The following is a 72089-nucleotide window of genomic DNA, read 5'->3' as shown; positions in this document are numbered from 1 at the left end:
CGATTTCACGTTTTAAGAAGCATTAGAACTCCATCCCTACGATAAGTAGACATCTGCAAACGCTATTTCCTTGCAAGGAAGTGTCGCATTTTCATTCATTTGAAGTGTAGACGAGGAATACATAACACTTCGCAAATCATGTTACATCTTACCATGCAACATAGAAATGAGATGCGATATCGCGCTTTAAGAAGCATTAGAAATCTATTGCTACGATACGTAGACATCTGCAAACGCTATTTCCTAGCGAGGAAATGTCGCATTCACATTCATTTGAAGTGTAGACGAGGAATACATGACACTTCGCAAATCATGTTATATCTTACCATGCAACATAGAAATGAGATGCGATATCGCGCTTTAAGAAGCATTAGAAATCTATTGCTACGATACGTAGACATCTGCAAACGCTATTTCCTAGCAAGGAAGTGTAGCAATTACATTCATTTGAAGTGTAGACGAGTAATACATGACACTTCGCAAATCATATTATATCTTACCATGAGACATAGAAATGAGATGCGATATCGCGTTTTAAGAAGCATTAGAAATCTATTGCTACGATACCTAGACATCGGCAGACGCTATTTCCTAGCAAGGAAGTGTCGCATTTACATTCATTTGAAGTGTAGACGAGGAATACATGACACTTCGCAAATCATATTATATCTTACCATAAAACATAGAAATGAGATGCGATATCGCGTTTTAAGAAGCATTAGAACTCCATCCCTACGATAAGTAGACATCTGCAAACGCTATTTCCTTGCAAGGAAGTGTCGCATTTTCATTCATTTGAAGTGTAGACGAGGAATACATAACACTTCGCAAATCATGTTATATCTTACCATGCAACATAGAAATGAGATGCGATATCGCGCTTTAAGAAGCATTAGAAATCTATTGCTACGATACGTAGACATCTGCAAACGCTATTTCCTAGCGAGGAAATGTCGCATTCACATTCATTTGAAGTGTAGACGAGGAATACATGACACTTCGCAAATCATATTATATCTTACCATGAAACATAGAAATGAGATGTGATATCGCGTTTTAAGAAGCATTAGGAATCTATTGCTACGATACCTAGACATCGGCAGACGCTATTTCCTAGCAAGGAAGTGTCGCATTTACATTCATTTGAAGTGTAGACGAGGAATACATGACGCTTCGCAAATCATATTATATCTTACCACGAAACATAGAAATGAGATGCGATATCGCGTTTTAAGTAACATAAGAACTCTATTGCTTCGATACGTAGACATCTGCAAACGCTATGTCCTGGCAAGGAAGTGTCACATTTACATCCATTTGAATCGTAGACGAGGAATGCATAACACTTCGCAATGGATATTATATCTTATCTTGAAACATAGATATGAGATGCGATATCACGTTTTAAGAAGCATTAGAACTCCATCCCTACGATAAGTAGACATCTGCAAACGCCATTTCCTAGCGAGGAAATGTCGCATTCACGTTCATTTGAAGTGTAGACGAGGAATACATGACACTTCGCAAATCATATTATATCTTACCATGAAACATAGAAATGAGATGCGATGTCGCGTTTTAAGTAACATAAGAACTCTATTGCTTCGATACGTAGACATCTGCAAACGCTATGTCCTGGCAAGGAAGTGTCGCATTTACATCCATTTGAATCGTAGACGAGGAATGCATAACACTTCGCAATGAATATTATATCTCATCTTGAAACATAGATATGAGATGCGATATCACGTTTTAAGAAGCATTAGAACTCCATCCCTACGATAAGTAGACATCTGCAAACGCTATTTCCTTGCAAGGAAGTGTCGCATTTTCATTCATTTGAAGTGTAGACGAGGAATACATAACACTTCGCAAATCATATTATATCTTACCATAAAACATAGAAATGAGATGCGATTTCACGTTTTAAGAAGCATTAGAACTCCATCCCTACGATAAGTAGACATCTGCAAACGCTATTTCCTTGCAAGGAAGTGTCGCATTTTCATTCATTTGAAGTGTAGACGAGGAAAACATAACACTTCGCAAATCATGTTATATCTTACCATGCAACATAGAAATGAGATGCGATATCGCGCTTTAAGAAGCATTAGAAATCTATTGCTACGATACGTAGACATCTGCAAACGCTATTTCCTAGCGAGGAAATGTCGCATTCACATTCATTTGAAGTGTAGACGAGGAATACATGACACTTCGCAAATCATGTTATATCTTACCATGCAACATAGAAATGAGATGCGATATCGCGCTTTAAGAAGCATTAGAAATCTATTGCTACGATACGTAGACATCTGCAAACGCTATTTCCTAGCGAGGAAATGTCGCATTCACATTCATTTGAAGTGTAGACGAGGAATACATGACACTTCGCAAATCATATTATATCTTACCATGAAACATAGAAATGAGATGCGATATCGCGTTTTAAGAAGCATTAGAAATCTATTGCTACGATACGTAGACATCTGCAAACGCTATTTCTTTGCAAGGAAGTGTCGCATTTACATTCATTTGAAGTGTAGACGAGGAATACATAACACTTCGCAAATCATATTATATCCTACCATGGAACATAGAAATGAGATGCGATATCGCGTTTTAAGAAGCATTAGAAAGCTATTGCTACGATACGTAGACATCTGCAATCGTTATTTCCTAGCAAGGAAGTGTAGCAATTACATTCATTTGAAGTGTAGACGAGTAATACATGACACTTCGCAAATCATATTATATCTTACCATGAAACATAGAAATGAGATGCGATATCGCGTTTTAAGAAGCATTAGAAATCTATTGCTACGATACCTAGACATCGGCAGACGCTATTTCCTAGCAAGGAAGTGTCGCATTTACATTCATTTGAAGTGTAGACGAGGAATACATGACGCTTCGCAAATCATATTATATCTTACCACGAAACATAGAAATGAGATGCGATATCGCGTTTTAAGTAACATAAGAACTCTATTGCTTCGATACGTAGACATCTGCAAACGCTATGTCCTGGCAAGGAAGTGTCACATTTACATCCATTTGAATCGTAGACGAGGAATGCATAACACTTCGCAATGGATATTATATCTTATCTTGAAACATAGATATGAGATGCGATATCACGTTTTAAGAAGCATTAGAACTCCATCCCTACGATAAGTAGACATCTGCAAACGCCATTTCCTAGCGAGGAAATGTCGCATTCACGTTCATTTGAAGTGTAGACGAGGAATACATGACACTTCGCAAATCATATTATATCTTACCATGAAACATAGAAATGAGATGCGATGTCGCGTTTTAAGTAACATAAGAACTCTATTGCTTCGATACGTAGACATCTGCAAACGCTATGTCCTGGCAAGGAAGTGTCGCATTTACATCCATTTGAATCGTAGACGAGGAATGCATAACACTTCGCAATGAATATTATATCTCATCTTGAAACATAGATATGAGATGCGATATCACGTTTTAAGAAGCATTAGAACTCCATCCCTACGATAAGTAGACATCTGCAAACGCTATTTCCTTGCAAGGAAGTGTCGCATTTTCATTCATTTGAAGTGTAGACGAGGAATACATAACACTTCGCAAATCATATTATATCTTACCATAAAACATAGAAATGAGATGCGATTTCACGTTTTAAGAAGCATTAGAACTCCATCCCTACGATAAGTAGACATCTGCAAACGCTATTTCCTTGCAAGGAAGTGTCGCATTTTCATTCATTTGAAGTGTAGACGAGGAAAACATAACACTTCGCAAATCATGTTATATCTTACCATGCAACATAGAAATGAGATGCGATATCGCGCTTTAAGAAGCATTAGAAATCTATTGCTACGATACGTAGACATCTGCAAACGCTATTTCCTAGCGAGGAAATGTCGCATTCACATTCATTTGAAGTGTAGACGAGGAATACATGACACTTCGCAAATCATGTTATATCTTACCATGCAACATAGAAATGAGATGCGATATCGCGCTTTAAGAAGCATTAGAAATCTATTGCTACGATACGTAGACATCTGCAAACGCTATTTCCTAGCGAGGAAATGTCGCATTCACATTCATTTGAAGTGTAGACGAGGAATACATGACACTTCGCAAATCATATTATATCTTACCATGAAACATAGAAATGAGATGCGATATCGCGTTTTAAGAAGCATTAGAAATCTATTGCTACGATACGTAGACATCTGCAAACGCTATTTCTTTGCAAGGAAGTGTCGCATTTACATTCATTTGAAGTGTAGACGAGGAATACATAACACTTCGCAAATCATATTATATCCTACCATGGAACATAGAAATGAGATGCGATATCGCGTTTTAAGAAGCATTAGAACTCCATCCCTACGATAAGTAGACATCTGCAAACGCTATTTCCTTGCAAGGAAGTGTCGCATTTTCATTCATTTGAAGTGTAGACGAGGAATACATAACACTTCGCAAATCATGTTATATCTTACCATGCAACATAGAAATGAGATGCGATATCGCGCTTTAAGAAGCATTTGAAATCTATTGCTACGATACGTAGACATCTGCAAACGCTATTTCCTAGCGAGGAAATGTCGCATTCACATTCATTTGAAGTGTAGACGAGGAATAAATGACACTTCGCAAATCATATTATATCTTACCATGAAACATAGAAATGAGATGCGATATCGCGTTTTAAGAAGCATTAGAAATCTATTGCTACGATACGTAGACATCTGCAAACGCTATTTCTTTGCAAGGAAGTGTCGCATTTACATTCATTTGAAGTGTAGACGAGGAATACATAACACTTCGCAAATCATATTATATCCTACCATGGAACATAGAAATGAGATGCGATATCGCGTTTTAAGAAGCATTAGAAAGCTATTGCTACGATACGTAGACATCTGCAATCGTTATTTCCTAGCAAGGAAGTGTAGCAATTACATTCATTTGAAGTGTAGACGAGTAATACATGACACTTCGCAAATCATATTATATCTTACCATGAAACATAGAAATGAGATGCGATGTCGCGTTTTAAGTAACATAAGAACACTATTGCTTCGATACGTAGACATCTGCAATCGCTATGTCCTGGCAAGGAAGTGTCGCATTTACATCCATTTGAATAGTAGACGAGGAATGCATAACACTTCGCAATGAATATTATATCTCATCTTGAAACATAGATATGAGATGCGATATCACGTTTTAAGAAGCATTAGAACTCCATCCCTACGATAAGTAGACATCTGCAAACGCTATTTCCTTGCAAGGAAGTGTCGCATTTTCATTCATTTGAAGTGTAGACGAGGAATACATAACACTTCGCAAATCATATTATATCTTACCATAAAACATAGAAATGAGATGCGATATCACGTTTTAAGAAGCATTAGAACTCCATCCCTACGATAAGTCGACATCTGCAAACGCTATTTCCTTGCAAGGAAGTGTCGCATTTTCATTCATTTGAAGTGTAGACGAGGAATACATAACACTTCGCAAATCATGTTATATCTTACCATGCAACATAGAAATGAGATGCGATATCGCGCTTTAAGAAGCATTAGAAATCTATTGCTACGATACGTAGACATCTGCAAACGCTATTTCCTAGCGAGGAAATGTCGCATTCACATTCATTTGAAGTGTAGACGAGGAATACATGACACTTCGCAAATCATATTATATCTTACCATGAAACATAGAAATGAGATGCGAAATCGCGTTTTAAGAAGCATTAGAAATCTATTGCTACGATACGTAGACATCTGCAAACGCTATTTCTTTGCAAGGAAGTGTCGCATTTACATTCATTTGAAGTGTAGACGAGGAATACATAACACTTCGCAAATCATATTATATCCTACCATGGAACATAGAAATGAGATGCGATATCGCGTTTTAAGAAGCATTAGAAAGCTATTGCTACGATACGTAGACATCTGCAATCGTTATTTCCTAGCAAGGAAGTGTAGCAATTACATTCATTTGAAGTGTAGACGAGTAATACATGACACTTCGCAAATCATATTATATCTTACCATGAGACATAGAAATGAGATGCGATATCGCGTTTTAAGAAGCATTAGAAATCTATTGCTACGATACCTAGACATCGGCAGACGCTATTTCCTAGCAAGGAAGTGTCGCATTTACATTCATTTGAAGTGTGGACGAGGAATACATGACACTTCGCAAAGCATATTATATCTTACCATAAAACATAGAAATGAGATGCGATATCACGTTTTAAGGAGCATTAGAACTCCATCCCTACGATAAGTAGACATCTGCAAACGCTATTTCCTTGCAAGGAAGTGTCGCATTTTCATTCATTTGAAGTGTAGACGAGGAATACATAACACTTCGCAAATCATGTTATATCTTACCATGCAACATAGAAATGAGATGCGATATCGCGCTTTAAGAAGCATTAGAAATCTATTGCTACGATACGTAGACATCTGCAAACGCTATTTCCTAGCGAGGAAATGTCGCATTCACATTCATTTGAAGTGTAGACGAGGAATACATGACACTTCGCAAATCATATTATATCTTACCATGAAACATAGAAATGAGATGCGATATCGCGTTTTAAGAAGCATTAGAAATCTATTGCTACGATACGTAGACATCTGCAAACGCTATTTCTTTGCAAGGAAGTGTCGCATTTACATTCATTTGAAGTGTAGACGAGGAATACATAACACTTCGCAAATCATATTATATCCTACCATGGAACATAGAAATGAGATGCGATATCGCGTTTTAAGAAGCATTAGAAAGCTATTGCTACGATACGTAGACATCTGCAATCGTTATTTCCTAGCAAGGAAGTGTAGCAATTACATTCATTTGAAGTGTAGACGAGTAATACATGACACTTCGCAAATCATATTATATCTTACCATGAAACATAGAAATGAGATGCGATATCGCGTTTTAAGAAGCATTAGAAATCTATTGCTACGATACCTAGACATCGGCAGACGCTATTTCCTAGCAAGGAAGTGTCGCATTTACATTCATTTGAAGTGTAGACGAGGAATACATGACGCTTCGCAAATCATATTATATCTTACCACGAAACATAGAAATGAGATGCGATATCGCGTTTTAAGTAACATAAGAACTCTATTGCTTCGATACGTAGACATCTGCAAACGCTATGTCCTGGCAAGGAAGTGTCACATTTACATCCATTTGAATCGTAGACGAGGAATGCATAACACTTCGCAATGGATATTATATCTTATCTTGAAACATAGATATGAGATGCGATATCACGTTTTAAGAAGCATTAGAACTCCATCCCTACGATAAGTAGACATCTGCAAACGCCATTTCCTAGCGAGGAAATGTCGCATTCACGTTCATTTGAAGTGTAGACGAGGAATACATGACACTTCGCAAATCATATTATATCTTACCATGAAACATAGAAATGAGATGCGATGTCGCGTTTTAAGTAACATAAGAACTCTATTGCTTCGATACGTAGACATCTGCAAACGCTATGTCCTGGCAAGGAAGTGTCGCATTTACATCCATTTGAATCGTAGACGAGGAATGCATAACACTTCGCAATGAATATTATATCTCATCTTGAAACATAGATATGAGATGCGATATCACGTTTTAAGAAGCATTAGAACTCCATCCCTACGATAAGTAGACATCTGCAAACGCTATTTCCTTGCAAGGAAGTGTCGCATTTTCATTCATTTGAAGTGTAGACGAGGAATACATAACACTTCGCAAATCATATTATATCTTACCATAAAACATAGAAATGAGATGCGATTTCACGTTTTAAGAAGCATTAGAACTCCATCCCTACGATAAGTAGACATCTGCAAACGCTATTTCCTTGCAAGGAAGTGTCGCATTTTCATTCATTTGAAGTGTAGACGAGGAATACATAACACTTCGCAAATCATGTTATATCTTACCATGCAACATAGAAATGAGATGCGATATCGCGCTTTAAGAAGCATTAGAAATCTATTGCTACGATACGTAGACATCTGCAAACGCTATTTCCTAGCGAGGAAATGTCGCATTCACATTCATTTGAAGTGTAGACGAGGAATACATGACACTTCGCAAATCATGTTATATCTTACCATGCAACATAGAAATGAGATGCGATATCGCGCTTTAAGAAGCATTAGAAATCTATTGCTACGATACGTAGACATCTGCAAACGCTATTTCCTAGCGAGAAAATGTCGCATTCACATTCATTTGAAGTGTAGACGAGGAATACATGACACTTCGCAAATCATATTATATCTTACCATGAAACATAGAAATGAGATGCGATATCGCGTTTTAAGAAACATTAGAAATCTATTGCTACGATACGTAGACATCTGCAAACGCTATTTCTTTGCAAGGAAGTGTCGCATTTACATTCATTTGAAGTGTAGACGAGGAATACATAACACTTCGCAAATCATATTATATCCTACCATGGAACATAGAAATGAGATGCGATATCGCGTTTTAAGAAGCATTAGAAAGCTATTGCTACGATACGTAGACATCTGCAATCGTTATTTCCTAGCAAGGAAGTGTAGCAATTACATTCATTTGAAGTGTAGACGAGTAATACATGACACTTCGCAAATCATATTATATCTTACCATGAGACATAGAAATGAGATGCGATATCGCGTTTTAAGAAGCATTAGAAATCTATTGCTACGATACGTAGACATCTGCAAACGCTATTTCTTTGCAAGGAAGTGTCGCATTTACATTCATTTGAAGTGTAGACGAGGAATACATAACACTTCGCAAATCATATTATATCCTACCATGGAACATAGAAATGAGATGCGATATCGCGTTTTAAGAAGCATTAGAAAGCTATTGCTACGATACGTAGACATCTGCAATCGTTATTTCCTAGCAAGGAAGTGTAGCAATTACATTCATTTGAAGTGTAGACGAGTAATACATGACACTTCGCAAATCATATTATATCTTACCATGAAACATAGAAATGAGATGCGATGTCGCGTTTTAAGTAACATAAGAACACTATTGCTTCGATACGTAGACATCTGCAATCGCTATGTCCTGGCAAGGAAGTGTCGCATTTACATCCATTTGAATAGTAGACGAGGAATGCATAACACTTCGCAATGAATATTATATCTCATCTTGAAACATAGATATGAGATGCGATATCACGTTTTAAGAAGCATTAGAAGTCCATCCCTACGATAAGTAGACATCTGCAAACGCTATTTCCTTGCAAGGAAGTGTCGCATTTTCATTCATTTGAAGTGTAGACGAGGAATACATAACACTTCGCAAATCATATTATATCTTACCATAAAACATAGAAATGAGATGCGATATCACGTTTTAAGAAGCATTAGAACTCCATCCCTACGATAAGTAGACATCTGCAAACGCTATTTCCTTGCAAGGAAGTGTCGCATTTTCATTCATTTGAAGTGTAGACGAGGAATACATAACACTTCGCAAATCATGTTATATCTTACCATGCAACATAGAAATGAGATGCGATATCGCGCTTTAAGAAGCATTAGAAATCTATTGCTACGATACGTAGACATCTGCAAACGCTATTTCCTAGCGAGGAAATGTCGCATTCACATTCATTTGAAGTGTAGACGAGGAATACATGACACTTCGCAAATCATATTATATCTTACCATGAAACATAGAAATGAGATGCGAAATCGCGTTTTAAGAAGCATTAGAAATCTATTGCTACGATACGTAGACATCTGCAAACGCTATTTCTTTGCAAGGAAGTGTCGCATTTACATTCATTTGAAGTGTAGACGAGGAATACATAACACTTCGCAAATCATATTATATCCTACCATGGAACATAGAAATGAGATGCGATATCGCGTTTTAAGAAGCATTAGAAAGCTATTGCTACGATACGTAGACATCTGCAATCGTTATTTCCTAGCAAGGAAGTGTAGCAATTACATTCATTTGAAGTGTAGACGAGTAATACATGACACTTCGCAAATCATATTATATCTTACCATGAGACATAGAAATGAGATGCGATATCGCGTTTTAAGAAGCATTAGAAATCTATTGCTACGATACCTAGACATCGGCAGACGCTATTTCCTAGCAAGGAAGTGTCGCATTTACATTCATTTGAAGTGTAGACGAGGAATACATGACACTTCGCAAATCATATTATATCTTACCATAAAACATAGAAATGAGATGCGATATCGCGTTTTAAGAAGCATTAGAACTCCATCCCTACGATAAGTAGACATCTGCAAACGCTATTTCCTTGCAAGGAAGTGTCGCATTTTCATTCATTTGAAGTGTAGACGAGGAATACATAACACTTCGCAAATCATGTTATATCTTACCATGCAACATAGAAATGAGATGCGATATCGCGCTTTAAGAAGCATTAGAAATCTATTGCTACGATACGTAGACATCTGCAAACGCTATTTCCTAGCGAGGAAATGTCGCATTCACATTCATTTGAAGTGTAGACGAGGAATACATGACACTTCGCAAATCATATTATATCTTACCATGAAACATAGAAATGAGATGTGATATCGCGTTTTAAGAAGCATTAGGAATCTATTGCTACGATACGTAGACATCTGCAAACGCTATTTCTTTGCAAGGAAGTGTCGCATTTACATTCATTTGAAGTGTAGACGAGGAATACATAACACTTCGCAAATCATATTATATCCTACCATGGAACATAGAAATGAGATGCGATATCGCGTTTTAAGAAGCATTAGAAAGCTATTGCTACGATACGTAGACATCTGCAATCGTTATTTCCTAGCAAGGAAGTGTAGCAATTACATTCATTTGAAGTGTAGACGAGTAATACATGACACTTCGCAAATCATATTATATCTTACCATGAAACATAGAAATGAGATGCGATATCGCGTTTTAAGAAGCATTAGAAATCTATTGCTACGATACCTAGACATCGGCAGACGCTATTTCCTAGCAAGGAAGTGTCGCATTTACATTCATTTGAAGTGTAGACGAGGAATACATGACGCTTCGCAAATCATATTATATCTTACCACGAAACATAGAAATGAGATGCGATATCGCGTTTTAAGTAACATAAGAACTCTATTGCTTCGATACGTAGACATCTGCAAACGCTATGTCCTGGCAAGGAAGTGTCACATTTACATCCATTTGAATCGTAGACGAGGAATGCATAACACTTCGCAATGGATATTATATCTTATCTTGAAACATAGATATGAGATGCGATATCACGTTTTAAGAAGCATTAGAACTCCATCCCTACGATAAGTAGACATCTGCAAACGCCATTTCCTAGCGAGGAAATGTCGCATTCACGTTCATTTGAAGTGTAGACGAGGAATACATGACACTTCGCAAATCATATTATATCTTACCATGAAACATAGAAATGAGATGCGATGTCGCGTTTTAAGTAACATAAGAACTCTATTGCTTCGATACGTAGACATCTGCAAACGCTATGTCCTGGCAAGGAAGTGTCGCATTTACATCCATTTGAATCGTAGACGAGGAATGCATAACACTTCGCAATGAATATTATATCTCATCTTGAAACATAGATATGAGATGCGATATCACGTTTTAAGAAGCATTAGAACTCCATCCCTACGATAAGTAGACATCTGCAAACGCTATTTCCTTGCAAGGAAGTGTCGCATTTTCATTCATTTGAAGTGTAGACGAGGAATACATAACACTTCGCAAATCATATTATATCTTACCATAAAACATAGAAATGAGATGCGATTTCACGTTTTAAGAAGCATTAGAACTCCATCCCTACGATAAGTAGACATCTGCAAACGCTATTTCCTTGCAAGGAAGTGTCGCATTTTCATTCATTTGAAGTGTAGACGAGGAATACATAACACTTCGCAAATCATGTTATATCTTACCATGCAACATAGAAATGAGATGCGATATCGCGCTTTAAGAAGCATTAGAAATCTATTGCTACGATACGTAGACATCTGCAAACGCTATTTCCTAGCGAGGAAATGTCGCATTCACATTCATTTGAAGTGTAGACGAGGAATACATAACACTTCGCAAATCATGTTATATCTTACCATGAAACATAGAAATGAGATGCGATATCGCGTTTTAAGAAACATTAGAAATCTATTGCTACGATACGTAGACATCTGCAAACGCTATTTCTTTGCAAGGAAGTGTCGCATTTACATTCATTTGAAGTGTAGACGAGGAATACATAACACTTCGCAAATCATATTATATCCTACCATGGAACATAGAAATGAGATGCGATATCGCGTTTTAAGAAGCATTAGAAAGCTATTGCTACGATACGTAGACATCTGCAATCGTTATTTCCTAGCAAGGAAGTGTAGCAATTACATTCATTTGAAGTGTAGACGAGTAATACATGATACTTCGCAAATCATATTATATCTTACCATGAAACATAGAAATGAGATGCGATATCGCGTTTTAAGAAGCATTAGAAATCTATTGCTACGATACCTAGACATCGGCAGACGCTATTTCCTAGCAAGGAAGTGTCGCATTTACATTCATTTGAAGTGTAGACGAGGAATACATGACACTTCGCAAATCATATTATATCTTACCATGAAACATAGAAATGAGATGCGATATCGCGTTTTAAGTAACATAAGAACTCTATTGCTTCGATACGTAGACATCTGCAAACGCTATGTCCTGGCAAGGAAGTGTCACATTTACATCCATTTGAATCGTAGACGAGGAATGCATAACACTTCGCAATGGATATTATATCTTATCTTGAAACATAGATATGAGATGCGATATCACGTTTTAAGAAGCATTAGAACTCCATCCCTACGATAAGTAGACATCTGCAAACGCCATTTCCTAGCGAGGAAATGTCGCATTCACGTTCATTTGAAGTGTAGACGAGGAATACATGACACTTCGCAAATCATATTATATCTTACCATGAAACATAGAAATGAGATGCGATATCGCGTTTTAAGAAGCATTAGAAATCTATTGCTATGATACGTAGACATCTGCAAACGCTATTTCTTTGCAAGGAAGTGTCGCATTTACATTCATTTGAAGTGTAGACGAGGAATACATAACACTTCGCAAATCATATTATATCCTACCATGGAACATAGAAATGAGATGCGATATCGCGTTTTAAGAAGCATTAGAAAGCTATTGCTACGATACGTAGACATCTGCAATCGTTATTTCCTAGCAAGGAAGTGTAGCAATTACATTCATTTGAAGTGTAGACGAGTAATACATGACACTTCGCAAATCATATTATATCTTACCATGAAACATAGAAATGAGATGCGATGTCGCGTTTTAAGTAACATAAGAACTCTATTGCTTCGATACGTAGACATCTGCAAACGCTATGTCCTGGCAAGGAAGTGTCGCATTTACATCCATTTGAATCGTAGACGAGGAATGCATAACACTTCGCAATGAATATTATATCTCATCTTGAAACATAGATATGAGATGCGATATCACGTTTTAAGAAGCATTAGAACTCCATCCCTACGATAAGTAGACATCTGCAAACGCTATTTCCTAGCGAGGAAGTATCGCATTCACATTCATTTGAAGTGTAGACGAGGAATACATAACACTTCGCAAATCATGTTATATCTTACCATGAAACATAGAAATGAGATGCGATATCGCGCTTTAAGAAGCATTAGAAATCTATTGCTACGATACGTAGACATCTGCAAACGCTATTTCCTAGCAAGGAAGTGTCACATTTACGTCCATTTCAATCGTAGGCGAGGAATGCATAACACTTCGCAATGAATATTATATCTTATCATGAAACATAGATATGAGATGCAATATCTCGTTTTAAGAAGCATTTGAACTCTATTGCTTCGATACGTAGACATCTGCAAACGCTATTTCCTAATATGCAAGTGTCGCATTTACATTCTTTTGAAGTGAATACGAGATATACATGATACTTCGCAAAGAATATTATATCTTATCGTGAAACATCGGAATGAGGTGCTATATCGCGTTTTGAGAAGCATTAGAACTCTATTGCTAATATAGGTAGACATCTGCAATCTCTATATCCTAGCAAGGAAATGCCGCACTTACATTCCATTGAAGTGAATACGAGGTATACATAAAAATACACAATGAATATTATATCTTATTACGAAACATAAAAATGAAATACGATATCTCGTTTTAAGAAGCATTAGTTCTCTATTGCTGTGATACGTAGACATCTGCAAACAATATTTCCTAGCAAGGAAGTGTCGCATTTATATTCTTGTGACGTGAAATCGAGGTACACATGACACTTCGCAATGAAAATTATATCTTATCATGAAACATAGAAGTGAGATGCGATATCGCGTTTTAAGAAGCATTAGAACTCTATTGCTACGACACGTAGACATCTGCAAACGCTATTTCCTAGCATGCAAGTGTCGCATTTACATTCTTTTGAAGTGAATACGAGATATACATGATACTTCGCAAAGAATATTATATCTTATCGTGAAACATCGGAATGAGGTGCTATATCGCGTTTTGAGAAGCATTAGAACTCTATTGCTATTATAGGTAGACATCTGCAATCTCTATATCCTAGCAAGGAAATGTCGCACTTACATTCCAATGAAGTGAATACGGGGTATACATAAAAATACACAATGAATATTATATCTTATTACGAAACATAAAAATGAAATACGACATCTCGTTTTAAGAAGCATTAGTACTCTATTGCTGTGATACGTAGACATCTGCAAACAATATTTCCTAGCAAGGAAGTGTCGCATTTACATTCTTGTGAAGTGAAATCGAGGTATACATGACACTTCGCAATGAATATTATATCTTATCACGAAACATTGGAATGAGCTACGATATCGCGTTCTGAGATGAATTAGAACTCTATTGCTTCGATACGTTGACATCGGCAAGCGCTACTTCCTGGCAAGGAAGTGCCGCTTTTACATTCCTTTGAAGTGAAGACGAGATATACATGACACTTCGCAATGAATATTATATCTTATCATGATACATAGAAGTGAGGTGCCATATCGCGTTTTAAGAAGCATTAGAACTCTATGGCCTCGATGCGGAGACATCTGCAAACGCTATTTCCTAGCATGGAAGTGTCGCATCTACTTTCTTTTGAAGTGAATTCGGGCTATACATGACACTTCGCAATGAATATTGTATCTTATCATGAAAAATTGAAATGAGACGCGATATCGCGCTTTATGAAGCATTAGTACTCTACTGCTTCGAAACGTAGACATCTGCAAACGCTATTTCCTAGCAAGGAAGTGTCGCATTTACATTCATTTGAAGTGAATACGAGGAATAAGTGTGACTTCGCAATGGATATTATATCTTATCATGAAAAATAGAAACTAGATGCGATATCGCGTTTTAAGAAGCATTAGAACTCTATTGCTTCGATACGTAGACATCCGCAAACGCTATTTCCTAGCAAGTAAGTGTCGCATTTACATTCTTTTGAAGTTAATTCGGGGTATACGTAACACTCCACAATGAATATTACACTTTATCACGAAACATAGAAATGAGATGCGATATCGCAATTTAAGAAGCATTAGAAATATATGGCTGCGATACGTAGACATCTGCAAACGCTATTTCCTACCAAGGAAGTGTCGCATTTACATTCATTTGAAGTATATGCGAGGTACACATGACACTTCGCAATGGATATTATATCTTATCATGAAACATAGAAATGAGATGCGATATCTCGTTTTAAGGAGCATTAGAATTCTATTGCTTCGATACGTAGACATCTGGTAACGCTATTTAATAGGCAGGAAGAGTCGAAATTACATTCTTTTGAAGTGAATACGATGTAATCATGACACTTCACAATGGATATTATTTCTTATCATGAAACATAGAAATGAGATGCGATATGACGATTTAAGAAGCATTAGAACTCTATTGCTTCGATACCTTAACATCTGCAAACGCTATTTCCTGGCAAGGAAGTATCGCGTTTACACTCTTTTGAAGTGAATACGAGGTATACATAACACTCCACATTGAATATTATATCTTACCATGAAACATAGAAATGAGATGCAATAAGCGATTTAAGAACCATTAGAAATCTATTGCTTCGATATGTAGACATCTGCAAACGCTACTTCCTAGCAAGGAAGTGTCGCATTTACATTATTTTGAAAGGAGTACGAGGTATACATGACACTTCGCAATGAATATTGTATCTTATCATGAAACATAGAAATGAGATTCGATATGACGATTTAAGGAGCATTAGAACTCTATTGCTTCGATACGTAGACATCTGCAAACGCTATCCCCAACAAGGAAGTGTCGCATTTACATTCCTTTGAAAGGAATACGAGGTATACATAACACTCCACAATGAATATTATATCTTACCATGAAACATAGAAATGAGATGCAGTATGGCTATTTAAGAAGCATTAGAAATCTATTGCTTCGATATGTAGACATCTGCAAACGCTATCTCCAAGCAAGGAAGTGTGGCATTTACATTCTTTTGAAGTGAATACGAGGTATACATAACACTCCACAATGAAAATTATATCTTATCATGAAACATAGAAATGAGATGTAATATGGCGATTTAAGAAGCATTAGAAATCTATTGCTTCGATACGTAGACATCTGCAAACGCTATCCCCAACAAGGAAGTGTCGCATTTACATTCCTTTGAAAGGAATACGAGGTATACATAACACTCCACAATGAATATTATATCTTACCATGAAACATAGAAATGAGATGCAATATGGCTATTTAAGAAGCATTAGAAATCTATTGCTTCGATATGTAGACATGTGCAAACGCTATCTCCAAGCAAGGAAGTGTGGCATTTACATTCTTTTGAAGTGAATACGAGGTATACATAACACTCCACATTGAATATTATATCTTACCATGAAACATAGAAATGAGATGCAATAAGCGATTTAAGAACCATTAGAAATCTATTGCTTCGATATGTAGACATCTGCAAACGCTACTTCCTAGCAAGGAAGTGTCGCATTTACATTATTTTGAAAGGAGTACGAGGTATACATGACACTCCACAATGAAAATTATATCATATAATGAAACATAGAAATGAGATGTAATATGGCGATTTAAGAAGCACTAGAACTCTATTGCTTCGATACTTAGACACCTGCAAACGCTACTTCCTAGCAAGGACGTATCGAATTTACATTCTTTTGAAAGGAATACGAGGTATACGTAAACAAAGGAATGTAAATGCGACACTTCCTTTCTATTGAATAGCGTTTGCAGATGTCTACGTACCGCAGCAATAGGGTTCTAATGCTTTTTAAATCGCGATATCGCATCACATTACTATGTTTCATGAAACGATATAATATTCATTGCGAAGAGTTATGTATTCCGCGTCTACACTCCAAAGGAATGTAAATGCGACACTTCCATTCTATTGAATAGCCTTTGCAGATGTCTACGTACCGCAGCAATAGGATTCTAATGCTTTTTAAATCGCGATATCGCATCTCAATTCTATGTTTCATGATAAGATATAATATTCGTTGCGGAGTGCCATGTATACCTCGTATTCACTTCCATGGAATGTAAATGCGACACTTCCTTGCTAGGAAGTAGCGTTTGCAGATATCTACGTATCGAAGCAATAGAGTTGTAATGCCTCTTATATCGCGATATCGCATCTCATTTCTACGTTTCATGATAAGATATAATATTCATGGCGAAGAGTCATGTATACCTCGTATTCACTTCAGAAGAATGTAAATGCGACACATCCTTGCTAGGAAATAGCGATTGCAGATGTCGACGTATCGTAGCAATACAGTTCTAATGCTTCCCAAAACGAGATATCGCATCTCATTTCTATGTTTCACGATATGATATAATATTCATTGCGGAGTGGCATGTATACCTCGTATTCACTTCAATGGAATGGAAACGCGACATTTCCTTGCTAGGAAGTAGCGTTTGCAGATATCTACGTATCGAAGCAATAGAGTTGTAATGCTTCTTATATCGCGATATCGCATCTCATTTCTACGTTTCAGGATTAGATATAATATTCATTCTGGAGTGTTATGTATCCCTCGTATTCACTCCAAATGAATGTAAATGCGACAATTCCTTGCTAGGATGTAGCTTTTGCCGAAGCCTACGTATCGTAGCAATAGATTACTAATGCTTCTTGAAGCGCGATACCGCATCTCATATCTATGTCCCATGATACGATATAATATTCGTTGCGAAGTGCTATGTACTCCTCGTCTACACTTCCAATGAATGTAAATGCGACACTTGCTTGCTAGGAAATAGCTTTTGCAGATGTTTACGTATCAAGGCAATAGAGTTCTAATGCTTCTTATATCGCGATATCGCATCTCATTTCTACGTTTCATGATAAGATATAATATTCATTGCGGAGTGTTATGTATCCCTCGTATTCACTCCAAATAAATGTAAATGCGACAATTCCTTGCTAGGATGTAGCTTTTGCCGAAGCCTACGTATCGTAGCAATAGAGTACTAATGCTTCTTGAAGAGCGATATCGCATCTCATATCTATGTCTCATGATAAGATGTAATATTCGTTGCGAAGTGCTATGTACTCCTCGTCTACACTTCCAATGAATGTAAATGCGACACTTCCTTGCTAGGAAATAGCGCTTGCAGATGTTTACATATCAAGGCAATAGAGTTCTAATGCTTCTTATATCGCGATATCGCATCTCATTTCTACGCTTCATGATAAGATATAATATTCATTGTGGAGTGTAATGTATCCCTCGTATTCACTTCAAATGAATGTAAATGCGACACTTCGTTGTTAGGAAATAACGTTTGCAGATGTCTACGTATCGAACCAATAGAGTCGTAATGCTTCTTAAAACGAGATCTCATATCTCATTTCTACGTTTCATGATTAGATATGACATTCATTGTGGAGTGTTATGTATCCCTCGTATTCACTTTAAATGAATGTAAATGCGACAATTCCTTGCTAGGATGTAGCTTTTGCAGATGTCTACGTATCGTAGCAATAGAGTACTAATGCTTCTTGAAGAGCGATATCGCATCTCATATCTATGTCTCATGATAAGATGTAATATTCGTTGCGAAGTGCTATGTACTCCTCGTCTACACTTCCAATGAATGTAAATGCGACCCTTCCATGCTAGGAAATGGCCTTTGCAGATGTCTACGTATCGTGGCAATAGAGTTCTAATGCTACTTAAAACGCGATATCGCATCTCATTCATATGTTTCATGATAGGATATAATATTCATTGCGATATGTCACTTATTCCTCGCATACACTTCAACTGAATGTAAATGCGACACTTCCTTGCTAAGAAATAGAGTTTGCAGATGTCTACGTATCGAAGCAATAGAGTTCTAGTGCTTCTTAAAACGAAATACCGCATCTCATTTCTATGATTCATGATAAGGTATAATATTCATTGCGAAGTATTGTTTTCCACGCCTACACTTCGAATGAATGTAAATGCATCACTTCCTTCCTAGGAAATAGCGTTTGCAGATGTCTACGTATCGAAGCTATAAAGTTCTAATGCTTCTTAAAACGCGATATCGCATCTCATTTCTATGTTTCACGATAAGCTACAATATCCATTGCGAAATGTTATGTATACCTCGTCTGCACTTCAAAGGAATGTAAATGACACACTTCCTTTCTAAGAGATAGCGTTTCCATATGTCTACGTATCGAAGAAATAGAGTTCAAATGGTTCTTACAACGCGATATCGCATCTCATTTCTGGGTTTCAAGATAAGTTATTATATTCATTGCGAAGTATTATGTATACCTCGACTACACTTCCAAAGATTGCAAATACCACACTTCCTTGCTAGGAAATAGCGTTTCCAGATGTCTGCGTATCCAAGCAATAGAGTTCTAATGCTGCTTAAAATGCGATATCGCATCTCATTTCTACGTATTATGATAAGATGCAATATTCTTTGCGAAGAGCTATGTGGACCTCGTATACACTTCAAAAAAATGTGAAGGCCACACATCCTTGCTAGGAAATAGTGTTCTCTGATGTCTACGTACCCAAGCCATAGGGTTCCACTGCTTCTTAAAACGCGATATCGCATCTCATTTCTGGGTTTCAAGATAAGCTATAATATTCATTGGGAAGTGTTATGTATACCTCGACTACACATCTAAAGATTGCAAACCCCACGCTTCCTTGCTAGGAAATTGCGTTCCATGATGTCTACGTATCGAAGCAATGGATTTCTAATACTTCCTAGAACGCGATATCGCATCTCATGTATGTTTCATGATAAGATATAATATTCATTGCGAAGTGTTATGTATACCTCGTATTCACTTCAAAAGAATGTAAATGCCACACTTCTTGGCTAGGAAATTGCGTTTCTAGATGTCTACGCATCGAAGCAATAGATTTCTAACTCTTTATAAAACGCGATATCGCATATCAATTCTAAGTCACATGATAAGATGTAATTTCAATGCAACGCGTTTTGTATATCTCCTCTACACTTCAAATGAATGTAAATGGATCACTTCCTTGCTACGGAATATCGTTTCTATATCTGATGGTTTAGAAGCAATAGAGTTCTAATGCTTCGTAAAACGCGGCTGCGCATCTTACTTCTATATTTTATGATAAGATGTAATATTCATAGCATCGCGTTATGTTTATCTGCTTCTGCATATGAATTGAGTGTGAACCCTACACTTCCTTGCCCGGGGATAGCGTTTCTAGATGTCCAGGTGCCGAGGCATTTAATTTGTCATGCTTCATGCACCTCAATATTGCATTTCATATAAACAGTTCAAAGTAAGTTAGAAGGTTGTAAAGCTCTATGCATCGCATTATGCTTATCTGCTTTTGTGCTTTATAATGCTCTGGGATGTGAGAAGGTCCTCAACCATCCTTAACCCCCTAAAGAGAAGTCAAAAGTCCAGCGGCCCTGCAGGTGGGCCATGGGAGCGCGTCGCGCGAGGCGCTACGCAATTTAAATGATCAGGAGGATCCCCTCAGGGACACCCAAGGGGGCGAGAAGAGGAAATCGCCGAAATCCACTGATCGATGGACTCGAACAATACCGAAGCCTACAGCCCACTCCACCAAGGAGCCCCGAGGAGGATGCAGGAGACCCGAGGACCACCAGCGAATTCAAGGAACCTGAAGAAGAGAACGTGAGAGCTTATTCGCTAAAGCGTCCCATTTCTTGTGTCGCATATTGTATATTGTATCTTATATCGTGGAGCGAGTTATGATACCCGGTAATTTGCGGCGTGTTGCGTAGTTCCCCGTAGCCCTTCATAGTTAAACCCACGTCGAGACCATAAATAAACATGCCGTGACTTCAGTATCTCGCGACCTGAGTGTGTGTACTTGGCTAGACGTAGTCGAGAGGAGGACCATTTCGAAGTTTCAAGGGTTGTTCCGCCCCAGGGTTCCCGGGGTCGTGTAGTCTATCCCGTTGCTACTTTCTGAGTAGCTGGCGTCCAAGAAAAGTTGTACGTGAGCGGATACCTTGGAACGATAGACCGCTTTAGATTAAAGTACGTTTTACACCTTAAAGCATTTAGATAATTAACCCCTTCGAGCTTCCCTGACTTACTATATATAGGTTTCCGTCACAACTAATAGGAACCATCACTTTACATAGATATATAGAACACACATAGTTTTAAACGTAGAACTGAGAATTTGAGAACTTACTTTGAAACGTTAGTAGTGAGAAATTCCATCGGATTTCATAGAAATTCAGAACTTACTTGCTATGAAACATAGGCAGATAAGGGCCATCGCGTTGCTTAGAACTTTAGAACTTGCTTACTTCAACAAAGATTTCTATTGGCTTCGTCCGTTCTTTTAGAAGAGTTTTTGATAAACCACATACTTTTCACGCTTCTGATATCTTTGAAAGTTCCCGAGATGTAATCGTTTACGTTTTAAAATGATTACTTAGTGTGAATTATTATTTAGTAACTCGCTCATAAACGAGTCTGCATAGGATTTAATCCATAAGTTTTTAAGCCTGGAATTTATGCAGTTATTTGTTATTCACTTATTGCTCAAACGACAAAGATTCTGACCACTTCAAAATGGTTGACTTTCATCAATTTTCTTAAAAATTGAAATACTGCCCAACTGCTTGCATTAAAGACTGTAATTAAAGCTTTCGAAACATTTTGCCTCTAATAGATGAATTCTGGAATTGAAATTGAATGTTTGACCTTTCTAGCTCCTGTTTAGACATCTTTCTATTGGAATGTTCAAGTATCTTTCATATTCGTAATTATTAAAAATGTTTTACTTGATTCTTTAATTTAATATTTAGAATTTTCTGAGAAATATTTTTTATCGTAATGAACTATATAATTGCAATTATAATTCTTTATGAAATAATAATAACAGAATGGTATGTATCCATTCGTGTAGTTTTGTAAAGAGTATTTAATCTTACTATCTAAAATGAAACATTGAGATCTGTTTACAATCTAATGGAATTTAATTACCTTTTGATTCAAATTCACAATGATAATCTTCCATAGTTCAGCAATTTTGTGAGCTGTCCTCAGGAATCCGCAGCTCAGTACTTATAAAATGAACGACACAAAGAACAGCCTAACCAAACGTATTCGAACCGATTTTTCAATACTAATCTTATCATGTTTACCTTATGCTGCAAACTATTGAAATGCCCTTCGAAAAGTGTTTATTCACAGTGAAGTAAACGGTAAGTATTACGCCTTCCACCACTGTTTACAATACGTATGTTTCATTTACTATCAAAACCGTGAGTATTATCGCCTTTCTTTACTTTTTGTAATCTTCAATGCCTTCATGTTACAGATCGTTAAACTTGCTTTAAAATGCTCTATCGTATTACGGAAGAATGGACATACCAATTCATTTTAAAAAATGAAGGTAACCTTCATATGTCCAACATAACTCCACTTACAAAAAAACTATTTTCATCAACGGATGGCCCCTTTGTACTATGCAATTTTATATTAGCAAAAACTTCTATGAAACTTATAGTTTCGTGGATATCTGAGGTGCTAATTATTACTGCCCCACCCTGTATATTGTTATGGATGTGTCCGACAAGGCAACGATGAACAGAGTTAATTTTAATATTATGATGTCTATTATTTTACTCATAGTATATTTGTTTTTCTGGAATTTTGCCAAAAAACAATGTTCACGATGTCGACAGATGAATATATTTGCCTTAGAATTACAAGAGCCAACAATTTCGAAAGTAGAATATTTCTTTTCTTCGCTAACCGAATCATTGCAAACGTTAAGTAAAGTGCGTGCCTTTCAAAACAGTCAGATGCAAATTACGATACAACGTTTCCAAGAAATGGTACGTGCCACTGTTTTTTAATTTCCGTTTATTTAATCAAAGGAAATTTAATTGAAATATCCGCAAAATTTGAGGACAAAAAGTTATTGTAATTTTACGCAACATATATGATGGTGATAAAGGATAAGTATACGGAACTGGAAATGGAAAGTAGCGAGCAGAAAAAGAAACTGATGGAGCTAGAAAGTAGATTGATACATCCGTCAAATGATGATTCTAGGTTAATAAAATCTGTTAATTAAAGAACTATTGCAAAAATCAAGTATAATCAATATTACTTCTTCTCAAAGGCTATAATAGAATTGGACCGAAATGGGTAAAGAACAGGAAATTATATCTATACGTTCTATTCTATGCAAAGGCAAATATTTCGAAGAGAAAAGATGTGTTACTTACAAATTACTTATGTTCCTAGATATCTCACTAATTTAGGCTTCTTGTCTTGCAGAACTTATCATTCATGTAACATGTAAAGGGGTCAAAGAATAGTAAAAGATTTTTAAATTTCATAGCCTCACTTGATACGTCGATTGGATCACGTAAAATATCGGACATTAATTGCATCTACATCTTCAGACCTTAAATATATAATTGCAACAACATATTTAATAGCGTTTTAGTAACATTTTTCTAATTGTTTATATCTATGTCTAATAAATATATATTAATCGAATAAGTGGCTTTACCAAAGAATAAAAGTATCTGAGGCTTACAAATCGGAGCATTACATAACAAACGTGCATCACATATATAATATTACATGTAAGAAAAGATGAAGACCAAAAAGATCGTACATAAGTTGATTCCACAATGCGGTCATAGAGATACAGAAACGGCAAATATTCCAAACAATAATTTAAAAAATTCAAAAAGGGGGGAGTGAAAATCCATCTCCATGACGATGATAAGGAACAATTCTGCCTCATGCACTACAATATCCCAAACAGCCAGCGATTGGCACGCCAATGACAACAGATGGAACGAATTCCGTGACAGAACTGTGCTAACAAAGTGCTCCTACTCAGCTTTCGAAATGGTATACTGTTAGTACTGGGGCGGCATTCGTATAACAGCACTATTAAAGCACCGAGATATAGCACACGGGCTACACGGCCGTGACAATGACACTATCAGCTCACCATAGCTACACGCGTGGTTGTGGCGTAGGCTGACATTTACTAATGGGGAAGCTGTTTCCATAAAAATTATAAGCAAATATGAAAAATGACTAAACTGTGCAATTTATTTATTTTGATTCCAAAATAGATACACCGGCACAAAACAAAGATATAAGAACTCGATTTTATTATTTTCTATAAACTAGCTCGATAGGGCGATTTTTTCCATAAAGTCGATAATTACTTTGTCATAAAAATATACACACTTATTTTATATATATTTTCTTCAATTTATTGTTGCAAATTCATGCAATTGAGGGTTACATTAAATACGATGACAGCATGTTATTTCAAAAATTACACAAGGCGAAGTTAGGGACGCAACAGCATGAATTTTATTTTATAAGTAAATTTTTTTTATAAATAATATTTTTAGTCTATGATGGATTGAAAGAAATATATACGACTCGTTCAATAACTATAAATATAGGAAAACGACCATCAAAATGTCTATCAATACTCATATGCTGAACATCCAATGACATCTAACGGTTCTAATTTGTATGAAAGCACAGGTTCCCCATTGCCAAATGTGATCCTGCGTCATTGCTGAGGAGATTCATGAATGGAGCGATGATACGCGTGTCACCATGGTGCTGGTGCTGCGCGATTCGCTTGTCTAGAACGTGCTGGTAACACGTTCTGACATTTTAGTTAACGAATCCGGTCACAGATGACTACGAATCAGTTGACACTCCTCGGAAGTGGCAATATAGTGCCGGCATGGTGTCGCTACCATCTTGCCGTTTGTTATCTGGGATGCTTTTTAGTGCATTATTCGGAATTGAATTTGAACACATAGCTACTTAATCGCAAATTTGTATGTACTGTGACGTGGTGACGTCACAAGGCTCGCTCACCCCCCCCCCCCCCCTGCTTCGGTCAGACTAGCTCGCAGGTCACCACCCATGCGAGAAGCGCGATACGGACCATTGCGATAGCAGTATTTGCGAGGAGCGTGAAATACACGATGGTAGAAACCCCCCCCCCCCCCCCCGTTCGTTTCTCTCACTCCGTTCGACGGATAAGACTGGCGAGCTGATGGAAGAAGCGACCCATAAGACGCCTCTTCGGCGGATAATAAGACCGCAGGTTCGCGGAAGGGCTGTGCGCCGAGGTAGCGTGACGGGCTCGATGGTGGAGGAGTCGGGAAGTGAGCAAGAAGAGACCCTGAAGCCCGAGGGATACGATCCAGAGCTCTGCAACGATAAGACCGCTGCCATAGTCCATGGAGACAAACAGGATGGTTCTCGGGTGTGAGAAGGACCTCTACCCCTCCCCTGAGCCCATGGAGAGGAAAACTCAAGATACGCAGCGGAATTGCAAGTGAGCCGTGGAAAGCGCGGCGCGCGACACGCGCCGCAGTTCAAATAATCCAGAGGACCCCCTCTAGACACACCAGAGGTGGCGATCAGGGAAGATCGCCGAAATCCACCGATCGATGCCCCGAACAATACCGAAGCGTATGACCCTACCCCATCAAGGAGCCCTAAGGAGGATCTAAGGGGATCCGAAGACCCCCAGCAAACCTAAATAATGAGCTAGCCAGCACGAAGACAGCCTCTTATTCTTCTGAACGACTTAGCGACTACTTAGCGAGCAACCGAGCATGCGATTATACGGAGCGATTCGGAGGAGAGAGAGAGAGAGAGAGAGGTAGACGGACTGAACGAGATCCATACTTGTTGGAAACGAGAACGTGAGTCCTTATACGCTAAAGCGTCCCATTTGTTTCCTGCCGCAATTGTGATATCGCGTATTGTAATTTGTATTGTATAACGGGTGGTGATCCCCGGTCATTCGCGGCGTGTCGTATACCCTTTTGTAATACCGCGTCGAGGCAATCTAGAAAGAAGCCGTGAGTTCAGTATCCCGCGACCCTGATTTGCGCACTCGGCTAGAAGCAGTCGAGCGAAAGAGTATTTCGAAATTCTTGCATCTTGCACCGGGTTTCCCCGGGTTGCGTGGATTATTAGTTTTTGCTACTTCTTGAGTAGCTGGCGCCCAAAAAGTCCCAGCCTCGCAGCTTCGAAATACTTGCTGGATAGGAAATTTATTGCTCTGTACTTTGCGTTGCCGAAGCACGCGGATATTCTGTACCCCGATATAACCCCGGACTAAACTTCTGGATACCCCGTTATTATTGGTTCTATATACCCTTTTCTTGCGGATTGTAACGGGAAAACCCGTCACAGTACATAATTATACATGACTGCATAAAAAGGATGTCATATACTTTTATAATCAATGCGATATAAGAATATAAAACAATGAACTATCCACTCCCATCAGGAGTAAAAACAATGTTTGGTACGCAAAGTTCATTGCAAGATATAATCAAGCAGTTAATATATCAAATCACTGCACACAATAAATCACTGAATGTATAATGATATAAATAGTAAGAAAAACATATTTACCTGTTAGATGTTTATAAATTCAAATTTAAAAGTCCAAGTCACATTTAATATATTATTGTTTAACAAGGTGATTTAATGTTGTTTCAAATAGGCGTGCAGAACTAGCTCGTACTTCTGTCAATGTAATTTCATTCGAAAAATACAAAGGATAAGAGGAAATATTCTCCAATATATAACATATATAAATCAACGGATGCAAGAGAGAACACTCGATCTCGGTGTAACGAGACCGGGGCGTCATCCTGCAGTAATCGTATAACGCCTGTTCCGAGATGGTGTAGAGAGTGAATGTGGAGGGTGAAAAGCATAAAATAACAACAATGTAGCTAAAGAGAAAGGGAAAGAGAATATGTGGAAGCATTGCATTTATTAAGAGGAAATCCTAGAAATATCAAACAACAGATTATATACCATACTGTAAGGGTAAGGTACAACGAAATAGATGATATCGTGAGAGAAACTAAAAAAATCGAGAAACTTAAAAAGAAAATAATAATTTAGATTGAGCGAATCAATATCACTGATCCCGGCAAGCTTAATGGAAAACGCATAACGATGAATCGGTTAGAGTATAAGATAGATGTTGGTCGCGGTTTGAGTGGCCCTGGGAATCCTTTGCCCCCATCAGGGCAGGCAGTAGGATGGTGGAGAGCCTGCCCTCCTGTTGCTTGGATCTATAGAATTCACATTCTATTGTAGAGTAGAAGCAGATAATTATAATGCTTTTCATAGAAAATTACAGCTTACTTAATTCGAAACGTTGAAATGAGATGAGTCATGGCATTGTATAATGCATTAGTACTCTATTGTCTCGACATGTAGACACTACGAAGGGCAATCCTGTTGCATGGAGCTGTAGAATTTACATTCTTATGAAGTTTTAAAGCAGATAAGCATAGAGCTATGCATAAGAGATTACAGCATTCTTACTTTGAAACGATGAAATGGGATGCTCCAGCGCATTGCATGGAGAATTCTAGCTCGATTGCTTTAACAGACAGACACTACGGAGCGCCATGCCGTTGCATGGAATTATATAGTTCACATTCTATTGAAGACTTCTAACAGTTAGGCACAATGTTATGGATATATGATTACAGATACTTTGCATTGAAACGTTGAAATGAGATGCGACATCGCGCTGATTGAAGTATTAGAAATGTCTTGCTTGGACACAAAGAGATCTGGAAACGATATTCTGTTGCAAGTAAGTATAGGATTCACATCCTTCTAAGGTCTAGATGCAGACAAATGTAACATATTGCATAGAACATTGCAAATTACCATGAATCATTGAAATGACTTGCGACATCGTGTTGAATGAAGCAATAGAACTCTATTGCTCCGATAAGTAAACAAATGGAAACGCTATTTCCGAGCAAGGAAGTGTGGCATTTACATCCTTTTGGAGTGTAGACGAGGTATACATAACAATTCGCAATGAATATTATATCTTATCATGAAACATAGAAATGAGATGCGATATCGCGATTTAAGAAGCATTAGAACTCTATTGCTTCGATACGTAGACATCTGCAGGACCCTAATTCCCAGCAAGAAAGTGTGGCATTTACATTCTTTTGAAGTGTAGACGAGGCATACATAACACTTCGCAATGAATATTATAAATTCTCTTGAAACATAGAAATGAGATGCCATGTCGCGTTTTAAGAAGGATTAGAACTCCCTTGCTTCGATACGTAGACATCTGTCGACGCTATTTCCTAGCAAGGAAGTGTCGCATTTACATTTATTTATGGTGTAGACGAGGTATACATAACACTTCGCAATGACTATTATATATTATCATGAAACATAGAAATGAGATGCGGTATCGCGATTTAAGAAGCACCAGAACTCTATTGCTTCGATACGTAGGCATATGGAAACGCATTTCCTAGCAAGAATGTGTGGCATTTACATACCTTTGAAGTGCAGACGAGGCATACCTAAAATTTCGCAATGAATATTATATCTTGTCATGAAACATAGAAATGTGATGCGATATCGCGTTTTAAGAAGCTTTAGAACTCCATTGCTTCGATACCTAGACACATGGAAACGCATTGCCTAGCAAGGATGTGTGACATTTACATTCTTTTGAAGTGTGGACGAGGTATACATAACGAGGTACACATATACATAACAACACTTCGCAATGAATATTACATCTTATCATGCAACATAGAAATGAGATGCGATATCGTGTTTTAAGAAGCATTAGAACAATACTGCTCCGATACGTAAACAACTGCAAACGCTATTTCCTAGCAAGGAAGTGTGGCATTTACATTCTTTTGATGTGAATACGAGGTATACATGACACTTCGCAATGAATATTATATCTTATAATGAAACATAAAAATGAGATGCGATATCGCCTTTTAAGAAGCATTAGAACTCTATTGCCTCGATGCGTAGACATCTGCAGACGCTATTTCCTAGCAAGCAATAGTCGCATTTACATTCTTTTGAAGTGAATACAAGGTATACATGACCATTCGCAATGAATATTGTATCTTATCAAGAAACATAGAAATGAGATGCGATTTCGCGATTTAAGTAGCATTAGAACACTATTGCTACGATACGTAGGCATCTGCAAACGCTATGCCCTAGCAAGGAATAGTCGGATTTACATTCTTTTGATGTGAATACGAGGTATACATGACACTTCGCAATGCATATTATATCTTATCACGAAACATATAAATGAGATGTGATATCGCGATTTAAGTTGCATTAGAACGCTATTGCTACGATATGTAGACATCTGAAAACGCTATTTCCTAGCATGGAAGTGTCGCACTTACATTCTTTTGAAGTGAAAACGAGGTATACATGACACTTCGCAATGAATATTATATCTAATCACAAAACATATAAATGAGATGTGATATCGCGATTTAAGTAGCATTAGATCGCTATTGCCCCGATACGTAGACATCTGAATACGCTATTTCCTAGCAAGGAAGTGTCGCATTTACATACGTTTGGAGTAAATACGAGGTATACATGACACTTCGCAATGAATATTATATCTTATCATGAAACATAGAAGTGAGATGCGATTTCGCGTTAAGAAGCATTGGAACTCTATTGCCTCGACGTGTAGACATCTGCAGACGCTATTTCCTAGCATGGAAGTATCGCCTTTACATTCTTTTGAAGTGAATACGAGGTGTACATGACACTTTGCTATGAATATTATATCTTATCATGAAACATAGAAATGAGATGCGATATCGCGTTTTGAGAAGCATTAGAACTCTATTGCTACTATACGTAGGCATCTGCAGACGCTATTTCCTAGCAAGCAATAGTCGAATTTACATTCTTTTGTAGCGAATACGAGGTATACATGAGACTTCGCAATGAATATTTTATCTTATCATGAAGCATAGAAATGAGATGCGATGTCGCGTTTTGAGAAGCATTAGATCTCTATTGCTACGATACATAGACATCTGAAAACGCTATTTCCTAGCATGGAAGTGTCGCACTTACATTCTTTTGAAGTGAATACGAGGTATACATTTCACTTAGCAATGAATATTATATCTTATCATGAAACATAGAAGAGAGATGTGATATCGCGTTCTAATAAGCATTAGAACTCTATGGCCTCGATGCGGAGGCACCTGCAAACGCTATTTCCTAGTATGGAAGTGTCGCACTTACATTCTTTTGAAGTGAATACGAGGTATACATGACACTTCGCAATGCATATTATATCTTATCATGAAGCATAGAAATGAGATGCGATATCGCGTTTTGAGAAGCATTTGAACTCTATTGCCTCGACGCCTAGAAATCTGCAGACGCTATTTCCTAGGATGGAAGTGTCGCATTTACATTCCTTTGAAGTGAATACGGGGTATACATGACACTTCGCAATGAATATTATATCTTATCATGAAATATAGGAATGAGATGCGATATCGCGTTTTAAGTAGCATTAGAACTCTATTGCCATGATACGTAGACATCTGAATACGCTATTTCCTAGCAAGGAAGTGTCGTATTTACATTGGCTTGGAGTGACTACGAGGTATACATGACACTTCGCAACGAATACTATGCCTCATCATGAAGCATAGAAATGAGATGCGATATCGCGTTTTGAGAAGCATTAGAACTCTATTGCTACTATACGTAGACATCTGCAAACGCTATTTCCTAGCAAGGATTAGTCGCATTTACATTCTTTTGAAGTGAATACGAGGTATATATGACACTTCGCAATGAATATTATATCTTATCATGAAACATAGAAGTGAAATGCGATATCGCGTTTTAAGAAGCATTAGAACACTATTGCCTCGACGCGTAGAAATCAGCAGACGCTATTTCCTAGCATGGAAGTGTCGCATTTACATTCTTTTGAGGTGAATACGAGGTGTACATGACACTTCGCAATGAATATTATATCTTATCAGGAAAAATAGAAATGAGATGCGATGTCGCGTTTTGAGAAGCATTAGAACTCTATTGCTACTATACGTAGACATCTGCAAACGCTACTTCCTAGCAAGCAATAGTCGTCATTTACATTCTTTTGAAGTGAATACGAGGTATACATGACACTTCGCAATAAATATTATATCTTATCACGAAACATATAAATGAGATGTGATATCGCAATTTAAGTAGCATTAGAACGCTATTGCTACGATACGTAGACATCTGAATACGCCATTTCCTGGCAAGGAAGTGTCGCATTTACATACGTTTGGAGTGAATACGAGGTATACATGACACTTCGCAATGAATATTATATCTTATCATGAAACATAGAATTGAGATGCGATATCGCGTTAAGAAGCATTAGAACTCTATTGCCTCGACGTGTAGACATCTGCAGACGCTATTTCCTAGCATGGAAGTGTCGCATTTACATTCTTTTGAAGTCAATACGAGGTGTACATGACACTTCGCAATGAATATTATATCTTATCATGAAACATAGAAATGAGATGCGATATCGCGTTTTGAGAAGCATTAGAACTCTATTGCTACTATACGTAGACATCTGCAAACGCTATTTCCTAGCAAGCAATAGTCGCATTTACATTCTTTTGAAATGAATACGAGGTATACATGACACTTCGCAATGAATATTATATCTTATCATGAAACATAGAAATGAGATGCGATATCGCGTTTTGAGAAGCATTAGAACACAATTGCTACGATACGTAGACATCTGAATACGCTATTTCCTGGCAAGGAAGTGTCGCATTTACATTCCTTTGAAGAGAATTCGAGGTTTACATGGCACTTCGGAATGAATATTATAACATATCTCGAAACATAGAAATGAGATGCAATATCGCGATCTAAGAAGCATTAGAAATCTATTTCTACGATACGTAGGCATCTGCAAACGCTATTTCCTAGCAAGCAATAGTCGCATTTACATTCTTTTGAAGTGAATACGAAGTATACATGAGACTTCGCAATGAATATTATATCTTATCATGAAGCATAGAAATGAGATGCGATATCGCGTTTTGAGAAGCATTAGAACTCTATTGCCTCGACGCGTAGAAATCTGCAGACGCTATTTCCTAGCATGGAAGTGTCGCATTTACATTCTTTTGAAGTGAATGCGGGGTATACATGACACTTCGCAATGAATATTATATCTTATCATGAAACATAGAAATGAGATGCGATATCGCGTTTTGAGAAGCATTAGAACTCTATTGCTACTATACGTAGACATCTGCAAACGCTATTTCCTAGCAAGCAATAGTCGCATTTACATTCTTTTGAAATGAATACGAGGTATACATGACACTTCGCAATGAATATTATATCTTATCATGAAACATAGAAATGAGATGCGATATCGCGTTTTGAGAAGCATTAGAACACAATTGCTACGATACGTAGACATCTGAATACGCTATTTCCTGGCAAGGAAGTGTCGCATTTACATTCCTTTGAAGAGAATTCGAGGTTTACATGGCACTTCGGAATGAATATTATAACATATCTCGAAACATAGAAGTGAGATGCAATATCGCGATCTAAGAAGCATTAGAAATCTATTGCCTCGGCGCGTAGAAATCTGCAGACGCTATTTCCTAGCATGGAAGTGTCGCATTTACATTCTTTTGAAGTGAATACGAGGTATACATGACACTTCGCAATGAATATTATATCTTATTATGAAACATAGAAGTGTGATGCGATATCGCATTTTAAGAAGTATTAGAATTCTATTGCTTCGACGCGTGGACATCTGCAGACGTTATTTCCTTGCATGGAAGTGTCGCATTTACATTCTTTTGAAGTGAATACGAGGTGTACATGACACTTCGCAATGAATATTATATCTTATCACGAAACATAGAAATGAAATGCGACATCTCGTTTTAAAAAGCATTAGAACCCTATTGCTTCGATGCGGAGATATCTGCAAAGGCTATTTCCTGGCATGGAAATGTCGCATTTAGATTCTTTTGAAGTGAATAGGAGGTATACATGACACTTCGCAATGAATATTATATCTTATCATGAAACATAGAAGTGAGATGCGATATCGCGTTAAGAAGCATTAGAACTCTATTGCCTCGACGTGTAGACATCTGAATACGCTATTTCCTGGCAAGGAAGTGTCGCATTTACATACGTTTGGAGTGAATACGAGGTATACATGACACTTCGCAATGAATATTATATCTTATCAAGAAACATAGAATTGAGATGCGATATCGCGTTAAGAAGCATTAGAACTCTATTGCCTCGACGTGTAGACATCTGCAGACGCTATTTCCTAGCATGGAAGTGTCGTATTTACCTTCTTTTGAAGTGAATACGAGGTGTACATGACACTTTGCATTGAATATTATATCTTATCAGGAAACATAGAAATGAGATGTGATATCGCGATTTAAGTAGCATTAGAACGCTATTGCTACGATACGTAGACATCTGAATACGCTATTTCCTGGCAAGGAAGTGTCGCATTTACATACGTTTGGAGTGAATACGTGGTATACATGACATTTCGCAATGAATATTATATCTTATCATGAAACATAGAATTGAGATGCGATATCGCCTTAAGAAGCATTAGAACTCTATTGCCTCGACGTGTAGACATCTGCAGACGCTATTTCCTAGCATGGAAGTGTCGCATTTAGATTCTTTTGAAGTGAATAGGAGGTGTACATGACACTTCGCAATGAATATTATATCTTATCATGAAACATAGAAATGAGATGCGATATCGCGTTTTGAGAAGCATTAGAACTCTATTCCTACTATACGTAGACATCTGCAGACGCTATTTCCTAGCAACCAATGGTCGCATTTACATTCCTTTGAAGTGAATTCGAGGTTTACATGACACTTCGGAATGAATATTATAACTTATCACGTAACATAGAAATGAGATGCGATATCGCGATCTAAGAAGCATTAGAAATCTATTGCTACGATACGTAGGCATCTGCAAACGCTATTTCCTAGCAAGCTATAGTCGCATTTACATTCTTTTGAAGCGAATACGAGGTATACATGAGACTTCGCAATGAATATTATATCTTATCATGAAGCATAGAAATGAGATGCGATATCGCGTTTTGAGAAGCATTAGAACTCTATTGCCTCGACGCGTAGAAATCTGCAGACGCTATTTCCTAGCATGGAAGTGTCGCACTTACATACTTTTGAAGTGAATACGAGGTACACATTTCACTTAGCAATGAATATTATATCTTATCGTGAAACATAGAAGAGAGATGCGATATCGCGTTTTAGGAAGCATTAGAACTCTATGGCCTCGATGCGGAGGCACCTGCAAACGCTATTTCCTAGTTTGGAAGTGTCGCACTTACATTCTTTTGAAGTGAATACGAGGTATACATGACACTTTGCAATGCATATTATATCTTATCATGAAGCATAGAAATAAGATGCGATATCGCGTTTTGAGAAGCATTAGAACTCTATTGCCTCGACGCGTAGAAATCTGCAGACGCTATTTCCTAGCATGGAAGTGTCGCATTTACATTCTTTTGAAGTGAATACGAAGTATACATGACACTTCGCAATGAATATTATATCTTATAATGAAACATAGGAATGAGATGCGATATCGCGATTTAAGTAGCATCAGAACTCTATTGCCACGATACCTAGACATCTGAATACGCTATTTCCTAGCAAGGAAGTGTCGTATTTACATTGGTTTGGAGTGACTACGAGGTATACATGACACTTCGCAACGAATATTATGCCTTATCATGAAGCATAGAAATGAGATGCGATATCGCGTTTTGAGAAGCATTAGAACTCTATTGCTACTATACGTAGACATCTGCAAACGCTATGCCCTAGCAAGGAATAGTCGGATTTACATTCTTTTGATGTGAATACGAGGTATACATGACACTTCGCAATGCATATTATATCTTATCACGAAACATATAAATGAGATGTGATATCGCGATTTAAGTTGCATTAGAACGCTATTGCTACGATATGTAGACATCTGAAAACGCTATTTCCTAGCATGGAAGTGTCGCACTTACATTCTTTTGAAGTGAAAACGAGGTATACATGACACTTCGCAATGAATATTATATCTAATCACAAAACATATAAATGAGATGTGATATCGCGATTTAAGTAGCATTAGAACGCTATTGCCCCGATACGTAGACATCTGAATACGCTATTTCCTAGCAAGGAAGTGTCGCATTTACATACGTTTGGAGTAAATACGAGGTATACATGACACTTCGCAATGAATATTATATCTTATCATGAAACATAGAAGTGAGATGCGATTTCGCGTTAAGAAGCATTGGAACTCTATTGCCTCGACGTGTAGACATCTGCAGACGCTATTTCCTAGCATGGAAGTATCGCCTTTACATTCTTTTGAAGTGAATACGAGGTGTACATGACACTTTGCTATGAATATTATATCTTATCATGAAACATAGAAATGAGATGCGATATCGCGTTTTGAGAAGCATTAGAACTCTATTGCTACTATACGTAGACATCTGCAAACGCTATTTCCTAGCAAGGATTAGTCGCATTTACATTCTTTTGAAGTGAATACGAGGTATATATGACACTTCGCAATGAATATTATATCTTATCATGAAACATAGGAGTGAGATGCGATATCGCATTTTGAGAAGCATTAGAAATCTAGCGCCTCGATGCGAAGACATCTGCAGACGCTATTTCCTAGCAAGGAAGTGTCGCATTTACATTCGTTTGGAGTGAATTCGAAGTATACATGACACTTCGGAATGAATATTATAATTTATCACGAAACATAGAAATGAGATGCGATATCGCGATTTAAGCAGCATTAGAACTCTATTGCTACGATACGTAGGCATCTGCAAACGCTATTTCCTAGCAAGGAATAGTCGCATTTACATTCTTTTGAAGTGAATACGAGGTATACATGACACTTCGCAATGAATAATATATCTTATCATGAATTATAGAAGTGAGATGCGATATCGCGTTTTAAGAAGCATTAGAACCTTATTGCTCCGACGCGTAGACATCTGCAAACGCTATTTCCTAGCAAGGAAGATTCGCATTTGCATTCTTTTGAAGTGAATACGAGGTATGCATGACACTTCGCAATGAATATTATATCTTATCATGAAACACAGAAGAGGGATGCGATATCGCGTGTTAAGAAGCATTAGAACTCTATGGCCTCGATGCGGAGACATCTGCAAACGCTATTTCCTAGCATGGAGGTGTCGCACTTACATTCTTTTAAAGTGAATACGAGGTATACATGACACTTGGCAATGAATATTATATCTTATCACGAAACATATAAATGAGATGCGATTTCGCGATTTAAGTAGCATTAGAACTCTATTGCTACGATACGTAGACATCTGCAAACGCTATTTCCTAGCAAGCAATAGTCGCATTTACATTCTTTTGAAGTGAATACGAGGTATACATGACAATTCGTAATGAATATTATATCTTATCAAGCAACATAGGAGAGATGCGATATCGCATTTAAAGAAGCATTAGAACTCTATGGCCTCGATGCGGAGACATCTGCAAACGCTATTTCCTAGCATGGAAGTGACGCACTTACATTCTTCTGAAGTGAATGCGAGGAATACATGACACTTCGCAATGAATATTATCTTATCACGAAACATACAAATAAGGTGTCATATCGCGATTCAAGTAGCATTAGAACACTATTGCTACGATACGTAGACATCTGCAAACGCTATTTCCTATCAAGCAATAGCCGCATTTACATTCTTTTGAAGTGAATACAAGGTATACATGACCATTCGCAATGGATATTCTTTCTTATCACGAAACATATAAATGAGATGCGATATCGCGTTTTGCGAAGCACTAGAACTCCATTGCTACGATACGTAGACATCTGAATACGCAAGTTCCTAGCAAGGAATAGTCGCATTTACATTCTTTTGAAGTGAATACGAGGTATACATGACACTTCGCAATGAATGTTATATCTTATCATGAAACATAGGAGTGAGATGCGATATCGCATTTTGAGAAGCATTAGAACTCTACCGGCTCGCTGCGAAGACATCTGCAGACGCTATTTCCTAGCAAGGAAGTGTCGCATTTACATTCGTTTGGAGTGAATAGGAGGTATGCATGACACTTCGCAATGAATATTATATCTTATCACGAAACATAGAAATGTAATGCGACATCTCGTTTTAAGAAGCATTAGGACTCTATTGCCTCAATGCGGAGATACCTGCAAGGGCTATTTCCTAGCATGGAAATGTCGCATTTAGATTCTTTTGAAGTGAATTCGAGGTATACATGACACTTCGGAATGAATATTATAATTTATCACGAAACATAGAAATGAGATGCGATATCGCGATTTAAGCAGCATTAGAACTCTATTGCTACGATACGTAGGCATCTGCAAACGCTATTTCCTAGCAAGGAATAGTCGCATTTACATTCTTTTGAAGTGAATACGAGGTATACATGACACTTCGCAATGAATAATATATCTTATCAAGAATCATAGAAGTGAGATGCGATATCGCGTTTTAAGAAGCATTAGAACCTTATTGCCTCGACGCGTAGACATCTGCAAACGCTATTTCCTAGCAAGGAAGATTCGCATTTACATTCTTTTGAAGAGAATACGAGGTATACATGACACGTCGCAATGAACATTATATCTTATCATGTAACATATAAGTGAGATGCGATATCGCGTCTTAAGAAGCATTAGAACCCTATTTTCCCCGATGTGGAGATATCTGCAAACGCTATTTCCTAGCATGGAAGTGTCGCATTTACATTCTTTTGAAGTGAATTGGAGGTATACATGACACTTCGGAATGAATATTATATCTCATAATGAAACACAGAAGAGGGATGCGATATCGCGTTTTAAGAAGCATTAGAACTCTATTGTTACGATACGTAGACATCTGCAAACTCTATTTCCTAGCAAGGGAGATTCGCAGTTACATTCGTTTGGAGTGAATAGGAGGTATACATGACACTTCGCAATGAATATTATATCTTATCATGTAACATACAAGTGAGATGCGACATCGCGTTTTAAGATGCATTAGAAACCTATTGCCCTGAAGCGGAGATATCTGCAAACGCTATTTCCTAGCATGGAAGTGTCGCATTTACATTTTTTGAAGTATATACGAGGTATACATGACACTTCGCAATGAATATTATATCTTATCACGAAACGTATAAATGAGATGTGATATCGCGATCTAAGAAGCATTAGAACACTATTGCTACGATACGTAGACATCTGCAAACGCTGTTTCCTAGCAAGGAATAGTCGCATTTACTTACTTTTGAAGTGTATTCGAGGTATACATGACACTTCGCAATGAATATTATATCTTGTCACGAAACATATATATGAGGTGTCATATCGCGATTTAAGTAGTATTAGAACTCTATTGCTACGATACGTAGACATCTGCAAACGCTATTTGCTAGCAAGCAATAGTCGCATTTACATTCTTTTGAAGTGAATACGAGGGATACTAGACACTTCGCAATGAATATTATATCTTATCAGGAAACATATAGATGAGATGCGATATCGCAATTTAAGTAGCATTAGAACTTTATTGCTACGATACGTAGACATCTGCAAACGCTATCTCCTAGCAAGCAATAGTCGCATTTACTTTCTTTTGAAGTGAATACGAGGTATACATGACACTTCGCAATGAACATTATATCTTATCATGTAACATATAAGTGAGATGCGATATCGCGTTTTAAGAAGCATTAGAACTCTACTGCTACGATACGTAGACATCTGCAAACGCTATTTCCTAGCAAGCAGTAGTTGCATTTGCATTCTTTTGTAGTGAATGCGAGGTATGCATGACACTTCGCAATGAATATTATATCTTATCATGAAACACAGAAGAGGGATGCGATATCGCGTGTTAAGAAGCTTTAGAACCCTATTTTCCTCGATGTGGAGATATCTGCAAACGCTATTTCCTAGCATGGAAGTGTCGCACTTACATTCTTTTGAAGTGAATTGGAGGTATACATGACACTTCGGAATGAATATTATATCTCATCATGAAACACAGAAGAGGGATGCGATATCGCGTTTTAAGAAGCATTAGAACTCTACTGCTACGATACGTAGACATCTGCAAACGCTATTTCCTAGCAAGCAGTAGTTGCATTTGCATTCTTTTGTAGTGAATGCGAGGTATGCATGACACTTCGCAATGAATATTATATCTTATCATGAAACACAGAAGAGGGATGCGATATCGCGTGTTAAGAAGCATTAGAATTCTATGGCCTCGATGCGGAGACATCTGCAAACTCTACTTCCTAGCAAGCAGTAGTCGCATTTACATTGTTTTGTAGTGAATGCGAGGTATGCATGACACTTCGCAATGAATATTATATCTTATCATGAAACACAGAAGAGGGATGCGATATCGCGTGTTAAGAAGCTTTAGAACTCTATGGCCTCGATGCGGAGACAACTGCAAACTCTATTTTCTAGCATGGAAGTGTCGCACATACATTCTTTTGAAGTGAATGCGAGGTATACATGACATTTCGCAATGAATATTATATCTTATCACGAAACATGCAAATGAGATGCGATATCGCGATTTAAGTAGCATTAGAACTCTATTGCTACGATACGTAGACATCTGCAAACGCTATCTCCTAGCAAGCAATAGTCGCATTTACTTTCTTTTGAAGTGAATACGAGGTGTACATGACACTTCGCAATGGATATTATATCTTATCACGAAACATAGAAGAGAGATGCGATATCGCGTTTTAAGAAGCATTAGAACTCTATTGCCTCGACGCGTAGACATCTGCAGACGCTATTTCCTAGCATGGAAGTGTCGCGTTTACATACTTTTGTAGTGAATACGAGGTGTACATGACACTTCGCAATGAATATTGTATCTTATCACGAAGCATAGAAATGAGATGCGATATCGCGTTTTGCGAAACATTAGAACTCCATTGCTACGCTACGTAGACATCTGCAAACGCTATTTCCTAGCAAGGGAGATTCGCAGCTACATTCGTTTGGAGCGAATAGGAGGTATACATGACACTTCGCAATGAATATTATATCTTATCATGTAACACAGAGGAGGGATGCGATATCGCGTTTTAAGAAGCATTAGAACTTTACGGTCTCGATGCGGAGACATCTACAAACGCTATTTCCTAGCAAGCAGTAGTCGCATTTACATTCTTTTGTAGTGAATACGAGGTATGCATGACATTTTGCAATGAATATTATATCTTATCACGAAACATACAAATGAGATGCGATATCGCGATTTAAGTAGCATAGAACTCTATTGCTACGATACGTAGACATCTGCAAACGCTATTTGCTAGGAAGCAATAGTCGCATTTACATTCTTTTGAAGTGAATACGAGGGATACTAGACACTTCGCAATGAATATTATATCTTATCAGGAAACATATAGATGAGATGCGATATCGCAATTTAAGTAGCATTAGAACTTTATTGCTACGATACGTAGACATCTGCAAACTCTATTTCATAGCATGGAAGTGTCGCACATACATTCTTTTGAAGTGAATACGAGGTATACATGACACTTCTCAATGAACATTATCCCTTCTCATGAAACATAGAAGTGAGATGCGATATCGCGTTTGAAGAAGCATTAGAACTCTATTGCCTCGAAGCGTAGAGATCTATAGACGCTATTTCCTAGCATGGAAGTGTCGCATTTACATTCTTTTGTAGTGAATACGAGGTGTACATGTCACTTCGCAATGTATATTATATCTTATCACGAAGCATAGAAATGAGATGCGATATCGCGATCTAAGCAGCATTAGAGCTCTATTGCTACGATACGTAGGTATCTGCAAACGCTATTTCCTAGCAACGAATAATCGCATTTACATTCTTTTGAAGTAAATACGAGGTATACATGATACTTCGCAATGAATAATATATCTTATCATGAATCATAGATGTGAGATGCGATATCGCGTTTTAAGAAGCATTAGAACCTTATTGCCTCGACCCGTAGACATCTGCTAACGCTATTTCCTAGCATGGAAGTGACGCACTTACATTCTTCTGAAGTGAATGCGAGGTATACATGACACTTCGCAATGAATATTATATCTTATCAAGAAGCATAGAAATGAGATGCGATATCGAGTTTTGCGAAGCATTAGAACTCCATTGCTACGCTACGTAGACATCTGCAAACGCTATTTCCTAGCAAGGGAGATTCGCAGTTACATTCGTTTGGAGTGAATAGGAGGTATACATGACACTTCGCAATGAATATTGTATCTTATCATGTAACATACAAGTGAGATGCGTCATCGCGTTTTAAGATGCATTAGAAACCTATTGCCCCGAAGCGGAGATATCTGCAAACGCTATTTCCTAGCATGGAAGTGTCGCATTTACGTTTTTTGAAGTATATACGAGGTATACATGCCACTTCGCAATGAATATTCTTTCTTATCACGAAACATATAAATGAGATGCGATATCGCGGTCTAAGTAGCATTAGAACTCTATTGCTACGATACGTAGACATCTGAATACTCAAGTTCCTAGCAAGGAATAGTCGCATTTACATTCTTTTGAAGTGAATACGAGGTATACATGACACTTCGCAATTAATATTATATCTTATCATGAAACATAGGAGTGAGATGGGATATCGCATTTTGAGAAGCATTAGAACTCTACCGCCTCGATGCGAAGACATCTGCAGACGCTATTTCCTAGCAAGGAAGTGTCGCATTTACATTCGTTTGGAGTGAATAGGAGGTATGCATGACACTTCGCAATGAATATTATATCTTATCACGAAACATAGAAATGTAATGCGACATCTCGTTTTAAGAAGCATTAGGACTCTATTGCCTCAATGCGGAGATATCTGCAAGGGCTATTTCCTAGCATGGAAATGTCGCATTTAGATTCTTTTGAAGTGAATTCGAGGTATACATGACACTTCGGGATGAATATTATAATTTATCACGAAACATAGAAATGAGATGCGATATCGCGTTTTGCGAAGCATTAGAACTCTATTGCTACGATACGTAGGCATCTGCAAACGCTATTTCCTAGCAAGGAATTGTCGCATTTACATTCTTTTGAAGTGAATACGAGGTATACATGACACTTCGCAATGAATAATATATCTTATCATGAATCATAGAAGTGAGATGCGATATCGCGTTTTAAGAAGCATTAGAACCTTATTGCCTCGACGCGTAGACATCTGCAAACGCTATTTCCTAGCAAGGAAGATTCGCATTTACATTCTTTTGAAGTGAATACGAGGTATACATGACACTTCGCAATGAACATTATATCTTATCATGTAACATATAAGTGAGATGCGATATCGCGTCTTAAGAAGCATTAGAACCCTATTTTCCTCGATGTGGAGATATCTGCAAACGCTATTTCCTAGCATGGAAGTGTCGCATTTACATTCTTTTGAAGTGAATTGGAGGTATACATGACACTTCGGAATGAATATTATATCTCATCATGAAACACAGAGGAGGGATGCGGTATCGCGTTTTAAGAAGCATTAGAACTCTATTGCTACGATATGTAGGCATCTGCAAACGCTATTTTCTAGCATGGAAGTGTCGCACATACATTCTTTTGAAGTGAATACGAGGTATACATGACATTTCGCGATGAATATTATATCTTATCACGAAACATACAAATGAGATGCGATATCGCGATTTAAGCAGCATTAGAACTCTATTGCTACGATACGTAGGCATCTGCAAACGCTATTTCCTAGCAAGGAATAGTCACATTTATATTCTTTTGAAGTGAATACGAGGTATACATGACACTTCGCAATGAATAATATATCTTATCATGAATCATAGAAGTGAGATGGGATATCGCGTCTTAAGAAGCATTAGAACCTTATTGCCTCGACGCGTAGACATCTGCAAACGCTATTTCCTAGCAAGGGAGATTCGCATTTACATTCTTTTGAAGTGAATACGAGGTATACATGACACTTCGCAATGAACATTATATCTTATCATGTAACATATAAGTGAGATGCGATATCGCGTCTTAAGAAGCATTAGAACCCTATTTTCCTCGATGTGGAGATATCTGCAAACGCTATTTCCTAGCATGGAAGTGTCGCATTTACATTCTTTTGAAGTGAATTGGAGGTATACATGACACTTCGGAATGAATATTATATCTCATAATGAAACACAGAAGTGGGATGCGATATCGCGTTTTAAGAAGCATTAGAAATCTATTGCTACGATACGTAGACATCTGCAAACGCTATTTCCTAGCAAGCAGTAGTCGCATTTACATTCTTTTGTAGTGAATGCGATGTATGCATGACACTTCGCAATGAATATTATATCTTATCATGAAACACAGAAGAGGGATGCGATATCGCGTGTTAAGAAGCATTAGAACTCCATGGCCCCGATGCGGAGACATCTGCAAACTCTACTTCCTAGCAAGCAGTAGTCGCATTTACAATGTTTTGTAGTGAATGCGAGATATGCATGACACTTCGCAATGAATATTATATCTTATCATGAAACACAGAAGAGGGATGCGATATCGCGTGTTAAGAAGCTTTAGAACTCTATGGCCTCGATGCGGAGACAACTGCAAACTCTATTTTCTAGCATGGAAGTGTCGCACATACATTCTTTTGAAGTGAATACGAGGTATACATGACATTTCGCAATGAATATTATATCTTATCACGAAACATACTAATGAGATGCGATATCGCGATTTAAGTAGCATTAGAACTTTATTGCTACGATACGTAGACATCTGCAAACGCTATCTCCTAGCAAGCAATAGTCGCATTTACTTTCTTTTGAAGTGAATACGAGGTGTACATGACACTTCGCAATGGATATTATATCTTATCACGAAACATAGAAGAGAGATGCGATATCGCGTTTTAAGAAGCATTAGAACTCTATTGCCTCGACGCGTAGACATCTGCAGATGCTATTTCCTAGCATGGAAGTGTCGCGTTTACATACTTTTGTAGTGAATACGAGGTGTACATGACACTTCGCAATGAATATTGTATCTTATCACGAAGCATAGAAATGAGATGCGATATCGCGTTTTGCGAAGCATTAGAACTCCATTGCTACGCTACATAGACATCTGCAAACGCTATTTCCTAGCAAGGGAGATTCGCAGTTACATTCGTTTGGAGTGAATAGGAGGTATACATGACACTTCGCAATGAATATTATATCTTATCATGTAACATGCAAGTGAGATGCGACAACGCGTTTTAAGATGCATTAGAAACCTATTGCCCCGAAGCGGAAATATCTGCAAACGCTATTTCCTAGCATGGAAGTGTCGCATTTACATTTTTTTAAGTATATACGAGGTATACATGACACTTCGCAATGAATATTCTTTCTTATCACGAAACATATAAATGAGATGCGATATCGCGGTCTAAGTAGCATTAGAACTCTATTGCTACGATACGTAGACATCTGAATACGCAAGTTCCTAGCAAGGAATAGTCGCATTTACATTCTTTTGAAGTGAATACGAGGTATACATGACACTTCGCAATGAATATTATATCTTATCATGAAACATAGGAGTGAGATGCGATATCGCATTTTGAGAAGCATTAGAACCCTACCGCCTCGATGCGAAGACATCTGCAGACGCTATTTCCTAGCAAGGAAGTGTCGCATTTACATTCGTTTGGAGTGAATAGGAGGTATGCATGACACTTCGCAATGAATATTATATCTTATCACGAAACATAGAAATGTAATGCGACATCTCGTTTTAAGAAGCATTAGGACTCTATTGCCTCAATGCGGAGATATCTGCAAGGGCTATTTCCTAGCATGGAAATGTCGCATTTAGATTCTTTTGAAGTGAATTCGAGGTATACATGACACTTCGGAATGAATATTATAATTTATCACGAAACATAGAAATGAGATGCGATATCGCGATTTAAGCAGCATTAGAACTCTATTGCTACGATACGTAGGCATCTGCAAACGCTATTTTCTAGCATGGAAGTGTCGCACATACATTCTTTTGAAGTGAATACGAGGTATACATGACATTTCGCAATGAATATTATATCTTATCACGAAACATACAAATGAGATGCGATATCGCGATTTAAGTAGCATTAGAACTTTATTGCTACGATACGTAGACATCTGCAAACGCTATCTCCTAGCAAGCAATAGTAGTATTTACTTTCTTTTGAAGTGAATACGAGGTGTACATGACACTTCGCAATGGATATTATATCTTATCATGAAACATAGGAGTGAGATGCGATATCGTATTTTGAGAAGCATTAGAACTCTACCGCCTCGATGCGAAGACATCTGCAGACGCTATTTCCTAGCAAGGAAGTGTCGCATTTACATTCGTTTGGAGTGAATAGGAGGTATGCATGACACTTCGCAATGAATATTATATCTTATCACGAAACATAGAAATGTAATGCGACATCTCGTTTTAAGAAGCATTAGGACTCTATTGCCTCAATGCGGAGATATCTGCAAGGGCTATTTCCTAGCATGGAAATGTCGCATTTAGATTCTTTTGAAGTGAATTCGAGGTATACATGACACTTCGGAATGAATATTATAATTTATCACGAAACATAGAAATGAGATGCGATATCGCGATTTAAGCAGCATTAGAACTCTATTGCTACGATACGTAGGCATCTGCAAACGCTATTTCCTAGCAAGGAATAGTCGCATTTACATTCTTTTGAAGTGAATACGAGGTATACATGACACTTTGCAATGAATAATATATCTTATCATGAATCATAGAAGTGAGATGGGATATCGCGTCTTAAGAAGCATTAGAACCTTATTGCCTCGACGCGTAGACATCTGCAAACGCTATTTCCTAGCAAGGAAGATTCGCATTTACATTCTTTTGAAGTGAATACGAGGTATACATGACACTTCGCAATGAACATTATATCTTATCATGTAACATATAAGTGAGATGCGATATCGCGTCTTAAGAAGCATTAGAACCCTATTTTCCTCGATGTGGAGATATCTGCAAACGCTATTTCCTAGCATGGACGTGTCGCATTTACATTCTTTTGAAGTGAATTGGAGGTATACATGACACTTCGGAATGAATATTATATCTCATAATGAAACACAGAAGAGGGATGCGATATCGCGTTTTAAGAAGCATTAGAACTCTATTGCTACGATACGTAGACATCTGCAAACGCTATTTCCTAGCAAGCAGTAGTCGCATTTACATTCTTTTGTAGTGAATGCGAGGTATGCATGACACTTCGCAATGAATATTATATCTTATCATGAAACACAGAAGAGGGATGCGATATCGCGTGTTAAGAAGCATTAGAACTCCATGGCCTCGATGCGGAGACATCTGCAAACTCCACCTCCTAGCAAGCAGTAGTCGCATTTACAATGTTTTGTAGTGAATGCGAGGTATGCATGACACTTCGCAATGAATATTATATCTTATCATGTAACACAGAAGAGGGATGCGATATCGCGTGTTAAGAAGCTTTAGAACTCTATGGCCTCGATGCGGAGACAACTGCAAACTCTATTTTCTAGCATGGAAGTGTCGCACATACATTCTTTTGAAGTGAATACGAGGTATACATGACATTTCGCAATGAATATTATATCTTATCACGAAACGTACAAATGAGATGCGATATCGCGATTTAAGTAGCATCAGAACTCTATTGCTACGATACGTAGACATCTGCAAACGCTATTTGCTAGCAAGCAATAGTCGCATTTACATTCTTTTGAAGTGAATACGAGGGATACTAGACACTTCGCAATGAATATTATATCTTATCAGGAAACATATAGATGAGATGCGATATCGCAATTTAAGTAGCATTAGAACTTTATTGCTACGATACGTAGACATCTGCAAACGCTATCTCCTAGCAAGCAATAGTCGCATTTACTTTCTTTTGAAGTGAATACGAGGTGTACATGACACTTCGCAATGAATATTATATCTTATCACGAAGCATAGAAATGAGATGCGATATCGCGTTTTGCGAAGCATTAGAACTCCATTGCTACGCTACGTAGACATCTGCAAACGCTATTTCCTAGCAAGGGAGAACCGCAGTTACATTCGTTTGGAGTGAATAGGAGGTATACATGACACTTCGCAATGAATATTATATCTTATCATGTAACATACAAGTGAGATGCGACATCGCGTTTTAAGATGCATTAGAAACCTATTGCCCCGAAGCGGAGATATCTGCAAACGATATTTCCTAGCATGGAAGTGTCGCATTTACATTTTTTGAAGTATATACGAGGTATACATGACACTTCGCAATGAATATTATATCTTATCACGAAACGTATAAATGAGATGCGATATCGCGATCTAAGAAGCATTAGAACACTATTGCTACGATACGTAGACATCTGCAAACGCTATTTCCTAGCAAGGAATAGTCGCATTTACATACTTTTGAAGTGTATTCGAGGTATACATGACACTTCGCAATGAATATTATATCTTGTCACGAAACATATAAATGAGGTGTCATATCGCGATATAAGTAGCATTAGAACGCTATTGCTACGATACGTAGACATCTGCAAACGCTATTTCCTAGCAAGCAGTAGTCGCATTTATATTCGTGTGAAGTGAATACGAGGTATACATGACACTTCGCAATGAATATTATATCTTATCATGAAACACAGAGGAGGGATGCGATATCGCGTTTTAAGAAGCATTAGAACTCTACGGTCTCGATGCGGAGACATCTACAAACGCTATTTCCTAGCAAGCAGTAGTCGCATTTACATTCTTTTGTAGTGAATACGAGGTATGCATGACACTTCGCAATGAATATTATATCTTATCATGAAACACAGAAGAGGGATGCGATATCGCGTTTTAAGAAGCATTAGAAGTCTATGGCCTCGATGCGGAGACATCTGCAAACGCTATTTCCTAGCATGGAAGTGTCGCACATACATTCTTTTGAAGTGAATACGAGGTACACATGACATTTCGCAATGAATATTATATCTTATCACGAAACATACAAATGAGATGCGATATAGCGATTTAAGTTGCATTAGAACTCTATTGCTACGACATGTAGACATCTGCAAACGCTATTTCCTAGCAAGCAATAGTCGCATTTACATTCTTTTGAAGTGAACACGAGGTATACATGACACTTCGCAATGAATATTATATCTTATCAGGAAACATAGAAATGAGATGCGATATAGCGATTTAAGTAGCATTAGAACGCTATTGCTACGACATGTAGACATCTGCAAACGCTATTTCCTAGCAAGCAATAGTCGCATTTACATTCTTTTGAAGTGAACACGAGGTATACATGACACTTCGCAATGAATATTATATCTTATCAGGAAACATAGAAATGAGATGCGATATCGCGTTTTGAGAAGCATTAGAACTCTATTGCTACGATACATAGATATCTGCAAGCGCTATTTCCTAGCAAGGAAGATTCGCATTTACATTCTTTTGAAGTGAATACGAGGGATACGTGACACTTCGCAATGAACATTATATCTTATCACGAAACATAGGAATGAAATACGACATCTCGTTTTAAGAAGCATTAGTACTCTATTGCTGTGATCCGTAGACATCTGCAAACGCTATTTCCTAGCACGGAAGTGTCGCACTTACATCCTTTTGAAGTGAATACGAGGTGTACATAACACTCCACAATGAATACTATATCTTGTTACGAAACATAGAAATGAAATGCGACATCTCGTTTTAAGAAGCATTAGAACACTATTGCTTCGATACGTAGACATCTGCAAGCGCTACTTCCTAGGAAGGAAATGCCGCATTTACATTCTTTTGAAGCAAATACGAGGTATACATGACACTTCGCAATGAATATTATATCTTATCTCGAAACATCGATGTGAGATGCGATATCGCGGTTTAAGAAGCATTAGTACTCTATTGCTGTGATCCGTAGACTTCTGCAAACAATATTTCCTAGCATGGAAGTGTCGCATTTACATTCTTTTGAAGTGAATACGAGATATACATGACACTTCGTAATATATATTATATCTTATCATGAAACATGGGAATGAGGTGCTATATCGCGTTTTGAGAAGCATTAGAACTCTATTGCTAATATACGTAGACAACAGCAAACTCTATTTTTTAGCAAGGAAATGTCGCACTTACATTCCACTGAAGTGAATACGAGGTATACATAACATTACACAATGAATATTATATCTTATTACGAAACATAGAAATGAAATACGACATCTCATTTTAAGAAGCATTAGTACTCTATTGCTACGATACGTAGACATCTGCGAACGCTATTTCCTAGCAAGGAAGTGTCGCATTTTCATTCTTTTAAAGTGAATACGAGGTATACATGACACTTCGCAATGAATATTATATCTTATCATGAAACATAGAAGTGAGATGCGATATCGCGTTCTAAGAAGCATTAGAAATCTATTGCTAATATACGTAGACATCTGCAAAGGCTATTTCCTTGCATGGAAGGGTCGTGTTTACATTTTTTTGAAGTGAATACGAGGTATACATAATACTCCATAATGAATATTATATCTTATCATGAAACATAGCAGTGGAATGCGATATCGCGTTTTAAGAAGCACTAGAACTCTATTGCTACGATACGTAGACATCTGCGAACGCTATTTCCTAGCATGGAAGTGTCGCATTTACATTCTTTTGAAGTGAATACGAGGTATACATGACACTTCGCAATGGATATTATATCTTATCATGAAACATAGAAATGAGATGCGACATCTCGTTTTTGGAAGTATTAGGACTCTATTCATTCGATACGTGGTCATCTGGAAGCGCTATTTCCTAGCAAGGAAGTGTCGCATTTACATTCTTTCGAAGTGAATACGAGGTATACATGACACTCCACAATGAATATTATATCTTATTACGAAACATAGAAATCAAATGCGACATCGCGTTTTAAGAAGCATTAGAACTCTATTGCTACGATACGTAGACATCTGCAAACGATATTTGCTAGCATGGAAGTGACGCATTTACATTGCTTTGAAGTGAATACGAGGTATACATGACAGTTCGCAATGAATACTATATCTTATCATGAAACATAGAAGTGGGATGCGATATCGCGTTTTAGGAAGCATTAGAACTCTATTGCTACGATACGTAGACATATGCAATCGCTATTTCCTAGCAAGGAAATGTCGCACTAAACACTCCATTGAAGTGAATACGAGGTTTGCATAACATTACACAATGAATATTATATCTTATTACGAAACATAGAAATGAAATACGACATCTCGTTTTAAGAAGCACTAGAACTCTATTGCTACGATACGTAGACATCTGCAAACAATATTTCCTAGCATGGAAGTGTCGCATTTACATTCTTTTGAAGTGAATACGAGATATACATGACACTTCGCAATAAATATTATATCTTATCATGAAACATGGGAATGAGGTGCTTTATCGCGTTTTGAGCAGCATTAGAACTCTATTGCTAATATACGAAGACAACAGCAAACTCTATTTTTTAGCAAGGAAATTTCGCACTTACATTCCACTGAAGTGAATACGAGGTACACATAACATTACACAATGAATATTATATCTTATTACGAAACATAGAAATGAAATACGACATCTCGTTTTAAGAAGCATTAGTACTCTATTGCTACGATACGTAGACATCTGCGAACGCTATTTCCTAGCAAGGAAGTGTCGCATTTTCATTCTTTTAAAGTGAATACGAGGTATACATGACACTTCGCAATGAATATTATATCTTATCATGAAGCATAGAAGTGAGATGCGATATCGCGTTCTAAGAAGCATTAGAAATCTATTGCTAGGATACGTAGACACCTGCGAACTCTATTTCCTAGCATGGAAATGTCGCATTTATATTCCATTGAAGTGAATACGAGATATACATGACACTTCGCAATGGATATTATATCTTATCATGAAACATAGAAATGAGATGCGACATCTCGTTTTAGGAAGTATTAGAACTCTATTCTTTCGATACGTGGTCATCTGGTAGCGCTATTTCCTAGCAAGGAAGTGTCGCATTTACATTCTTTCGAAGTGAATGCGAGGTATACATGACACTCCACAATGAATATTATATCTTATTACGAAACGTAGAAATCAAATGCGACATCGCGATTTAAGAAGCATTAGAACTCTATTGCTACGATACGTAGACTTCTGCAAACGCTATTTCCTAGCATGGAAGTGTCGCATTTACATTCTTTTGATGTGAATACGATGTATACATGACACTTCGCAATGAATATTATATCTTATCACGAAACATAGAAATGAAATGCGACATCTCGTTTTAAGAAGCATTAGAACTCTATTGCTACGATACGTAGACATCTGCAAACACTATTTCCTAGCATGGAAGTTTCGCATTTACATTCATTTGAAGTGAATACGAGGTATACATGACACTTCGCAATGAATATTATATCTGATCATGAAACATAGGAATGAAATACGACATCTCGTTTTAAGAAGCATTAGTACTCTATTGCAGTGATCCGTAGACATCTGCAAACGCTATTTCCTAGCACGGAAGTGTCGCACTTACATCCTTTTGAAGTGAATACGAGGTGTACATAACACTCCACAATGAATACTATATCTTATTACGAAACATAGAAATGAAATGCGACATCTCGTTTTAAGAAGCATTAGAACACTATTGCTTCGATACGTAGACATCTGCAAGCGCTACTTCCTAGGAAGGAAATGCCGCATTTACATTCTTTTGAAGCTAATACGAGGTATACATGACACTTCGCAATGAATATTATATCTTATCTCGAAACATCGATGTGAGATGCGATATCGCGATTTAAGAAGCGCTAGTACTCTATTGCTACGATGCGTAGACATCTGCAAATGTTATTTCCTAGCAAGGAAGTGTCGCATTTACATTCTTTCGGAATGAATACGAGGTATACATAACACTCTACAATGAATATTATATCTTATAACGAAGCATATAAATGAAATGCGACATCTCGTTTTAAGAAGCATTAGAACTCTATTGCTACGATACGTAGATATCTGCAAACGCTATTTCCTAGCATGTAAGTGTCGCATTTACTTTCTTTTGAGGTGAATACGAGGTATGCATGACACTTCGCAATGAATATTATATCTCATCACGAAACATAGAAATGAAATGCGACATCGCGTTTAAGAAGCATTAGAACTCTGTTGCTACGATACGTAGACATCTGCAAACGCTATTTCCTAGCATGGAAGTGTCGCATTTACATTCTTTTGAAGTGAAAACGAGATGTACATGACACATCGCAATGAATATTATATCTTATCATGAAACATAGGAATGAGTTGCGATATCGCGTTTTGAGAAGCAATAGTGTTCTAATGCTTCTTATATCGCGATATCGCATCTAATTTCTATGTTTCATGATAAGATATAATATTCATTGCGAGTGTCATGTATACCTCGTATACACTTCAAAAGAATGCAAATGCGACACTTTCTTGCTAGGAAATAGCGTTTGCAGATGTCTACGTATCGTAGCAATAGGGTTATAATGCTTCTTAAAACGAGATATCACATCTCATTTCTATGTTTCATGATAAGATATGATATTCATTGCGAATTGTTATGTATACCTCGGATACACTTCAAATGAATGTAAATGCGACACTTCCTTGCAAGGAAGTAGTGTTTACTGATGTCCAGGTATCGAAGCAATAGAGTTCTAATGCTTCTTATGTCGCGATATCGCATTTCACTTCTATGGTTCATGATAAGATATAATATTCATTGTGCAGTGTTACGTATACCACGTACTCGCTATAGAGGAATGTAAATACGACACTTCCATGCTAGGAAGTAGCGTTTCCAGATGTCTATGTATCGAAGCAATAGAGTACTAATGCTTCTTGAAGCGCGATATCGCATCCCACATCTATGTCTCATGATAAGATATAATATTCATTGCGATGTGTCATGTATACCTCGTATTCACTTCAGAAGAATGTAAATGCGACACTTCCTTGCTAGGAAATAGCGTTTGCAGATGTCGACGTATCGTAGCAATGCAGTTCTAATGCTTCCCAAAACGAGATATCGCATCTCCTTCCTATGTTTCATGATAAGATATAATATTCATTGGGAAGTGTCATGCATACCTCGGATACACTTCAAATGAATGTAAATGCGACACTTTCTTGCTAGGAAGTGGCGTTTGCAGATGTCTACGTATTGATGCAATAGTGTTCTAATGCTTCTTATATTGCGATATCGCATCTAATTCCTATGTTTCATGATAAGATATAATATTCATTGCGAAGAGCCATGTATACCTCGTATTCACTTCAGAAGGATGTAAATGCAACATTTCCTTTCTAGGAAATTACGTTCCCAGATATCTCTGTATCGTAGCTATAGAGTTCTAATGCTCGTTAAAACGCGATATCGCACCTCATTTCTATGTCTCATGAGAGGATATAATATTCATTGCGAAGTGTCATGTATACCTCGTATTCACTTCAAAAGAATGTAAATGCGACACTTCCTTGCCAGGAAGTGGCGTTTGCAGATGTCTACGTATCGTAGCAATAGTGTTCCAATGCTTCTTAAAACGCGATATTGCATCTCATTTCTATGTTTCATGATAAGATATAATATTCATTGTGCAGTGTATTGTATACCTCGAATTCACTTCAAATGATCGTAACTGCGACACTTCCACTCTAGGAGACAGCGTTTGCAGATGTCTATGTCACGTAGAAATGGAGTTCTAATGCTTCTTAAATCGCGATATCGCATCTCACTTCTTTGTTTCATGATAAGATATAATATTCATTGCGAACTGTCAGGTATACCTTGCATTCGCTACAACCGAATGTAAATGCGACACATCCTTCCTAGGAAATAGCGTTTGCAGATGTGGACGTATCGTAGCAATACAGTTCTAATGCTTCCCAAACGAGATATCGCATCTCATTTCTGTTTCACTATAAGATATAATATTCATTGCGGAGTGGCATGTATACCTCGTATTCACTTCAATGGAATGTAAATGCGACACTTCCTTGCTAGGAAGTAGCGTTTGCAGATATCTACGTGTAGAATCAATAGAGTTCTAATGCTTCTTAAAACGAGATATCGCATCTCATTTCTATGTTTCACGATATGATATAATATTCATTGCGAAGAGCCATGTATACCTTGTATTCACATCAGAAAAATGTAAATGCGACACATCCTTGCTAGGAAATAGCGTTTGCAGATGTCCACGTATCGTAGCAATACAGTCCTAATGCTTCCCAAAACGAGATATCGCATCTCCCTTCTATGTTTCATGATAAGATATAATATTCATTTCGAAGTGACATGCATACCTCGTTTTTCACTGTAAAAGAATGTAAATGCGACACTTCCTTGCTAGGAAATAGAGTATCCAGATGTCTACGTATCAAAACAATAGATTTCTAGTGCTTCTAAAAAGGAGATGTCGCATCTCACTTCTATGTTTTATGATAAAATATAATATTCATTGCGAAGTGTCATGTATACCTCGTATTCAGTTCAAAGGAATGTGAATGCGACACTTAGATGCTAGGAAATAGCGTTTGCAGATGTCTACGTATCGTAGCAATAGAGTTCTAATGCTTCTCAAAACGAGATGTCGCATTTCTTTTCTATGTTTCGTGATAAGATATAATATTCATTTTGGAGTGCTATGTATACCACGTATTCACTTCAGAGGTATGTAAATGCGACACTTCCTTGCTAGGAAATATTGTTTGCAGATGTTTACGTATCGTAGCAATAGAGTTCTAATGCTTCTTAAAACGAGATGTCGCGTTTCATTCCTATGATTCGTGATAAGATACAATATTCATTGAAGAGTGTTATGTATACCTCGTATTCACTTCAAAAGAATGTAAATGCGACACATCCTTGCTAGGAAATAGCGTTTGCAGATGTCTACGTATCGTAGCAATAGAGTTCTAATGCTTCTTAAAACGAGATGTCGCATTTCACTTCTATGTTTCATGATAAGATATAATATCCATTGCGAAGTGTCATGCATACCTCGTATTCACTTCAATGGAATTTAAATGCGCACTTCCATGCTAGGAAATAGCGTTTGCAGATGTCTACGTATCGTAGCAATGGAGTTCTAATGCTTCCTAAAACGCGATATACCATCTCACTGCTATGTTTCATGATAAGATATAATATTCATTATGGAATGTTATGTATACCTCGTATTCACTTCATAAGAATGTAAATGCGACCCTTTTATGCTAGTAAATATTGTTTGCAGATGTCTACGTATCGTAGCAATAGAGTTCTAATGCTTCTTAGAACGCGATATCGCATCTCACATTTTAGTTTCATGATAAGATATAATACTCATTGCGAAGTGTCATGTATACCTCGTATTCACTTCAAAAGAATGTAAGTGCGAAACTTACATGCTAGGAAATAGCGTTTGCAGATGTCTACGTATCGTATCAGTAGAGTTCTAATGCTTCTTAAAACGAGATGTCGCATTTCATTCCTATGATTCGTAATAAGATACAATATTCATTGTAGAGTGTTATGTATACCTCGTATTCACTTCAAAAGAATGTAAATGCGACACTTCCTTGCTAGGAAATATTGTTTGCAGATGTCTACGTATCGTAGCAATAGAATTCTAATGCTTCCTTAACCGCGATATCGCACCTCAGTTCTATATTTCTTGATAAGATATGATATTCATTGCGATGTGTTATGTATACCTCGTCTACACTTCAAATGAATGTTAATGTCACACGTCCTTGCTAGGAAATAGCGTTTCCAGATGTCTAAGTATCGGAGCAAAGAGTTCTATTGCTTCTTAAAACGCGATATCGTATATCCTTCCTATGTTTCATGATAAGATATCATATTCATTGCGATGTGTTATGTATGCCTCGTCTACACTTCAAAAGAATGTGAATGCCACACTTCCTTGCTAGGAAATGCGTTTTCAGATGTCTACGTATCGGAGCATTAGTGTTCTAATGCTTTTTAAAACGCGATATAGAATCTCATTTCTATGTTGCATGATAAGATATAATGTTCATTGCGAAGTGTTATGTATACGTCGTGTACACTTCAAAAGAATGCAAATTGCACACGTCCATCCTAGGAAATGCGTTTCCTTTTGTCCACGTATCGAAGCAATGGTGGAATATTTCCCAGCAAGGAAATGTGGCATTTACTTTCATTCGGAGTATAGACGAAGTATACATAATACTTCGCAATGAATGTTATATCTTATCATGAAACATCGAAGAAAGGTGCGATGTCGTGTTATAAGAAGCATTAGAAATCTAACGCTTCGATACGTAGACATCTCGAGCCGCTATTTCCCAGCAAGGATGTGTGGCATTTACATTCGTTCGAAGTGTATGCGAGGTATATATGACACTTCGCAGTTAATATTATATCTTACCATGAAACATAGAAGTGTGATGCGATATTGCGATTTAAGAAGCATTGGAACTCTATTGCTTCGATACGCAGACATCTGCAAACGCTATTTCCTGCAAGGAAGTGTCGCCTTGACATTCATTTGAAGTGAACACCAGGTATACATGACATTTCGCAATGAATATTATTTCTTATCATGAAACATAGGAGTGAGATGCGACATCTCGTTTTAAGAAGCATTAAAACGCTATTGTTTCGATACGTAGACATCTGCAAACGCTATTCCCTAGCAAGGACAGTCACATTAACATAATTTTGAAGTGAGTACCAGTTATACATGACACTTCGCAATGAATATTATTTTTTATCGTGAAACATAGAAGTGAGGTGCGACATCTCGTTTTAAGAAGCATTAAAACTCCATTGTTTCGATGCGTTGACATCTGAAAACGCTATTTCCTAGCAAGGAAGTGTCGCATTTACATTCATTTGAAGTGTATGCGAGATATAAGTGACACATCGCAATGAATATTATATCTTATCATGAAACATAGAAATGAAATGCGATATCGCGTTTTAAGAAGCATTAGAAATCTATTGCTTCGATACGGAGACATCTGCAAACACTATTTCCAAGCAAGGAAGGACCGCATTTACATTCATTTGAAGTGTATGCAAGGTATAATTGACACTGGGCAAAGAATATTATACCTTATCACGATACATAGAAGTGAAATGCGATATCGCGATTTAGAAAGCTGTAGATACTTGTTGCTTCGATACGTAGACATCTGCAAACGCTATTTTCTAGCAAGGAAGTGTCGCATTTACATTCTTTTGAAGTGGTTACGAGGTATACATGGCACTCCGCAATGAATATTATATCGTATCATGAAACATAGAAATGATATGCGACATCTCGCTTCAAGAAGCATTAGAACTCTATTGTTTCGATACGTTGACATCTGGAAATGCTATTTCCTAGCGAGGAAGTGTCGCATTTACATACTTTTGAAGTGGTTACGAGGTATACATGACACTCCGCAATGAATATTATATCGTATCATGAAACATAGGAATGAAATGCGACATCTCGTTTTAACAAGCATTAGAACTCCCTTGCTACGATACGCAGCAATCTGCAAACGCTATTTCCTAGCATGGAAGTGTCGCATTTACATTCCATTGAAGTGAATACGAGGTATGGATGACACTTCGCAATGGATATTATATCTTATCATGAAACATAGAAATGAAATACGACATCTCGTTTTAAGAAGCATTAGAACTCTCTTGCTACGATACGTAGACATCTGCAAACAATATTTCCTACCAAGGAAGTGTCGCATTTACATTCTTTTGAAGTGAATACGAGGTATACATAACACTCCAAAATGAATATTATATCTTATCACGGAACATAGAAATGAAATGCGACATCTCGTTTTAAGAAGCATTAGAACTCTATTGCTACGATACGTAGACATCTGCAAACGCTATTTCCTAGCATGGAAGTGTCGCATTTGCATTCTTTTGAAGTGAATACGAGGTATACATGACACTTCGCAATGAATATTATATCTTATCATGAAACATAGAAATGAAATACGACATCTCGTTTTAAGAAGCATTAGAACCCTACTGCTACGATACGTAGACATCTGCAAACAATATTTCCTAGCAAGGAAGTGTCGTATTTACATTCTTTTGAAGTGAATACGAGGTATACATAACACTCCAAAATGAAGATTATATCTTATCACGAAACATAGAAATGAAATGCGACATCTCGTTTTAAGAAGCGTTAGAACTCTATTGCTACGATACGTAGACATCTGCAAACGCTATTTCCTAGCATGGAAGTGTCGCATTTATATTCTTTTGAAGTGAATACGAGGTATAAATGACACTTCGCAATGAATATTATATCTTATCATGACACATAGAAGTGAGATGCGATATCGCGTTTTAGGAAGCATTAGAACTCTATTGCTACGATACGTAGACATCTGCAAACGTATTTCCTAGCATGGATGTGTCGCATTTACATTCTTTTGAAGTGAATACAAGATATACATGACACTTCGCAAAGAATATCGTATCTTATCATGAAACATAGGAATGAGGTGCTATATCGCGTATTGAGAAGCATTAAAACTCTATTGCTACGATACGTAGGCATCTGCAAACGCTATATCCTAGCATGCAAATGTCGCATTTACATTCTTTTGAAGTGAATACGAGGTATACATAACACTCCATAATGAATATTATATCTTATCATGAAACATAGCAGTGAGATGCGATATCGCGTTTTTAGAAGCATTAGAACTCTATTGCTACGATACGTAGACATCTGCAAACGCTATTTCCTAGCATGGAAGTGTCGCACTTACATTCTTTTGAAGTGAATACGATGTATACATCACACTTCGCAATGAATATTATATCTTATCATGAAACATATATGTGAGATGCGATATCGCGTTTTAGGAAGCATTAGATCTCTATTGCTACGATACGTAGACATCTGCAAACGCTACTTCCTAGCATGGAAGTGTCGTATTTACATTCTTTTGAAGTGAATACGAGTTATACATGACACTTCGCAATGAATATTATATCTTATCATGAAACATAGGAATGAGGTGCTATATCGCGTTTTGAGAAGCGTTAGAACTCTTTTGCTAATATACGTAGACATCTGCAAACGTTTTATCCTAGCAAGGAAGTGTCGCATTTACATTCTTTTGAAGTGAATACGATGTATACATAACATTCCATAATGAATATTATATCTTATTATGAAGCATAGAAATGAAATGCTACATCTCGTTTTAAGAAGCATTAGAACTCTATTGCTACGATACGTAGACATCTGCAAACGCTATTTCCTAGCATGTAAGTATCGCATTCACATTCTTTTGGAGTGAATACGAGGTATACGTGACACTTCGCAATGAATATTATATCTTATCATGAAGCAAAGTAGTGAGATGCGATATCGCGTTATAAGAAGTATTAGGACTCTACTCTTTCGATACGTGATCATCTGGAAACGATATTTCCTAGCAAGGAAGAGTCGCATTTACATTCTTTTGACGTGAATACGAGGTATACATGACACTTCGCAATGAGTATTATATCTTATAATGAAACATAGGAATGAGATGCGATATCGCGTTTTAAGAAGCATTAGAACTCAATTGCTACGATACGTAGACATCTGCAAACGTTATATCCTAGGAAGGAAGTGTCGCATTTACATTCTTTTGAAGTGAATACGAGGTATACATAACATTCCATAATGAATATTATATCTTATTACGAAGCATAGAAATGAAACACGATATCTCGTTTTGAGAAGCATTAGAAATCCATTGCTACGATACGTAGACATCTGCAAACGCTATTTCCTAGCATGTAAGTGTCACATTTACATTCTTTTGGAGTGAATACGAGGTATACGTGACACTCTACAATGAATATTATATCTTATCACGAAACATAGGAATGAGATGCGACATCTCGTTTTAAGAAGTATTAGAACTCTATTCTTTCGATACGTGGTCATCTGGAAACGCTATTTCCTAGCAAGGAAGTGTCGCATTTACATTCTTTTGAAGTGAATAGGAGGTATACATAACACTCCACAATGAATATTATATCTTATCACGAAACATAGAAATGAAATGCGACATCTCGTTTTAAGTAGCATTAGAACTCTGTTGCTGCGATATGTAGACATCTGCAAACGCTATTTCCTAGCATGGAAGTGTCGCATTTACATTCTTTTGAAGTGAATACGAGGTATACATAACACTCTACAATGAATATTGTATTTTATCACGAATCATAGGAATGAAATGCGACATCTCGTTTTAAGAATCATTAGATCTCTATTCTTTCGACACGTAGTCATCTGGGAACGCTATTTCCTAGCAAGGGTGTGTCGCATTTACATCCTTTTGAAGTGAATACGAGGTATACATAACACTCCACAATGAATATTATATCTTATCACGAAACATAGAAATGAAATACGACATCTCCTTTTAAGAAGCATTAGAACTCTCTTGCTACGATACGTAGACATCTGCAAACAATATTTCCTTCCAAGGAAGTGTCGCATTTACATTCTTTTGAAGTGAATACGAGGTATACATAACACTCCAAAATGAATATTATATCTTATCACGGAACATAGAAATGAAATGCGACATCTCGTTTTAAGAAGCATTAGAACTCTATTGCTACGATACGTAGACATCTGCAAACGCTATTTCCTAGCATGGAAGTGTCGCATTTGCATTCTTTTGAAGTGAATACGAGGTATACATGACACTTCGCAATGAATATTATATCTTATCATGAAACATAGAAATGAAATACGACATCTCGTTTTAAGAAGCATTAGAACCCTACTGCTACGATACGTAGACATCTGCAAACAATATTTCCTAGCAAGGAAGTGTCGTATTTACATTCTTTTGAAGTGAATACGAGGTATACATAACACTCCAAAATGAAGATTATATCTTATCACGAAACATAGAAATGAAATGCGACATCTCGTTTTAAGAAGCGACAGAACTCTATTGCTACGATACGTAGACATCTGCAAACGCTATTTCCTAGCATGGATGTGTCGCATTTATATTCTTTTGAAGTGAATACGAGGTATAAATGACACTTCGCAATGAATATTATATCTTATCATGACACATAGAAGTGAGATGCGATATCGCGTTTTAGGAAGCATTAGAACTCTATTGCTACGATACGTAGACATCTGCAAACGCTATTCCCTAGCAAGGACTGTCACATTTACATAATTTTGAAGTGAATACCAGGTATACATGACACTTCGCAATGAATATTATTTTTTTTCATGAAACATAGAAGTGTGGTGCGACATCTCGTTATAAGTAGCATTAGAACTTTATTGTTTCGATGCGTTGACATCTGAAAACGCTATTTCCTAGCAAGGAAGTGTCGCATTTACATTCATTTGAAGTGTATGCGAGATATAAGTGACACACCGCAATGAATATTATATCTTATCATGAAACATAGAAATGAAATGCGATATCGCGTTTTAAGAAGCATTAGAAATCTATTGCTTCGATACGGAGACATCTGCAAACACTATTTCCTAGCAAGGAAGGACCGCATTTACATTCATTTGAAGTGTATGCAAGGTATAATTGACACTGGGCAATGAATATTATACCTTATCACGATACATAGAAGTGAAATGCGATATCGCGATTTAGAAAGCAGTAGATACTTGTTGCTTCGATACGTAGACATCTGCAAACGCTATTTCCTAGCAAGGAAGTGTCGCATTTACATTCTTTTGAAGTGGTTACGAGGTATACATGGCACTCCGCAATGAATATTATATCGTATCATGAAACATAGAAATGATATGCGACATCTCGCTTCAAGAAGCATTAGAACTCTATTGTTTCGATACGTTGACATCTGGAAATGCTATTTCCTAGCGAGGATGTGTCGCATTTACATACTTTTGAAGTGGTTACGAGGTATACATGACACTCCGCAATGAATATTATATCGTATCATGAAACATAGGAATGGAATGCGACATCTCGTTTTAACAAGCATTAGAACTCCCTTGCTACGATACGCAACAATCTGCAAACGCTATTTCCTAGCATGGAAGTGTAGCATTTACATTCCTTTGAAGTGAATACGAGGTATGCATGACACTTAGCAATGGATATTATATCTTATCGTGAAACATAGAAATGAGATGCGATATCGCGTTTTAAGAAGCATTAGAAATCTACTGCTACAATACGTAGACATCTGCAAACAATATTTCCTAGCAAGGAAGTGTCGCATTTACATTCTTTTGAAGTGAATACGAGGTATACATAATACTCCAAAATGAATATTATACCTTATCAGGGAACATAGAAATGAAATGCGACATCTCGTTTTAAGAAGCATTAGAACTCTCTTGCTACGATACGCAGCAATCTGCAAACGCTATTTCCTAGCATGGAAGTGTCGCATTTACATTCCATTGAAGTGAATACGAGGTATGGATGACACTTCGCAATGGATATTATATCTTATCATGAAACATAGAAATGAAATACGACATCTCGTTTTAAGAAGCATTAGAACTCTCTTGCTACGATACGTAGACATCTGCAAACAATATTTCCTTCCAAGGAAGTGTTGCATTTACATTCTTTTGAAGTGAATACGAGGTATACATAACACTCCAAAATGAATATTATATCTTATCACGGAACATAGAAATGAAATGCGACATCTCGTTTTAAGAAGCATTAGAACTCTATTGCTACGATACGTAGACATCTGCAAACGCTATTTCCTAGCATGGAAGTGTCGCATTTGCATTCTTTTGAAGTGAATACGAGGTATACATGACACTTCGCAATGAATATTATATCTTATCATGAAACATAGAAATGAAATACGACATCTCGTTTTAAGAAGCATTAGAACCCTACTGCTACGATACGTAGACATCTGCAAACAATATTTCCTAGCAAGGAAGTGTCGTATTTACATTCTTTTGAAGTGAATACGAGGTATACATAACACTCCAAAATGAAGATTATATCTTATCACGAAACATAGAAATGAAATGCGACATCTCGTTTTAAGAAGCGTCAGAACTCTATTGCTACGATACGTAGACATCTGCAAACGCTATTTCCTAGCATGGAAGTGTCGCATTTATATTCTTTTGAAGTGAATACGAGGTATAAATCACACTTCGCAATGAATATTATATCTTATCATGACACATAGAAGTGAGATGCGATATCGCGTTTTAGGAAGCACTAGAACTCTATTGCTACGATACGTAGACATCTGCAAACGCTATTTCCTAGCATGGATGTGTCGCATTTACATTCTTTTGAAGTGAATACAAGATATACATGACACTTCGCAAAGAATATCGTATCTTATCATGAAACATAGGAACGAGGTGCTATATCGCGTATTGAGAAGCATTAAAACTCTATTGCTACGATACGTAGGCATCTGCAAACGCTATATCCTAGCATGCAAATGTCGCATTTACATTCTTTTGAAGTGAATACGAGGTATACATAACACTCCATAATGAATATTATATCTTATCATGAAACATAGAAATGAAATGCTACATCTCGTTTTAAGAAGCATTAGAACTCTATTGCTACGATACGTAGACATCTGCAAACGCTATTTCCTAGCATGGAAGTGTCGCATTTACATTCTTTTGAAGTGAATACGATGTATACATCACACTTCGCAATGAATATTATATCTTATCATGAAACATATATGTGAGATGCGATATCGCGTTTTAGGAAGCATTAGATCTCTATTGCTACGATACGTAGACATCTGCAAACGCTACTTCCTAGCATGGAAGTGTCGTATTTACATTCTTTTGAAGTGAATACGAGTTATACATGACACTTCGCAATGAATATTATATCTTATCATGAAACATAGGAATGAGGTGCTATATCGCGTTTTGAGAAGCGTTAGAACTCTATTGCTAATATACGTAGACATCTGCAAACGTTTTATCCTAGCAAGGAAGTGTCGCATTTACATTCTTTTGAAGTGAATACGATGTATACATAACATTCCATAATGAATATTATATCTTATTACGAAGCATAGAAATGAAATGCTACATCTCGTTTTAAGAAGCATTAGAACTCTATTGCTACGATACGTAGACATCTGCAATCGCTATTTCCTAGCATGTAAGTATCGCATTCACATTCTTTTGGAGTGAATACGAGGTATACGTGACACTTCGCAATGAATATTATATCTTATCATGAAGCAAAGTAGTGAGATGCGATATCGCGTTATAAGAAGTATTAGGACTCTACTCTTTCGATACGTGATCATCTGGAAACGATATTTCCTAGCAAGGAAGAGTCGCATTTACATTCTTTTGACGTGAATACGAGGTATACATGACACTTCGCAATGAGTATTATATCTTATAATGAAACATAGGAATGAGATGCGATATCGCGTTTTAAGAAGCATTAGAACTCAATTGCTACGATACGTAGACATCTGCAAACGCTATTTCCTAGCATGGAAGTGTCGCATTTACATTCTTTTGAAGTGAATTCGAGGTATACATAACACTCTACAATGAATATTGTATCTCATCACGAATCATAGGAATGAAATGCGACATCTCGATTTAAGAATCATTAGATCTCTATTGTTTCGACACGTATTCATCTGGAAACGCTATTTCCCAGCAAGGGTGTGTCGCATTTACATCCTTTTGAAGTGAATACGAGGTATACATAACACTCCACAATGAATATTATATCTTATCACGAAACATAGAAATGAAATGCGACATCTCGTTTTAAGAAGCATTAGAACTCTCTTGCTACGATACGCAGCCATATGCAAACGCTATTTCCTAGCATGGAAGTGTCGCATTTACATTCCACTGAAGTGAATACGAGGTATGCATGACACTTCGCAATGGATATTATATCTTATCATGAAACATAGAAATGAGATGCGATATCGCGTTTTAAGAAGCATAAGAACTCTACTGCTACGATACGTAGAGATCTGCAAACGCTATTTCCTAGCATGGAAGTGTCGCATTTACATTCTTTTGAAGTGAATACAAGATATACATGACACTTCGCAAGGAATATTATATCTTATCATGAAACATAGGAATGAGGTGCTATATCGAGTATTGAGAAGCATTAAAACTCTATTGCTACGATACGTAGGCATCTGCAAACGCTATTTCCTAGCATGGAAATGTCGCATTTACATTCTTTTGAAGTGAATACGTGGTATACATAACACTCCATAATGAATATTATATCTTATCATGAAACATAGATGTGAGATGCGATATCGCGTTTTAGGAAGCATTAGATCTCTATTGCTACGATACGTAGACATCTGCAAACGCTACTTCCTAGCATGGAAGTGTCGTATTTACATTCTTTTGAAGTGAATACGTGATATACATGACACTTCGCAATGAATATTATATCTTATCATGAAACATAGGAATGAGGTGCTATATCGCGTTTTGAGAAGCGTTAGAACTCTATAGCTAATATACGTAGACATCTGCAAACGTTTTATCCTAGCAAGGAAGTGTCGCATTTGCATTCTTTTGAAGTGAATACGAGGTATACATAACATTCCATAATGAATATTATATCTTATTACGAAGCATAGAAATGAAATGCGACATCTCGTTTTAAGAAGCATTAGAACTCTATTGCTACGATACGTAGACATCTGCAAACGCTATTTCCTAGCATGTAAGTGTCGCATTTACATTCTTTTGGAGTGAATACGAGGTATACGTGACACTTCGCAATGAATATTATATCTTATCACGAAACATAGAAATGAGATGCGACATCTCGTTCTAAGAAGTATTAGAACTCTATTCTTTCGATACGTGGTCATCTGGAAACGCTATTTCCTAGCAAGGAAGTGTCGCATTTACATTCTTTTGAAGTGGTTACGAGGTATACATGGCACTCCGCAATGAATATTATATCGTATCATGAAACATAGAAATGATATGCGACATCTCGCTTCAAGAAGCATTAGAACTCTATTGTTTCGATACGTTGACATCTGGAAATGCTATTTCCTAGCGAAGAAGTGTCGCATTTACATACTTTTGAAGTGGTTACGAGGTATACATGACACTCCGCAATGAATATTATATCGTATCATGAAACATAGGAATGAAATGCGACATCTCGTTTTAACAAGCATTAGAACTCCCTTGCTACGATACGCAGCAATCTGCAAACGCTATTTCCTAGCATGGAAGTGTAGCATTTACATTCCTTTGAAGTGAATACGAGGTATGCATGACACTTAGCAATGGATATTATATCTTATCGTGAAACATAGAAATGAGATGCGATATCGCGTTTTAAGAAGCATTAGAAATCTACTGCTACAATACGTAGACATCTGCAAACAATATTTCCTAGCAAGGAAGTATCGCATTTACATTCTTTTGAAGTGAATACGAGGTATACATAACACTCCAAAATGAATATTATATCTTATCACGGAACATAGAAATGAAATGCGACATCTCGTTTTAAGAAGCATTAGAACTCTATTGCTACGATACGTAGACATCTGCAAACGCTATTTCCTAGCATGGAAGTGTCGCATTTGCATTCTTTTGAAGTGAATACGAGGTATACATGACACTTCGCAATGAATATTATATCTTATCATGAAACATAGAAATGAAGTACGACATCTCGTTTTAAGAAGCATTAGAACTCTATTGCTACGATACGTAGACATCTGCAAACGCTATTTCCTAGCATGTAAGTGTCGCATTTACATTCTTTTGGAGTGAATACGAGGTATACGTGACACTTCCCAATGAATATTATATCATATCACGAGACATAGAAATGAGATGCGACATCTCGTTCTAAGAAGTATTAGAACTCTATTCTTTCGATACGTGGTCATCTGGAAACGCTATTTCCTCGCAAGGAAGTGTCGCATTTACATTCTTTTGAAGTGGTTACGAGGTATACATGGCACTCCGCAATGAATATTATATCGTATCATGAAACATAGAAATGATATGCGACATCTCGCTTCAAGAAGCATTAGAACTCTATTGTTTCGATACGTTGACATCTGGAAATGCTATTTCCTAGCGAGGAAGTGTCGCATTTACATACTTTTGAAGTGGTTACGAGGTATACATGACACTCCGCAATGAATAATATATCGTATCATGAAACATAGGAATGAAATGCGACATCTCGTTTTAACAAGCATTAGAACTCCCTTGCTACGATACGCAGCAATCTGCAAACGCTATTTCCTAGCATGGAAGTGTAGCATTTACATTCCTTTGAAGTGAATACGAGGTATGCATGACACTTAGCAATGGATATTATATCTTATCGTGAAACATAGAAATGAGATGCGATATCGCGTTTTAAGAAGCATTAGAAATCTACTGCTACAATACGTAGACATCTGCAAACAATATTTCCTAGCAAGGAAGTGTCGCATTTACATTCTTTTGAAGTGAATACGAGGTATACATAATACTCCAAAATGAATATTATACCTTATCAGGGAACATAGAAATGAAATGCGACATCTCGTTTTAAGAAGCATTAGAACTCTCTTGCTACGATACGCAGCAATCTGCAAACGCTATTTCCTAGCATGGAAGTGTCGCATTTACATTCCATTGAAGTGAATACGAGGTATGGATGACACTTCGCAATGGATATTATATCATATCATGAAACATAGAAATGAAATACGACATCTCGTTTTAAGAAGCATTAGAACTCTCTTGCTACGATACGTAGACATCTGCAAACAATATTTCCTTCCAAGGAAGTGTCGCATTTACATACTTTTGAAGTGAATGCCAGGTATACATAACACTCCAAAATGAATATTATATCTTATCACGGAACATAGAAATGAAATGCGACATCTCGTTTTAAGAAGCATTAGAACTCTATTGCTACGATACGTAGACATCTGCAAACGCTATTTCCTAGCATGGAAGTGTCGCATTTGCATTCTTTTGAAGTGAATACGAGGTATACATGACACTTCGCAATGAATATTATATCTTATCATGAAACATAGAAATGAAATACGACATCTCGTTTTAAGAAGCATTAGAACCCTACTGCTACGATACGTAGACATCTGCAAACAATATTTCCTAGCATGGAAGTGTCGTATTTACATTCTTTTGAAGTGAATACGAGGTATACATAACACTCCAAAATGAAGATTATATCTTATCACGAAACATAGAAATGAAATGCGACATCTCGTTTTAAGAAGCGTCAGAACTCTATTGCTACGATACGTAGACATCTGCAAACGCTATTTCCTAGCATGGAAGTGTCGCATTTATATTCTTTTGAAGTGAATACGAGGTATAAATGACACTTCGCAATGAATATTATATCTTATCATGACACATAGAAGTGAGATGCGATATCGCGTTTTAGGAAGCATTAGAACTCTATTGCTACGATACGTAGGCATCTGCAAACGCTATATCCTAGCATGCAAATGTCGCATTTACATTCTTTTGAAGTGAATACGAGGTATACATAACACTCCATAATGAATATTATATCTTGTCATGAAACATAGCAGTGAGATGCGATATCGCGTTTTTAGAAGCATTAGAACTCTATTGCTACGATACGTAGACATCTGCAAACGCTATTTCCTAGCATGGAAGTGTCGCATTTACATTCTTTTGAAGTGAATACGATGTATACATCACACTTCGCAATGAATATTATATCTTATCATGAAACATATATGTGAGATGCGATATCGCGTTTTAGGAAGCATTAGATCTCTATTGCTACGATACGTAGACATCTGCAAACGCTACTTCCTAGCATGGAAGTGTCGTATTTACATTCTTTTGAAGTGAATACGAGTTATACATGACACTTCGCAATGAATATTATATCTTATCATGAAACATAGGAATGAGGTGCTATATCGCGTTTTGAGAAGCGTTAGAACTCTATTGCTAATATACGTAGACATCTGCAAACGTTTTATCCTAGCAAGGAAGTGTCGCATTTACATTCTTTTGAAGTGAATACGATGTATACATAACATTCCATAATGAATATTATATCTTATTACGAAGCATAGAAATGAAATGCTACATCTCGTTTTAAGAAGCATTAGAACTCTATTGCTACGATACGTAGACATCTGCAAACGCTATTACCTAGCATGTAAGTATCGCATTCACATTCTTTTGGAGTGAATACGAGGTATACGTGACACTTCGCAATGAATATTATATCTTATCATGAAGCAAAGTAGTGAGATGCGATATCGCGTTATAAGAAGTATTAGGACTCTACTCTTTCGATACGTGATCATCTGGAAACGATATTTCCTAGCAAGGAAGAGTCGCATTTACATTCTTTTGACGTGAATACGAGGTATACATGACACTTCGCAATGAGTATTATATCTTATAATGAAACATAGGAATGAGATGCGATATCGCGTTTTAAGAAGCATTAGAACTCAATTGCTACGATACGTAGACATCTGCAAACGCTATTTCCTAGCATGGAAGTGTCGCATTTACATTCACTTGAAGTGAATACGAGATATACATAACACTCTACATTGAATATTATATCTTATCACGAAACATAGAAATGTGATGCGGCATCTCGTTTTAAGAAGTATTAGAGCTCTATTGTTTCGATACGTGGTCATCTGGAAACGTTATTTCCGAGCAAGGAAGTGCCGCATTTACATTCTTTTGAAGCGAATACGAGGTATACATGACACTTCGCAATGAATATTATATCTTATCATGAAACATAGAAGTGAGATGCGATATCGCGTTCTAAGAAGCATTAGAACTCTATTGCTACGATACTTAGACATCTGCAAACGCTATTTCCTAGCATGGAAGGCTCGCATTTACATTCTTTTGACGTGAATACGAGGTATACATAACACTCCACAATGAATATTATATCTTATCACGAAACATAGAAATGAAATGCCACATCTCGTTTTAAGTAGCATTAGAACTCTATGGCTACGATACGTAGACATCTGCAAACGCTATTTCCTAGCATGGAAGTGTCGCATTTACATTCTTTTGAAGTGAATACGAGGTATACATAACACTCTACAATGAATATTGTATCTCATCACGAATCATAGGAATGAAATGCGACATCTCGATTTAAGAATCATTAGATCTCTATTGTTTCGACACGTATTCATCTGGAAACGCTATTTCCCAGCAAGGGTGTGTCGCATTTACATCCTTTTGAAGTGAATACGAGGTATACATAACACTCCACAATGAGTATTATATCTTATCACGAAACATAGAAATGAAATGCGACATCTCGTTTGAAGAAGCATTAGAACTCTCTTGCTACGATACGCAGCCATATGCAAACGCTATTTCCTAGCATGGAAGTGTCGCATTTACATTCCACTGAAGTGAATACGAGGTATGCATGACACTTCGCAATGGATATTATATCTTATCATGAAACATAGAAATGAGATGCGATATCGCGTTTTAAGAAGCATAAGAACTCTACTGCTACGATACGTAGAGATCTGCAAACGCTATTTCCTAGCATGGAAGTGTCGCATTTACATTCTTTTGAAGTGAATACAAGATATACATGACACTTCGCAAGGAATATTATATCTTATCATGAAACATAGGAATGAGGTGCTATATCGCGTTTTGAGAAGCATTAGTACTCCATTGCTAATATAGGTAGACATCTGCAAACTCCATTTCATAGGAAGGATATGTCGCATTTACATTCCATTGAAGTGAACGCGAGTTATACATGACACTTCACAATGAATATTATATCTTATCATGAAACATAGGTATGAGGTGCTATATCGCGTTTTGAGAAGCATTAGCACTCTATTGCTAATATACGTAGACATCTGCAAACTCTATTTCCTAGGAAGGAAATGTCGCATTTACATTCCATTGAAGTGAACGCGAGGTACACATGACACTTCACAATGAATATTATATCTTATCATGAAACATAGAAATGAGATGCGATATCACGATTTAAGAAGCATTAGAACTCTATTGCTTCGATACGTAAACATATGGAAACGCTATTTCCTAGCAAGGACGTGTGACATTTACATTATATTGAAGTGCTGACGAGGTATACATAGCACTTCAGGATGAATATTATATCTTATCATGGGACATAGAAATGAGATGCGGAATCCCGTTTTAAGAAGCATTAGCACTATACTATTTCGATAGGTAGAC

This window comes from Xylocopa sonorina, unplaced genomic scaffold (genome assembly GCF_050948175.1).
Source record: "Xylocopa sonorina isolate GNS202 unplaced genomic scaffold, iyXylSono1_principal scaffold0051, whole genome shotgun sequence".
NCBI lineage: Eukaryota > Metazoa > Arthropoda > Insecta > Hymenoptera > Apidae > Xylocopa > Xylocopa sonorina.
This window is presented reverse-complemented; position numbering follows the sequence as displayed.